Raw genomic sequence first — 69,481 nt, forward strand, 5'->3', positions numbered from 1 at the left:
CCTCTCTCAAATGAGGTCTCCAGGTCAAATAGAGTCCTGACTGCAGTACACTCTGCTTTAAAAGCAATATGCAGTATTGACTTTTGCTTTTTCTTTCCTTGCATCAGGCAGCTATAATCGTCACTTTCCTGCATGGGGTTATCCAGGCGCAGGGCACTCTGATGGCTGCTTGTCATGTTAGCCCCACACATAAACCTCACCATGTCATTATGGAGTGTTGTCTCTTATTTTGTGATTGTGGAACCCAGTGCTGAGATCATGTGATGCTTTGTCTTTTGCTCCTTCCTCCCAGAGAACCTGTCCATTTTGTACGCTTTTCCTCAAATCTTAGAGCTGCTGGTTCCCATTTTGGACATTAGTCCCTGTAACTTGGGTCTGTGTTGGGGATGCTGGGACAAGGTGCACATCAAGAAGAAATGAGATATTTCCCTGACCCCCTTTCTGGGGGCATTGCATCACTTACACAGGTTTCTGCATTTTCTCTTGTCAGAATGGTAAAGTGTGTCCCACAACCTGAAGGGCCCATTTCTGGTTCTTTCTCACTGGGCTTAGGACAGAAGGCTGAAGGCAGAAGAGGATAACACCCCTATGGGAAGAGAAGGGAGAAGGGCCAGTTGCTGTGACACCCAGCAAGGACAGTTGCGTGCACATGTGCGCGTGCGCACAAACACAATGGCTAGCACTAAACGAGAGCCAGTGGAAGGAGAGCAAGCAGGGCTGACTTGCTTCTACTCAGGAAATGGGACGTGTGTGGACCTCGGTGTGTGGCCTTCTCTCTAGGTTTTTCTCTGGGAGACCATGCAATGAGAGAGGTGAGGCAGCCTAGGGCCAGGAGGCAGTGTTGTGGGGACAGGGAGCCCTCTTGTTCACCGGACAGCCAACTGCCCATTGACCATGGGGTTAGACCCCCACAGTGTAACATCTTCTTCTCATTTGGATGCTTTGTCTCATAGGGTGGCTCCTCCACAGCCCCAGCTCCCCAGTCTGACATTTACTTGCTTCCACCCAAGTGGTCCCCAGGACATCATAAAGGTTTATTCATTCTTAGGTCCCCAATCCTCAGCATCTTCCTTGCTCAGTCGGCCTACCACCTTTGACAGGGAGGAAGGCAGATTTTCTGGAGAGAAAGGCAATCTCACATTGACATGACCTAGTTCCCACAAAAAGAGGTACTATTTCTAATGTAGGAAACAAACACTAAACCAATGTCATAGGTCTACATGATCTTAGTATCTTGCTAAAAGGAATGTAGATAATTTTACTGACCACAACTAGTTGAAGTCAAGAAAGGGCTGGAACTGGTGGGAAGACAGGCACAGGCTGGTAAGGCCTACAGGCTCCAGATCATCTGCAGGGCAGACATCCCATCCAGTACTGGGGACCTGACTTATGCACAGGAAAGCCCTACCTTGGTACAGCCAGAGGTCAGGGATGGAGACTGGATCCATGGGGGAGGAGCACTCAAGTCCAGAGTATTGGTAGAGTTAGCAGCCAAGGCCCCTCCAAAGTACTTTTCCTCCAGTGGTGCTATTGGTCCCTTAGTATGTTCCAGGCCTGAGGATGCACTTTGTGTGTGCTGTTTATTTTTTTTTATTTTTTTAATAAATAAATTTTTTATTGGTGTTCAATTTACCAACATACAGAATAACACCCAGTGCTCATCCCATCAAGTGTTCCCCTCAGTGCCTATCACCCATTCACCCCCACCCCCCACTCTCCTCCCCTTCCACCACCCCTAGTTCGTTTCCCAGAGTTAGGAGTCTTTTAAACAGCCAGAGATTAAGTGAGGAGGTAACAGGTGCACCAGAGGGCAACCTCAGTGGCGCAGAGGTTTAGCACTGCCTGCAGCCCAGGGCGTGATCCTGGAGACCCTGGATTGAGTCCCATGTCAGGCTCTGTATGACGCCTGCTTCTCCCTCTGCCTGTGTCTCTGCCTCTCTCTCTCTCTGTCTCTATGAATAAATAAATAAAATCTTTAAAAAAAAAAACTTAAAAAAAAAAATAGGTGCACCAGAGACTAGAGCCAAAGGGAGGAATGATAAACAGTGCCATGAACTCCTGGAGCTGAACCTCACCCAGCTTAGTGTCTGAGCATCACGAATGCTGTAATTTCTTGTTTAATCAGAAACTGCAGGTTCCTGAGGTTTAAACTGGAGAATACACTTCATGTAGCAGAGAGGATACCAGACAGTTGACACTGAGGTTCTCTTTATTTCTGACCATGTTTTTACAACCATCTATGCAGGGATAACTCCTACATCTACCTCCCAAACTTGAATCTCCCTCTAGAAATTCAGATTCATAATTCTAACACTATAAGATGCATCTCCCCAAAGATCCTATGAACTCCCAAGTCAACATCCCCCCCCTCTGAATCACCTTTCCTTTTTCTGCTCACATCAGGAAGAATTTCTCAAACTGTGGCTTCTGTGCTCTTGTAACATAGACGTATGCCTAGGCTTCAGTGTCCAAGTCCTCAGAGTAAAGCCAATGATACATGTATTCAGCTAGGCAGGCATATAACAGGGGCACAGAATGGGCTCTGGGTCATAGAAGGTCCTGTCACCACAGCGAGGGCAGGGGTTGGCACTGAACCAGACCATGCCAGGCCGCCCCAACTCCTGCAGCATCTGCTTCAGCCTGGCATGCAGGTGGGCCAGTCTGCCCAGGTGGAGGGTGCCACGGACATCCTCATAACTCTCCAGGGGGGCCGGATACAACACATGACTCAGCTTGCGCAGCCCAATGGTGTGGCGCAGCAGGTTCTCCAGGACATCCATGGAGATGGGGTTTCCACAGAAGCTGAAGGTCGTGAGCTGGGAGCAGTGGCCCAGGGCAGGCAGGATGACGGTGAACTGGGAGTCCATGATCCCACACTCGTCCAAGTCCAGGTCCTGGAGGGTGGCAGAGGCTCTCTCTATCAGAACTTGGAGAGGCTCAGGACTCATATTGGTCAGGCTGACCCCACTGAGACCCAGGTCCTTCAGCTGACTGACGTTCAGGTGCTGAGACAGATGTGTCAAGTCAGATTCCGAAAGCAGACAATTAGTTATTGACAGGGTCTCCAAGGGGGTCATGAGGCACCTGGGGAGAGACAGAGTAGTTAGTTCTGGGGGTTGGAGATGGTAGACAGAGGGATGTGGGGATGACCTGGGCCTCGAAGAAAGAGAGACCCAGGGTATTACCGATGACAGTCAAGCTCAGGATGCCGTGTGGGGAGAAAAGACACTCAAACCTAAGTTTCAAAGGAGTCCTTTCTCCAGCACTCATTTGCTAGGTGACTTGGCCAAGTAAACAGAACCTCAAACACCCCCCTGCTGTCAAGTGGAGCACGGCATGCCCTTGGAGGTGCTGTGAGCATGAATCAATCTAACAATGTGAGGCACTCAGTGGGAAGCCTGGCCCGATGATGTCTCTAACAGGGAAGGGAACTGGTGACCTTTAGTACTGGGAGACAAGACTAGAAATGCTTTCGGCTCCGCTTCCTTCTGGCCACTTCTATGACCCCTGTCACTGTTACTGGTTTCTGAAGAGGCTGATATTTGCTGTGCATGAAGGGCTAACCTGGGTAAGGTCTGGCAACATGCAGCCAGCAGGGCCTACCCTGGATCACTGCATCCTCCACATACCAGCTGTCACTTCCCACAATTCTTCACTCCTGCTCCCCTCATCCTCAGAATTAGGCATTCCTTCCCTCCCTACTGCCTTACGTGGAACCCAGAGCAACCCTTTACAGACAGGGAATCAGAAGCAGGTTCGGAGGGAGAGGCTCAGGTTGACAAAGCTGCCGAGTGAAGAGCTTGTGACCCAAAACCTCACATCAGATATGCTTTCCCTTCATCAATGCTCTCAAGTTTAGTTATTTTTGGTCATCAGGACATAGGTATTATTTTCTCAGGAAGAATTCCCAAAGCCACCCTCATTTGCCCAAGCTCCCCTTATACAGATTCCTAGCTAGGAGCTCCTTTGAATAATATCTATCCCAGTTCATATCTCCAATCTTTATCTGGGATTTTACATGACAGCGTGCATAGGGACAGAGCAGGGACAGTGTGTGGACCTTCTGGAGACTCATGCACTCTGGCACTGCTGATGGCAGGTACACAGCAGATGCCCACCACCTTTTACTGAAATAAAAAAGGGCTTATGCTTATCCACTGAGAAACCTCACCATCCCTCACCTGAGTACCTGGTCCAGGCGGTTTTCAAGGAAGGAGATAGAGTCCAAATAGAGTTCCTCGAGGTGGTGCAGCCTGAGGAACTGAGCGGTGAACTGGCTGATGCACTGCTCTTCCTTGGCCAGGGTGGTATGGGAGGACATGTGGATGTGGGAGAGGAGGAGCCTGCGCAGATTGCCCATCTGACCCAGGTGAGGAGCAAACTTCCCCAGGGTGGACAGTTTCCAGGTGCAATTCACTTCCAAATCCTGGATAGAGTCCAGCTGTATGATTCTCAGGATCTTCTTGATGTTCTGCATGGGCATTGCGAAAATCTTCAGCTTCTTACAGCACAAGTGCATCATACCCTTCCTCTGCTGGGCTATCTGGATGAGGTAGGCGAGGGACTCGTCAGGGGTTCTTTCCTTGAGGCAAAGGTCTATCAGCACCTCCACTGGAGCCAAGGGTGGCTTGGGCCCTGGCCTGCAACCCTCCACTTTTCGCCTCTTCTTCATGGGCTGAGGCACCTCTGGGTCCAACAGGGAGTACATACTGGCCCTGGTCCCAGACCATACAGTCCAGAAGTCCTGATGAGCATTCTTGCGTAAATCCAGCACCTGCAGTTTCCACCTCCTGTGGGGAAGATGGGGTACAGACTGAGATGCTTTCAGATCAACAGGAATAAGACTGTGAGTCTCAGAATCTAGGCAAGGCCCAGATACCTGGCCTTCACTTTTTTACTCCATACCCTGGACGTCAGTGGCTCCTTGGGCTAATGTGATCCTTCCTGGTCCCCACTTGCAGTACCTTTAAGTGCCACTGCGAGGCACTCCTTTGGTCACCTCTGCAGGTCAATCGGCTATACATGTCCACAGCCTGTTCTCTTAGAGGAGCCCAGCCATGGCCCCAAGGCTGCTCTGAGCTTTCTCACCGATGTCTCTGGCCTTTCCTGTGGCCCTGCACTTTTCCCTGACCCCAGCTGTACTTGCTTGGACCCCGAGGGCCCTCCCAGTCTATGGGATCACCCTCACCTGGGGCGAACCTCCTGGGCAAGCAGCACATCAAGTCCAGCAAGTGCAGCTTGGAAGGTCTCCTGGTGAGGCTGCTGCTCCTTCATCAGGGCCCCCAGAGGGAGGCAGGCAAAGGGCCAGGCCTGCACCATTGCCTTCAGGGTTTCACTGTGCCTCCCAGTGAAGGCCGCTGTGAACAGCGGTGGGAAGAGCTCCATGGGCAGCCGCTCCAGAGCAGCGATGGCTGAGGCCTGATCCCTCAGCAGGCTCTGACCTGCCAGGTCCAGGAGTCTGGGTGGGGCTGGCATGCTCATCCTGATGAATCTGCTCCGGAAGGAATCCTGGCAAAACATTCAGGGAACAAGGCTGAGTATGAGCAAGCCCATTAGCATTCCACCTTTGAGAGGAACCAACTCAAGGCCAAAGTCACTGTTCTGGCAATAGTTGGGGAGACCTCTGTTTACCCCATTCCATTTTCTGCGAAGCCACAGCTTTGCCCCTACGATATGAGATATCATATCTGATATCTGATATATGTATCAGAACACATATCTCACCAGGCCTCAGTGGGGGAGCAAGATGATCACCAGCCCCATCCCATATCCGGCTACTGCTGCAATTAATTCCAGCCCCACTGCACAGTTAGTACTGAAGTGCCTGAAAACTGACCCCATCCCTTTCAGGGAAAAGTTGCTGATTATCACACGAGGGTTGAACATATAGAGCAATAGGGAATGTCACAGGACCCCCTTTCTCAGCTCTAACAAATCATCCAGATGGGAAAGCTTAAGGGACACCTGGACAATGACTGCCACTGCATCATTCAAAACATATTGAAGCATAAAAGTGGCATATTTAATAGTATGTGGAAGTTGGGGACAAAAAAAATAAATGCACTATTTCCAAGATGATTTTATTATATGTCTCTCCTACAGATATGAAAATTACTGTTTTATTTATGGGAACCCAGAACTCACATTCAGAACACAGCCGCCACTTTAAAAAATATTCCATAGAATATTTTTTTTCCTATGAAACATTTTTTAAGCTTTTAGCTTATTATTTTTCTAAAAAAGCTTTAACTAGTAAAATCACAAAATGATAAATTATATGAACTATAATTACCAAGCACAAACTAAATATTTAAAATGTCATAAAAAAATTACAACTAATTAGAGGTCTTTCATTTCCAAAAAATCTGGTTAAGAAAATACTGTAGATGTATAAAACAGCGTATTATCAGAATAGAGACCAAAATGTTTGAGATTAAGGCAAAACTGCATTTGGAGGCAAAAGCAAAGGCTGCTCATTTATTTATACTGTATGGTTGAGGGCAGTATGATAGCAGTGTCCCAAGCTTAGAGCTTCTGCCTCACCAGAATGGGGCATGGTTCCAGGAGCAATCTGCTCAGACCTCAGGCAGGGTCTAATACTCCAGCTTCTGGGTCTCTCCTCTGGCTCCACAGAAACAATATGGTAGGCCTTTTTAGCCACACCTTCCTTTTCAAATCCTAGCTGAAATTTCCAACTGAAAGCACAATGCTATTATCTCAGGATTTCCATCCAGTTAATCTAGATTGGGTTTTTTACTTTCTCCATACAACTGACTGAATCATAAGCCCCATTCATAAATGAAACAGAAAAAAGAAAAGAAAACCAACCTGGAAGTATACTTGGGGGAGTTTTGGCCACATCAGAATAACCCAAATGTTCGTGTTAAGACAGCTTTATGCAGACAGTGGTGTTATCCCAAAAGAAAAAAAGAAATAAACAAAATAAATTCCATAATATCAAATATTCACTTATACTTTATGGTACCTTAAAACTGCAAACCATGTGTGCATTCATAGACAGACTATGAGAGATGCTTGGTGCTCTAGATTTTTTTTTAACGGCTTTTTTTTTTTTTTAAGATTTTATTGATTTATTCATGAGACACACACACAGAGAGAGACAGAGAGACAGAGAGGCAGAGACACAGGCAGGGAGAGAAGCAGGCTCCATGCAGGGAGCCCGACGTGGGACTCCATCCTGGGTCTCCAGGATCAGGCCCTGGGCTGAAAGTGGCGCTAAACCACTGAGCCAATCGGGCTGCCCCGGTGTTCCAGATTTTGAGGGTCAAGGCTTCCCTGAAGGAGGTCAGGTCAAAATCACAAGTAGGAGTTAGCCAGGAGAAGGGAGGAGCGGGGTGTTTGTAATGGGACCAAAGGAAATACCCAAGACAAGAAAAAATACATTTTGTTTGAGGACTTCAAAGACTATGGATCCTTTATTATTTTTTTTAAGATTTTTTATTTATTTATTCATAGAGACACAGAGAGAGAGGCAGAGACACAGGCTGAGGGAGCAGCAGGCACCATGCAGGGAGCCTGATGTGGGACTTGATCCCGGGTCTCCAGGATCACGCCCCGGGCTGCAGGCGGCGCTAAACCCCTGTGCCACCGGGGCTGCCCTATGGATCCTTTAAATCCAAGGACAGGGAGAAGATCCACCCTCCTTCCCAGGAGGTAAAAGGCATTTCCTCCTAGAAGGTTGGGATCAGCTCAGCAAACTGGCTGGAAAAGATTCAACATAGGAATCTGGGGTAGGTAGAGGTCAGAACCGTATTGGCAACCAAATCCAGGATTCTAGAGCCATGGGCTCTTGGGGGTCTTAGAGGCAGGGAAAGCTAAATGCATATGTCCTTGTCATGAAGAAGCTGCCACCAGAGGACGTCCTCTTTAGGATCAAGTATCCTCTTCCATATCCTGCCCTTTCAAAGGCAGATCAGGTCTAGGCATTTCCCAGGGGCCTAAGCCCCAACTGTGATCTTCAAAGGCACCTTCCCAAGTATATATTAACAACTGTTATTTCCTCAATCCTAAAAAACTAATAAAAACAGCTTTATATATATATTTTTATATATATGAATAATTGTTGAGAAATATATATAAAGAAATACATAACTGATATAAATAGAGCTTCAAAAAACCCCTCTGGTCCTGCCCCTAAGATTTTTAGTTACTCCCATTCTGCTGAGAGAGTGCCATTAGGACTCCCATTCTGCTGAGAGAGTGCCATTAGGAACAGAAATAAAAATTTTTCTCTCTGTATTAAGCTCAGTGCACAAACACCAACACTTTTCCCTCACAAAATGTGAAGCTATATTTGACATTTAAAGATCTGCCAAATTTAGGGATGATTCTCATGTTGGGCTGGATCACATATTGGTGGTTCTGACGTTTTAGAACACACAGGGAGAGAACACATATTGGTAGTTCTGACGTTTTAGAACACACAGGGAGAGAACCTGTCCTCACAAAGAATTCTCCACGCTATTGCATTGTGATGCTCAAACAAATTCTTCTCTACCACTGGCGAGGACACTGGGATTCTTTGAAGGATGTTCTCCACTTTAGTATCTTCACGGAGGCTGCTTTCTCCAAATTTCTACTACCTATACCAGTAGGCTTTGCATCAAATAGGGATGAATTGGAATGTGCTCTATGGGCCTTTTAGCCCCCAGGCAACAACCATCATCAATCAGCTGCAGGAGACCGGGGATTAGTAACAAAGGTAATCTTAAATGTCCCTAATTACTGCGCTAACTCGGCACAGAAATCCTGCTCTGGAACTTTTCATCCAGTACCTCCAATAACCTTTACAGGAAATTTAAAGTTCACTGTTAATTTTATTTTTAGCCTGGTGAATCAGACTGCTCCCCGCAGAGTAACTGTTAGCACCCTCAGGCAAGGGGTTGGGATGGATGTGCCCCACACCAAGTGGTCAGACAATCTCAATGTTAGAGACACCAGACTGACAAGACTCCACCTGGACCTCGGGGAAACAGGAAAACTGCAGAAGTCCAAGCTTGCGAAGGGTCTATGGGATCCCAGTGTCTAGGAAATCCAAGGAGGCAGAAGTGACCACTGTCTTCAGATCTAAAAATGTTTAGTATGAGCCACTCTTCCCTTGTGAAAAAAGGCAGACTCCTCTGTGCATTTCCATGTGGAGCCTTTGGACCAAGGGACATGCTGTGGGGTTGGAGGCAGAATCTATAGGAAGTGCTGTCCCTCCGGCCCAGGATCAGGACTGGCTCAGGACAACTCCCTGAGCCCAAGGCATGAATCTGAAGGATGTTTCTGTTGCATCCTGGCCACCTGTTCTCATGGTCTTCATTTGCTACACAGGTCAGAGCGGCCTCTGACCTCATCAGAGTGGGGTGATCTGTGCTCATCTTTTCCATTCACAGAATTCCAACTCAGATCCCAGAGCATCTGCCTTATTGGGGCCTTTAGAACATTTCTGTGCTTCCGCCATGTGCCAACGTGGCAGCCCAATATGTCCCTGGAATGTCAACCCACCTCTCTTGGAGCCTGGGGTGTGGCCATGATACTGGGGAATACCTTTCCATCTTCCATCAGTATCAACAGAAATCAAGGAATTCTCCCCCAGTTCTACTGAGCACTATATTAAAGAATATGACAAGCCATAAAGTGTAGAAAGAAAATAAGCCCATCTATTTTCCTAGATCCAAAAGGCTCCAGGAATGCCAAAGGAAGATCCTTCCTGAGTTCTAGAGAAAGACCCTAACTCTGCTGGTCTTGAGGGCACCAGGCTAAGGAGAAGCCAAGAGCCCAGTCCTGATGCAGCAGCCTCACCTCAGGCTCCCTCAAGGCAGCCCTTGAACACAAGATTCCACGCATAACCAGTATGTCTCTGAAATTTCCCTCTGGTGTCACATTAATTCTTGCCCTGAAATATTTTTCCCTCTGTGCTTTTAAAAATGTAGTCTCTCTTGGCCCTCCCTGCTCCTTCTTGTACTGAGATGTGGCTTCACTTCAGATCCAGTAACATCTATACCTAAACAAGAGATTTTCCCTCTTTCTTCCTCATCAATGAGGACCTTCCTGATGTCCAGGTCACTCTAGATTCAGTTGGTTATTCCTGGGGATGTGCTTCTGGAGGCATGGTGGTGGTGGTTGGGGGGAAGCAGATGACTCACTCCAAGCTGGTGGCAGGAAGGGAACTAAATGGGGAATGGCCCAGAGCATCCAATGCGAGGCCTAGGATGAAGGAAGAGGAGGAAATGACAGTAGAGCAGGAGGCCAGATCTTCTGGCTCCCACGGAGCTGTGTCCCTTAAATGGTGGAGACCTGTGTCTGAGACCACCTGGGGGCATGTAAGTTGTCAGGGGCTGTGTGTGTGTGTGTGTGTGTGTGTGTGTGTGTGTGTGTGTGTCCCTCTAGCTCAAGGGCACTGAATCAGACCAACGGAATCTGGAGAAAGGGAGAGAAAGTGACAAGCATTAATCCTGGATGCAACAGTGACAGAGATTTTGAGAGAAGGAAAGGGCCTCAGTCTTGGCATTCAGCCCCGGAGAGGGATACTTCCTAGGATTTTGCTCTTTAGCCTCCTTACTTTTCACAGCCTCGTCAGACTGGTTACTGTGCTTAAGAAAGAGAGAATGGGGTCTAGTACTGTGTCCCTGTCATCCAAATGACCCTCAAATCTTTAACTCTAAGCCATAAGGTGGCCGTGGAGGCTCAGAGCAAAACCAGATACATCAGACTATCAGGCATGTTCCATTGGAGCAGGAGCAATGATCCTCAGGATTCCAGGAACAATGGCCTCACACTTGTTGACAAAAATCACCTATGCCCTAAGATGAGGGCTGACGAAGGTCCTGAGGCAGGGTAGACATGTTCATAGGAAAGTCTATAGCCCAGCTGACCCCTTCTCCCCATATCCAGACACACCTTCTATTCTCCATCCTTAATTTACTCAAAAACATTTACTGAGTGCCAGAGACCTTGCATTCTATTGAGTAAGCAAATGAAAAGAGCAGCAAGCTGAAAAATAAATGAATCACAGGTTGACTCTGCTTTGCACAGTAGAGCTGGGCCATGCAACATGAAACTATGCAAAGCCATCTTAACAAACCATGCAAAGTTAGAGTTTTTCTGTGGCCATTCAAAAACCGTTTTTGTTGTTGTTGTTTTTATTTTTTTTGCCAACCATGAAGAATTCTATTCCTGTTGGCTATAAACATGTTAAGAAATGAATAAAAGAGTAAAACTAGGGATCCCTGGGTGGCGCAGCGGTTTGGTGCTTGCCTTTGGCCCAGGGCGTGATCCTGGAGACCCGGGATCGAATCCCACGTCGGGCTCCTGGTGCATGGAGCCTGCTTCTCCCTCTGCCTATGTCTCTGCCTCTCTCTCTCTCTCTCTCTCTGTGACTATCATAAATAAATAAAACTTAAAAAAAAAAGAGTAAAACTACTATTTATTTAGTATGTTGATTTTAAACCACTGAAAATTAAACCATTTCTCTGTAAAAAAAAAAAAAAGATGTATCAAGAGTAGTTTCACTCTTCTCATATAACTGTTGGTACAGAGTGAGCAGCTTTTCTGCAAACCGTCATGCTTTCTAAGTTTGGACAGGCTTCCAACATTTTATCCTTCATGTTTTCAATGTCATGACATATTTTCGAGAGGGTTCCTTTAGTGTGAAAATGTCTGCCAGAAGTCACTTCCTCAGAGACATCCTCATTGTTTTGTCAGTCATACTCTCCCTTCACACTTCTCTGAGAGATTGGGAATGTGAGCTTGAAGCTGGATTCGGAATCACAATGATGGGTCACTGGCACCCATGTCACAGAGTAGGTCATGGGAGGGGGGCACAGGAATGAGGCCCCTGGTCCAGGGCTTTCTGTGGCTGTCACTTGTACCAGCATGATGGGAACGTGCCTGGAAAAGTCACCTGAAAATGGGAACATTTTCTATGTGTGGCAGCAGTGGACAAGTCAGAACAGGAGGCTCCACCTAGACATTACCCACCACAGTCCACGGGTCAGCAGGTCTGTCCTCAGCTGAGGTCAGTGGGCCCTGCCAGGTATCCAGAAAGATGCGTTGGGGAGAGGTACAGTAACCCCAGGAAGGCATCGCAAAGGTCTGAGCTCACTGTCTGAGGCACCTCAGCTCAGCAGTTCTAAAGGATTGATCTTTTTCTCTCTCTCTGCCCCAAACTCCTCTGAAGCTGTGGCTTTCCTCTTTGCATGTTCTTTTCCTCTGAGGGTCCTGGGCCCAGACTGTCCTGACATGGACACGTTCAGTGTTTGTGGCTGTGGAATATTTCCTGCTCTGGAGGCAAGTAATTCTGGAGGTTAGAGCCAGATGTCCTGGTGTCAAGAATACCGGTGTGCTGCCTGACACACGCAGAGCATAAGGTTGTCCTGGGGCTGCGTCCATTCTCCGGTTCCAGGTTGGGCCACACAGCCTCCCTGAACTCCGTGGGGTTTAGCCAGAGGACTAGCTGGGTTCTTTCAAGGCATGTCCCTTACCTCCGAGGGACCAAGCTCACAGGGAAGTGACCAAACCTTTCCAGGGCTCCCTCACTCCGTCCCTGCTTGACCTCAAATAGGAGTCAAGTGTCTGGGGTCTACAGCCAGCCTGGCTCCTTCACCCCAAGCAGAGTTTCTGAACATAACTATGGCTTTGGGGCTGCATTGCCCAACACACTAGAGTTGCTTCTTGTATAAAAGCAACAGGACAGGGGGAGCCCCAGTGGCTCAGGGGTTTAGTGCCTGCCTTCAGCCCAGGGTCTGATCCTGGAGACCTGGGATCGAGTTCTGCGTCGGGCTCCCTGTGTGGAGTCTACTTCTCCCTCTGCCTGTGTCTCATGAATGAATGAATGAATGAATGAATGAATGAATAAATAAATAAATAATAAATAAATAAATAAATAAAATCTTAAAAAAAAAAAAAAAGCAACAGGACAGAGGCACCTGGGTGGCTCAGTCAGTTATGCATCTGCCTCTGGCTCTGGTCATGATCTCGGGGTTCTGGGATCAAGCCCTGAATCACGCTCCCTGTGCAGTGGGGAGTCAGTCTGCTTCTCCCTCTGTCCCTCTTTTCCCCTCTCTGCTCTCATTCTCAAGTAAATAAATTTAAAAAAAAAAAAAAAGAAAAAAAGAAAAGAAAAGAAAAAAAAGAAAAAGGACAAATGGTCCACTGGGGAAACGACCAGAAAGTACGGAGCCTGCTCCTGCATCTCCGCCCGCCCTCAGGCAGCCTCGGGAAGCAGTGTGCGTCCAGCTCCTCGGTAACAAGAACCACCGCAGCGGCGAGGTCTCTCCACACACCTGAGGCGGCTCAGGGGCCCGCTTACCCGAGGACGTCTTCCGCTCACTCCGGTGCAGCTCTGACCGGCCTCAGAGCCTCCGACACTCGGTTTCCCTGGTCGGCTATCCTGCCGGTCACCTGCGTGCACCCCCGTCTGAGAGCGAGAACCCAAATGCCCCGGGAACCGGGAGCGGCCGCGCGTCCGCACGTGGATTCAGCAGACCCCCGCGAACGCCGCTGAGGAACCGGGAAACCGGAGACCCGGGCCTGCCGGGTCGGCGGGAACCGCCTCTGGTCTCCGGGTCTGACCGCCACTTGGGGCTGAACCGGAGGACACGTGGCGTGACAGGCCTCGAGCCCTCCGCGGCCCCTCCTCCTCCCCCTCCCCATCCACACGCGCGCACGCGCGCACACGCGCCCTCACACTCGCACCCGGCCCCTCCAGGGCGGCCGGATTCCTACAGCAGCCACCCCACTTCAGTGCACACCGCGCAGCTCGGAGCCCCAACAATAAACGCCGACGCCCGACGCCCGACGCCCGACTTCCACCGACTGTTACGTCGGGAAACTCGTCACCGCGGCCACTGCTCCGGGGCGGGCGGCCTGGCCGGGTGCGCGGTCTCCTCGCCGACCCGCGGCAACTCCCTCTTCCGAGGGGGAAATGGAAGTGGGAGTCGGGAGGGAGGAGGGCGGTTTATGGCGATTAGTCCAAGGTCACCGCCGCGACAGAGCGCGGGGCCCGGGCTGCGACTTACGATTTCTGCAGACCGCGCTCCGGCCACGTGGTCCCGCGGACACAGCCCCGAGGGAAAGCCAGGCCGCCCCCTCAGCGAGCCGCCCCGCCCCGCTCGCCCGCCGGAAACCGCGCGGCCCACCAATCCCGGCTCCTCTCTCCCGCAAGGTGAAATCTCACGAGAGCCTAGCATCGCCAGCGGGGTCGCCCGGGGAGGCCAGCGGGGGCTGCGGGCGCAGGCTGGGCGGGGACTCGGGTGGGGCGGGGCCGCGCCTGTTGGCCACGCCCGCCTGGCTGCAGCTGGGGAGGGGCACGGGTGGGGGCGGGGTCCTGGGAGAGCTGGCGTAAGGTGGAGAATGGGGAGGGTACGAGTGGGGTCAGCTGGAGGTACGGGGGATAGGATGCGGCAAGGGAGGTGAGGAGTGGGGGATAGGGTGGGGTGAAATGAGGGAGGGATGTAGGACAGAGAGGAGGCCTGGAAATCCCCATCCCCACCCTCGGGCCCATGCTTCTGCCTGTGGGGTGTGGGGTGTCCGAGCCCTGTGGTGGACAATCCTACCTCCCTTGTCTAGGAAGGATGTCCTTGCCCTGTCCGGTGCCCCCTACTTCCTGGACTTTACGATTTATGTAACCTCTGCTCTGGGGCAGAGGAGATCCTCCGCCGGCTTTTTTTTTTTTAAGATTTTTTTTTTTTTTTTTTTTTTTTTTTAATTCATAGAGACACAGAGAGAGAGGCAGAGACACAGGCACAGGGAGAAGCAGGCTCCATGCAGGGAGCCCGACGTGGGACTCGATCTAGGGTCTCCAGGATCAGGCCCTGGGCTGCAGGCGGCGCTAAACCGCTGAACCACCGGGGCTGCCCTCCGCCGGCTTTTGATTCGATTTTCCTCTTTCCAGAGCGTGCTTTCCTCAGTTTCCCCCTTGGATTTGGTTTTCCAGAGCTTTTTCAGAAGCCAGATTCCTGCATTTGCTCGACTCCCCTTCCCCCAATCCTCAGATAAAGGCAGCTTTTCACTAGTCCGAAATGCGTGGGGCTTCCCCTCCTTCACCCACAAATACCTTTGGACAAAGTCAGGACCAGATTGGAAGCCTGAAAACGTGGGCCGGGCGGGCGATGGTTGAGCAGGGCGCAGGTCAAGGATGCTGAGGACAGGGGATCCCTGGGTGGCGCAGCGGTTTGGCGCCTGCCTTTGGCCCAGGGCGCGATCCTGGAGACCCTGGATCGAATCCCACGTCAGGCTCCCGGTGCGTGGAGCCTGCTTCTCCCTCTGCCTGTGTCTCTGCCTCTCTCCTCTCTCTCTCTGTGTGCCTATCATAAATAAATAAAAATTAAAAAAAAAAAAAAAAAAAAGGATGCTGAGGACAGGTGGAGGGAGAAGCAGGCACCCACCGTGGCCCGGTGCTATGCTTCTCTGGGAGTCAGGGCCCCTTCACCCTTGGAATTTTGTGTCTGGGGCCACTAGGGGGCACTGGGATCTGGAAGCCAGAATGTTTGCAAGGACTGTGTCCAGTTTGGGCGCTTCCTGCCAGTCCGTTTGTGGGTAGAAGAGTCGGGCTTCTGGAGAGATGGCAGCACCCAGATGGATGAGGTGTGAAGAGAAGGCGGGGGCGGGGGGGGGGGTAAGGGCAAAGCCGAGGTTGGCTGTAGTGCCTAGCATTGCCAGTGGGGCCCAAGTTCAATTAAAAAAAAAATAAAAAAGAAGAAGTGCAACCAGGAGTCCCCATGCCTCTGTGAAGCTGGCCTGAGGGACTATATTCCCCCTCCTCAAAATCTGAGACTGTTTTTCTGAGGGGGGGGCAGGAGGGGGAGCGGGCCTTGTCATGCATGTGGTCCTAAATCAGTTACCACAGGCCATAGGGAAGGTCGTGGTGGCTGAGAGTAACCAGGCAGTGAAGGCCAAGTAGTTTCCTGGGTCTGCCTTGCCATTCCCCCAGATATCCCCATGCCCTAGCCACTCCAGCTACCCAGACAAAACAATGTATGAATACATAGGTACATACTAATGAGGCCACTGCGTTGATCTCCCATCCACCTAGGATCATCACCCAGAACAGATTTCAGCTTGGACTTGGAAACACTCATGCTCTCCTTGCCTCTGGCCTTCTGGATTCATTCAACAAATATTTGTCCTTGAGTGGTGCGGATGCAGCCCACACGCAGATATACTCAGTCTCTGGCTCATAAGGTTTAGGGTGAAAACAAAAAAACAAATAAATAAATAGGTAAATAAATAAATAAATCACCCAAACAAGAAGCTATTGTTTTAAAGTGCAGCAAGTTGTAACTAACTCTTTGAGGAAAACAAAGAGGCTGACATGGAAAGTTACAAAGGCCAGCAGGCTCTTCCCTGGTTGCTCAGGATCCCTATCTGAGGCCTTGGGAGGTTGAGAGGATCCTGTTTTTTTTTTTTTTTTTTTTTTTTAATATTTTATTTATTTGTTTGAAAGAAAGAGAGAGAACACAAGCAGAAAGAGTGGCAGAGCTGGAGAGGGAGAAGCAGTCTCCCCTCTGAGCAGGGAGCCTGACTTGGGGCTCCATTCCAAGTTCATGCTGACTGCAACTGATACACTAAAAAGATGGTATCTGTCATATTTGAAAGCAAAATGCAGGTCACACGATTGATTATATAATGCAATTCCTTCACATAAAATTAAATGTGAATATTTAATATATACCATTATTCACCCATTGCTTCAAATGATCCTTACAAATGTTTACCATATTCCAGGGAGGGAGGGAGAGGTACATGAGCTCTACCTTCTGAGATATACATAATAGGCAGGCCAAGATGTCCAGAAGATGGTCACTAAATACCATTGGTTATATTAAAATTTCTTTCTATATTTACTTGAACTTTTTCTATAATATTGTTTTCCTTGGCCAGTGATGAAAATAGAGCTATTTTCATTTTAGAAAATGAAAAAAAAAAAAACAAAAAACAAAAAACAAAACTCACCCTGCACTGAATTATAATGATCACAATGGAAACTTTTAAAACCTTTGCTGTGGGAAGACAGGGAGGGGAATGCATTTGAAGGAGCCTGTTCCACTATGTGTCTGGAGCTGAGGGAGGCTGAGTCTAGGCTGACTTGTGGGAAATGAGACAGAGGAAAATATTTTCTTCTATGATCTCCTAAAGTAAACCTGAAAAGGAAAGAATCTGGACTCTCCACCTAATTGTGCTGGGGATGAAAGTCATAGAGCACTTACCAATTATTTATTTTTTTAAAAGATTTATTTATTCATGAGACACAGAGGGAGAGAGAGAGGCAGAGACACAGGCAGAGGGAGAAGCAGGCTCCATGCAGCAGGCCTGACATGGGACTCCATCCGGGGTCTCCAGGATCACGTCCTGGGCTGAAGGTGGCGCTAAACCGCTGAGCACCCCCCACCCCACCCCCCACCCCGGGGCTGCCCAGCACTTATCAATTAATGGAAACATTGGCCTTTTGATTTTGCAGCCAGATCCATGCAAGGATGCTGTGAACTTTAATGCTTTCTTAATTTTCTTCAGTTGAAGACACTGAGGCTGGGATGGACAAGCCACTGGTCTAAGAGTTGGGGGCTCTGAAGTCATGGTGTGGGGCTCCTCCATGGGATTTCTCTAGGTTGTGCTCCCATCCTGCCCAGAGCACAGTAGGCTCCTGATTTAATAACACATCCCTGAAGTAGCCTCATGGACCCCTCAATCTGCTGCAAGATTAGGCTGATGGGGAAGGTCTTCAGGAGAATTCTGGATGGCTGGTGTACATTCCCTAGACTGTGTGTCCTGATTTGGGGGAACCACCATTTTTGAAAACTCTTTTGGGGTAGCTATGAATGAGCTCAGAGGGAACAGCTGGAGCCTTCAGACCATGGGCAGCATCCTTTCATCCCAGACTCAGGCTTCTGGCAGAGACTGGGCTGACTCAGGGCAGGAGAACCTTCCCCCAGGGTGGGAGAAAGACTAGCTGTGTGGGGATGGAAGCTCACTAGAAGGCCAAATTCTTGCTGACAACTGAGGGTGGTACTTCTGCAGTTCTAGGTCCTACAGATCCAGCCTTAAAGTAACTTCTTAGGAAAAGGATTCGATCCCCACCACCACCTTTCCAGCCTGCAGCAGAGCATCTGCATGCTCACTTGGATGCTAAGCTTCAGCGTTTGGAGCAAAGGAGGAATTAAGAATTATCAGAGCTCAGGAGCAAATTTGCATGGAGACCCCTCTTGCATCTCAAAACATGCAGAGGGGATAAGAGAGCCTTGAGTGTCCTGTCCAAGGGTTGGGGTCTCAGGAGACAGAGCTCTGAGATGTCTTCACCTTGGCCTTGGGTCCACTTCCCTTCCCCTTCTCACTTACGGCACAAGTGAGTGTTCCCAAGGAAGAGGTCATGTGGGTGCCTAGACTGGCCCTTCTGTCCCTCTCCCCAGGTTCATCTGGATTACCCTCTCTGCATTTCTCCTTCCTCTGTGGGTCCTGGGCTCAGTCTGCCTTGACCCAACCTCCCTTTGTGTCTGGGACTTTGAGACAAACTGTCACATCTCTTGCAATGGAAGCAGCAGCCACACTGGAACTTATAACCCTACCTCTGGCACCAGCAATGTCTGGAAAGGCCCCCACACTCCAGATAGATGCTGTGAGTTCTTTGCCTTCAGGGCTTCCAGCTCTGTCCTCAGGCTCTGAGTCTGGCAACACAGCCTCCAGTCCATTTTTGGACTGCACCCTGAGGACAAGGCTGATTATTACTGATTGTCCAGGGACAGCCAGAGCCCATTGAGAACTAAGATTAAAACCTGCATTAAGCGCTTCATGTTTTCAGAGCTTCACGCCAACTGGGCAGTCAGGCTGTGGTTTCTCCTGTCCCTTCTGCTCATCACCCCAGGGATATAGGTGCTTTGGGAGTGGGACCCCCTACCACTCCTGTTGCTCCTTATGATGCTGTGGTAAAGAGAAACAGTCTCCCAGGGGATATAGCCTTGCAAAACTGAAAATAAAACTCCCTTCTTCCTCTCTGGCCTTGGGATGCAGACTCTCTCCCTCTTCAGTGGCAAGACCTGAGGAAGAACAAGGGTTCTCATTGGACTAAGACAGTTCAGGGTCCATGTCATCTGAAGACATCTCTCTACACCTCAGCGTGGGTTCATGTACTCCTGCACTCAGCAACACAGATCTCCATTCTACCTGACTCTAGGTGGGTTGGACCAAAGTGGCCCCGTGATCCGGTATTATTATCCAGTTTTCCACTGCTGTGTAAGAAATTACCACACATCAGGGGAGGAGGGGCAAGATGGCGGAAGAGTAGAGTCTCCAAGTCACCTGTCCCCACCAAATTACCTAGATAACCTTCAAATCATCCTGAAAATCTATGAATTCGGCATGAGATTTAAAGAGAGACCAGCTGGAATGCTACAGTGAGAAGAGTTCGTGCTTCTATCAAGGTAGGAAGACGGGGAAAAAGAAATAAAGAAACAAAAGGCATCCAAGGGGGAGGGGTCCCAAGAGGAGCCGGGCTGAGGCCGGGGCGAGTGTCCCCAGGACAGGAGAGCCCCGTCCCGGAGAAGCAGGAGCTGCACCAACCTTCCCAGGCGGAAAGGCCTCGCAGGGAGTTGGAGCAGGACCCAGGAGGGCGGGGATGCCCTCGAGCTCCCTGGGACAGTAACAGGCACCTGCGCGCCAGGAGAGTGCGCTGAGCTCCCTAAGGGCTGCAGCGCGCACGGCGGGACCCGGAGCAGCTCGGAGGGGCTCGGGCGGCGGCTCCGCGGAGGGGGCTGCGGGGCGGGAGCAGCTCGGAGGGGCTCGGGGGGCTCCGCGGAGGGGGCTGCGGGACCGGAGCATGAATCCAATGGCGCAGGCCCCGGAGCACAGGGCGCCGGGACACAGCCCAGGATCCGGCCTCCCCCTGGGACAGGCAGAGGCCAGGAAGGCCCAGGACCGCAAGGCCCCAAGCTGAGCAGATCAGCGGCCCCACCCTGGAGTCTCCAGGCCCTGCAGACGGAGAGCTCTGTAGTTCCTGCGGGAGCTGAATCCAGGGCTCCAGAGCTGGCCCCACCACTGGGGTTGTTCCTTCTGGGGCCTCACCGGGTGAACAAACCCCACTGAGCCCTGCACCAGGCAGGGGCAGAGCAGCTCCCCCAAGTGCTAACACCTGAAAATCAGCATAACAGGCCCCTCCCCCAGAAGACCAGAAATTACCACACATCATAGTGGCTTGAAGCAACACCCATTTATTACTCCACTTTCCCTGAATCAGCTTAGCTGGGTCCTCTGTTCAGGGTCTCCCCAAGCTAAAATCAAAGTATGGTGGCTGTGTTCTATTCCAGGAGCTCAACTGAGAATCTGCTTCCAAGTTAATTGACAGAGTTCATTGCCTTGCTGGTGTGTGACTGAAGCCCTGGGTTTTAAGTCCCTCACTCCTAGTTCCTGGACATGACTCACAGCATCCTGTTTGCTTTTCCTTCTTCCTGACCAGCAGAGGGACCTCTTTTTCCAGTTTGCTAACAGACTTTAAAAAAAATTATTATTTTAAATTGAAGTATAGTTTATACATAATGTTATACTGGTTTCAGCAGTACAGTGTAGTGACTTAGCAATTATGCCATGCTCACCGCAAAGGTAACTTCCATCTGTCCCCTACAAGGCTTTTAAATAACCTATTATATTCTCTATGCTATACTTTTCATCCCCATAACTGGAAGCCTATACCTCCCCCTTCCCTTTGCCCATTTTGCCTCCAGCCCCAACCTCACCTCCCGGCAACCACCAGTTTGTTCTTTGTATTTATGGGTCTGTTTCTGCTTTTTTGTTCTTTTTTTCATTTGTATTGTTTTTTTATTTGTTTCTTGGCTTTTGTTTTGTTTTTCTTTAGATTCCATGTACATGTGAAATCATATAGTGTTCGTCTTTCTCTGACTTATTTCACTTAGCATAATGCCCTCTGTACTGTAAATTGTAAGACCTTGTCAGGAGGGAATCTCATATCACGTAATATAATCATGGGAGTCACATCTGGCCACGTTTTCCATTTAATGTAACCTAATCAAGGAGAGACATGCCATCACTTTTGCCATATGCATCTACTGGAAGCAAATCATAGGTTCTTCCTAAATTCTAGATGAAGAGATTATGCAAAAGTCATCACAGGGTGCATCTTCCACAGTCCTCATACAAGGAGACTCCCAATCCATTTTTAAGTTCAAGTCCATTTTTAAAGCCTCTTATGAGAAATCTCTGCAAGAGGGCATGGGTGGCTCAGTGGTTGAGGGCCTGTCTTCAGGGGTCCTCGGATGGAGTTCTGCATCAGGCTTCTTGCAGGGAGCTTGCTTCTCCCTCTGCCTATGTCTCTGCCTCTCTGTGTCTCTCATGAATAGATAATTTTTTAAAGAAAGAAAAGCTCTAAAGAAAGCTCTGCAAGTTTTGTTGAGGGAAAAGCAAGAAACAGGAGGCTTTGGTCTTAAACTTTTAGTGTCCCTACAGTCATATCTTTTAGTTTACCAAGCAGGGGAATATTTATGTGACTGACCCTGTTCTGCCCCCTAATAGCCCCTCCCCTCTGCTCTCTGAAACCAGGTCTTACACCTATATGCACATCTTTCATGTACAAAGGGCTCCTGTATGCTTCCAACTTTAAATCTCTGTGAAGGCAGTTTTTTTTAGACATTTCAACCAAAGCAGCATATTGCGACAAACTCAATGCAGAAGACCTTGTGCACATCCAACCGTTTTGCATTAAGCCAGACATTGAAAAGATTTGCACAAATGTTAAAAACAATGCAATGCATCATGAATTTTTTTCCTAATTTTTGACTGTAGTCTTATTTTATTGCACTTTTAAGATTATATTGTTTCGTTTCATTTTGTTTTGTTTTACAGATTGAGGGGTTGTGGCAATCCTGTATGAGCAAGTCTACCTGTGCCACTTTTCTAATAGCATTTGTTCACTTTGTGTCTCTGTGTCACATTTTGGCAATTCCCACCATACTGAAAACTTTTTCATTATTATTATATTTGTTGTGGTGAACTGCGATCAGTAATTGTGACTCACTGAAAGCTCACATGATGGTTAGCAGTTTTTAGCAATATTTTTAATTAAGTTATGGACTTTTTTTAGACATAATGCTATTGCACACTTAATAGACTACATAATGCTATTGCACACTTAATAGACATAATGCTATTGCACACTTAATAGACTACAGTGTAACATAACATTTATATGCACTGGGAAACCAAAAAAAATTTGACTGACTTTATTGATATTTGTGATATTAATTTAGCGATATTCACTTTACTGTGGTGGTCTAGAACCAAATCCACAGTGTATTCAAGATATGCTTGTACATAACAAAATATATATCACTTATATGTACTTACATGTACTTGGCTTAGATTGTTACGTGTAATTAAACTAATAAAGCTTTTAAAAATGTTTTTCAATTTTAATTAATCTGGTAAATGCTCAAAATGTTATCCACATGGACAAAAGCTTTGGGGATCCTTAGTAATTTTCAATAGTATAAGAAGATGCTGGAACCAAAAAGTTTGAGAACTGTTTACTTGGGACAGTTCTTTACAAAACAATAAAAGAATAGCTTTTCCCAAATGGTGATATGCCTAGTGATGATTCTTTTCTCTGTATATAGCTGTATTATTAATGAACCTCATGCTAGCCATCCTAACAAAGAGTTTGTGAGTACGGTCATGACATAACCTCGGGCATTTTCCAAGGTCCCTGTGGTTGCTGTATGGTCCTTGTGGGAGATCCTGGCTTACATATGAGTGGCTTTATGGACATCTTGGGGGTAAAATCAGCAGGGCTTGCTTTTGAAGAGAATTCAAGTCATAAGGGTAAGTGAAGGGTCAAAGGTATCACCTGGAACTTCAGCTTGACCACCTGACATTGGGAAGAATGAGAAAGAAATAAATATGAAAACATACCTAAGAAGTCTTTGGGGCCATGTTAGATTTGCCATGTCTCTACTTCTGGGTACTAAAAACAAGTACAACGAGCCACATGCAAAATAATCCTCTTCACATAAAACCATAAATATACATAATATTTATTTTCTTCCATTCATTCAATAACTAGCTACCAATGCTTTCCACGGACTTTATAATACTTTGGGAGTGTTGGGCAGAGAATCATGAACAGAGCATTAAAAATCTTGGTCTTGGGGATCCCTGGATGGCGCAGCGGTTTAGTGCCTGCCTTTGGCCCACGGCGCGATCCGGGATCGAGTCCCACGTCGGGCTCTCGGTGCATGAAGCCTGCTTCTCCCTCTGCCTATGTCTCTGCCTCTCTCTCTCTCTCTCTGTGACTATCATAAATAAATTTTAAAAAAATTTAAAAACCTTGGTCTTAATCGATTATGCCTAATTTATGCTGGCAAACATTCTTTTGGATGCACAATGATGTGTCTGTAACATGGACTCTAAAAGAGGAAGACTCTGGCAAGAATTTTGTTTTTAATTTTAATAATATATTTTGTTGTCAAAGGTAGAATGCATATTGGATTGTGGTGAATAATACTGTGTTGAAATATTATTGTTTTAACATATAGTCAATATTTTAAAGGTCATTAATGAGATATTTTTCCTTCATTTTTCTAGCACTAAGTCTTCTAAATCTTTCACTGTTCATTGCAATTCAATTGCTAAATTTTAATCAGTAATGCTTTGGTTGAAAAAGTAGATTCATTCACATACTCAAGTTGCTCCAAACAATAACTGAATGATCATATTTAAAATTTAAATTTAGACTGAGTTAAATTAAAAATTAAATCTCCCAGATTCACTAGATCTATTTCAAGTGCTCAATAACCACATATGGCTAGTGGCTACCATATTGGTCACTGAGCCCCTGAGCATCTATTATGTGCATCACAATGGATGAGACAGGGATGAGTCAGATATAACCTGTTTCCATGGGTCGGGGAGAGGGTAGTAGTGTCAGTAGGATTGTGACCCAGGAGAAGCCATGGTAAATAGTGTGTTTACCTCTGTGTGGCAGATGCAGCCACAATCAGGGACACAGCAAGAAGCCCTTTTTGGGCACCAGGGTCCCTTGCCACCATCCAGGGGCTCACTAAGTTCTGTGCTGAGCAGAGGTTGGTGGACTCTGCCCAGTCTCAAGGAGGATGAGGGTTAGGCTCACTGGCATGCTCAACCACTCCTAACTGAGATCCTAAAGACCCTAAGAGATGAAGGAATGCCTTACTATATGCATATATATATAATGAATGTTTCAGACTGCTGTGGAACTCTTGAGTGAACTTGGACTTACTTCTGGAGTCCTGTGGTTTCAGCTCTTCTCCCTTGAGCAACCTCTGCTCAGCAGTTCTGTCTCCCTGGGGACCTTGCCTCAGATCTACTTTGAAACAGATCTATCTGGGTCACAGGTCTCTGGGAAAACAAACTCATCACTGCTGGGTCACAGGTCCCAGAATATGGATGCCATCCAATGCATGGAAGGCAGGAGCATGGGACCCAAAGAGTCTTGTCTAGTGTCTTCAGGATGCTGCCAGCACAAATTGATGGTGAGGAGGCACTTAGAATAATGACCCCAGTAAAGGACCATCTTGAACATAATGTGGTGAAAGCCAGGTTGAATACATGGATGTCACCAGATCACAGGTGCCTCTTCATTTCAGTGATAACTTTCCCAATTGGTTCCTTGATCAGTGAAAAGTTAGCTGATGGATTTGTCTGCTGTGCCATCCTCTTCCCAGCTGGGATTCCAGTTATCCCACTAGGTGAAAGAATGAAGAAGTCATCCTACCCCTGTATACCATGTATATTTGCCCAGTTCACTGTGGAACTTCTGAAAAGATCTAGGCCTCCAGTGGATGCTTCACTCGTCTTATTTTCTCCTCCTGGAGCAGTAAATACTTCACAGGTACTGACAGGAGAGTCCTCTCCTCTCCCTGCTGGTGTCACATCCCGATCCCCCCATTATTTGTCCTTTGTTTCTGTAACTCTGGCCAGAGGCTTGGCCTGGCATCTTCGCAGATATCCAAGGAGGAAAAAACAGGAGGTTGAGAGCAGCTGCCCAGGATGTCCTGGAGACTTCACACTGGCAACCCCTCTGTGCCTGTGATGGAAGGGATGGAATCCTTTAAAAAAGAAACCCTCTGGGGACAAGTGTGAGAATGCATTGGTGACTTCCTAAAATATCTTTAAGTGAGGAAGGAAAATGTCCTCTTGAGTTTATGGTGACACTTACTTGAATGGAGAGCAATAGTGAGAGCCCGAGGAGCTAGGTTGTGAGCAGGACAGGATTGCACCACTGCATATTTCTAGAACTTTTGTTTTTCTTGGAGTTGTCCCTTTGTGAAGGCTTAAGTGGTATTAATAGCCTCCCAAGTTTCCCTCAAAATTGAAAGTATTTAAAGAAAAGGGCAGAGAGGCTGTTAAAGAGTGACTTTAAAAAATTGGTTGCGGGGCAGCCTGGGTGGCTCAGCACTTTAGCGCCGTCTTCAGTCCAGGGTCTGATCCTGGAGACCAGGGATCGAGTCCCGTGTCAGGCTCTCTGAATAAAGTCTGCTTCTCCCTCTGCCTGTGTCTCTGCCTCTCTCTCTCTCTCCCTGTGTCTCTCATGAATGAATAAATAAAATCTTTAAAAAATTGGTTGCAGAGAGCTCCTATTTCTGTGCTATATCAGGGTATGACTGCAAAACAGACTATGAACAGCCCCTCAGAGCATTTCCTGCACATACACCTCAGTGGGATTTGGAGGCTAGAGTGGTAGCCTGAGTACTGGTCCCAAAAAATACCAGTTCTAATCATTGGAAATTGCAAATGTTACCTTATATGGCAAAAAAGGACTTCACAGATGTGATTAAAGATCTTGAGGTAGGGACAGTGTCAATTAATTTTATGTGCCAACTTCACTGGCCATGGGGAGCCCAGATTCAACGTGATTTCCTGGTATGTCTGTGAAAGTGTTTTATTTTCCTTTTTAAAAATATTTTATTTATTTATTCATGAGAGAGACACACACATAAGGCAGAAGGGGAAGTACACTCCCCATAGGGAGCCCAATGGGGACTTGATCCCTGGACCCAGGATCATGCCCTGAGCCAAAGGCAGACACTCAACCACTGAGCCACCCAGGTGCCCATGAGAGTGTTTTCAATTGTATAGTGGGGATTAGCATTTGAACCCATGAACTCAGTAGAGTGGGTTGTCCTCTCCCATGTGTCTGTCTCACTGTTGAGCTAGGACATCTCCTATCATCTCCTCTGTTCTCAGACTGGGATTTGCAACATCAGCTCCTCTGGTTCTCGGGTCTTCAGCCTCAGACTGAATTAAATCAATAGCTTTCCTGGGTCTTCAGCTTGCAGACTGTGGGACTTCCCAACCTCAAGAACCACATGAGCCAATTCGTGTGGCTGTGTATATGGGTCTCTATATCTCCTATTGCTTTTCCAGAGAACCCTGACTAATGCCAAGTCAAGGGACATTATCCTGGATCATCTGATGCTCCATAAATATAATCACAAGTGTCCTTTTAAGAGGAAGGTGGAGGCAGGTTTACATACAGAAAAGGGGAGGGAAATGTGACCACAGATGAGTGATTGGCATCATGTAGCTACCAGCCAAGGAATGGTGGTGGCCTGTAGTAGCTGGAAGAGCGAGGAATCTAATTCTTCCCTGGGACCTCCAGAAGGAGCCAGCCCTTCAGACTCTTTAATTTCAGCCCTGAAAGCCTCATTTTGGAATCTGGGCTCCTGGAACTATAAGAAAATAATTTTCTGCTCTTTGAAACCCCTAAGTTTATGGTGAAGTTGTTACAGTGAAAATAGGAATCTGATATAGCCGGGTACCACACATTTTGAGATCTTCTCCAAATATCATGCCCTTTTTTTTAATTTTTATTTATTTATGATAGTCACAGAGAGAGAGAGAGGCAGAGACATAGGCAGAGGGAGAAGCAGGCTCCATGCACCGAGAGCCCGATGTGGGATTCGATCCCGGGTCTCCAGGATCGCGCCCTGGGCCAAAGGCAGGCGCCAAACCGAGGCGCCACCCAGGGATCCCATGCCCTTTTAATTTGTACTGTGTAAGTTTTCTTTGTGCTCATGCCCTCCCACTGATAAACTTCAGGCATACATGGAATTAGTCTTTAATATTCTCCAGTAAATTCCTTTGGTTTTATAGGTTACAAGTTATGTCTAATTCAAATAATCATTTTATTTCTTATTTTGAAACCATTGTACTTCTTACATTTGCATCATGATTGATGGTGTGGGCAAATTATTCTAGAACAAATTAAATAGAATAGTTATTCCTGTATCTTGGAGTGCCTGAAAATCCTGCAGTAATAGACCACTAAAGAGGAACCCTCTGTTGAGGTCTTGCAGGAAGCACCCAGAACCTTCTATTGATTTCCATGGGTCTTCTCCCTTGTAGATCTCACACAATGGGGATTGTCCCCCCAACCAGCACAACTTCCAGTCTGGTGGTAGGCCTCTGACACTGTTATTCACCCACAGGCATTTTATTGTTATTATTCAGCCTCTGAGGGTATGCTGATTTCAAAACATGCCCATAACAACAGGCATATGATTTTTTGTTTTTTTAAGATTTTATTTTATTTACTAATTAGAGACACACACAATGAGAGAGAGAGGCAGAGGGAGAAGCAGGCTCCATGCAGGGAGCCCAACACAGGATTCGATCCCAGGTCTCCAGGATCACGCCCTGGGCCCAAGGTGGCGCTAAACCTCTGAGCCACCAGGGCTGCCCAACAGGCATATGATTTTTGAAGGCTCTTCCCCCTAATACCTGAGGTTTTTCCACAATTGGCCAGAGGTTCACATGCTTGGAGTTTCTAAATGTGTTGTATGTTATAGTGGAAATATTTTGTGCATACAAAGTCCTACTCCATAGGACTTCTCATTCCTAGCCTTTATACGAGACTATTGACTAAGAGAAGTGGAAGTTACCATTTGCTGATGGACCAGCGAAGTGGATGCAATGATGAGTGTCCCAGATCTCATGAAAGTCACGTCATCCCTGTCGCCGGAGATACAGACAGTTCTTATCTGCCAGTGCTCTCCTGAAACTGACTTCTCAGGAGGGATTTGCCCTCTCAAAGTCATGCCCCTTCCTGGGCAGCCTGTATGCAGTGACTAGTGGATGCGCCTATATACAATCCAGGCAGTCTGCCTGCAACATGGAAGCACCTGAAGGACTGCCTCAGTTCCAGGGCACCCCCTCGCATTGGCAAAGACTGCACCACAGCCCAACTAGGGCAACCAAGAATGAGCTTCTCAGATCTGCCTGCCGAAAGAAACCTGCCTCCAGGATGCCAGCAACTGGCAGCCTCCAGGCACATGTGTCTCCAGCATCTACCTTAGCTTTCTAGTTGAGGGTGTGTACTCCCTGGGCAGCTGCCTGGCAATGACTGAGCATGTCGATGTGCAAGGGCTTGCCGATTCCGCAAAGCTGAGATTCTTCTTCCATGCTTATCTTTGCTCTGGAGCTCTCCATGGGGAAGGCTGAGATTTTCTCCCTGCTGCTCTAAGTTCAGAGGCTCTAACTCTCCAACCTCCCTTGTGACCCTTCTCCCTTCTCAGGGGACACATCTGCACTGCTGTCTATAGACTCTCCCTGATGACTCCTGCTTTCTCTTTCTTTTAATCTTCCCAGGTGCTGTCTTCCCTTCATTTCCTACATGACCCTCTCTGACTTGGTAGTGCCTCTGGGAGAGGCTGAAGTATCATACCACGGGCTCTCATTCCCTGATCCTGCTCTTTTTTCTCCCTTGCATGGGGCAGGGTGATGCCAACAGACTCCCCAATACCTTTATGTTCCCACTTCCACTTCAGCATCAATGTCCAGGAAACCCAGCCTGCAACAGGTGGTATCAGGAGGGTAACCGACTAGCCTGGTTTGCCTGAGACTGATGAATGTCTCAGGAAAGGGAATGATCAGGCCTAAACTGGGACAGTTCTGGGCTACTCTAGCTGCAGGACTGTCTGAAAAAGGAAACGTAGAAAGGGGATTCCAGAGCAACGAAGACTCCAATTGGGGGAGTAGGGATGGGAGCACACAGAACAATGCAGTTCAGATTTTTACTGGAGGTGAATAAGGATGTTTTACTTGTAGGAGGAAATGCAAAAACAAGGCAGTGTGTCAAACATTTGAGAAATTTAAGGAAAAGAGTACTTTTAAGGAATGTGGGGACAACCCTACTGCTTTCACTCTAGGAAGAGTGTTGCTATGTGCATCTGATAATTTGCAAAAGTTAAAAGGCTGGGAGTAAAAATCATCAAGGACAAACTGAGAGTGAAAGCCAGAAGTCCTTGTTGGTTGAAAAAGACTCTTACCTGTGCAGACAGAGGTCAGGAAAACCTGAGGTCCAGAACTAAGTCCTAAGAGTAGCAGACCTCTACAGAACCTCTCCACTGGGCAACTTTGCTATGCCCCAGTTCAGGGCCTTGCACCGATAACTACTGGGTCCTGAATCACAAGAAGGGGACACATGGATCCAAATACTCAAAAGTCCTTGAATTAATTATATTCCCCGATATATCCAAGCCCCCTCTTAATCATTAGGGCCCATCCTTTCCTTCCCTTTGCTTGAAGATGGATTGGAAACTTGTGACCCATGAAATAATGCTCATGTCCCTCAGCACCCTGGGATCCACCCCCTCCTGCCATGCAGGCCTGTGGACAATAAGTAGGATTATGTCACCACAAAACCTGGACAGGAGTGTGAAGAGCTGGCTAGGCAGGGACAGGAGCTGCAGAACCAGCCAACACGTATGGTAGGACCTGGAAAAACATGCGTTCAGGGCTGGATCGTGAAGGTGCAGGATCAAGAGACAAAAGCTCAGATTGGATGCGGGGAGTTTACCTACAAGAAGCACTCTCAACTGGCAAGGATGTTGAGAGAGTCTGCAAGCTCCCTGCCAGGATGACAACCCTTATAAAGACTAAGAAAACTATGGCTTCAGAAGCATCTAGGAGTGGCTCTACCTGGTTAAGCTGGACAGCTCCTCAGGGAAGGTGAGCCTCAGGAGGGTCTGGCAGACACCAAATTTATTGTGAGCAGTGAGGAATGTGCTGCCAGAGAAGTTCAGTGGGTGGCTGTCCTCTAGGTCAGGGCCAGGTAGGGGAAGGCAGGAAAGGAAGAGCTTCAGAGATAGCAATAGGGGATGGCAGGACCTGAAAGGGATAGAAGCATGTTGGTGAAGCTTAACCAGAGAAGTCAAGTGAGTGGCAAAGAGGGAGGTGCCAGTAAGGGTGCCTGACCTTGGAGGGTATTGGAAATGGTCAAGAGTACAGGGCTCCTCAGGGCAAAACAGATGGGCCACTAAGGAAGGTACTGCTCACCCTGTGATCTGCACAAGTAGGGAAGGGGGGCCAGGAGCCTGATAGCCAACCTCAATAAGTTCCCTAGAAAGCTGGATCTGCAGTGTCGTCATTCTGAAGCAGAGTACTGACTTCCTATATGAGTTTCGTGTGGCTGCTGTGACAAATCACAGATAAGACAGCATTCATCAAGGGGAATTTATTCCCTTACAGTTCTAGAGGCCAGAGGTCTGAAATCACCAACATTGGGCTGACATCAAGCTCTCATTGGGGGCCACACTCCCTCCAGAGGCTCTAAGAGTGAATCCATTCTTGCCTTTTCCAGTCGCTGGCCACTATTCCTTGGCTTGTGGCTCCATCACTCTATGTCTGCTTCCTCCTTCATATGGCTATCCCCTGTGTGTGTGTATGTGTATTGTCCCTGTGTCTCTCTTGTAGGGACACTTGTGATGTGATTTATGGTCCACCTGAATAATCCAGGAAACTCTTCCCATCTGAAGATATTTATTTATTTATTTATTTATTTATTTATTTATTTATTTTTAAATTTTTATTTTATCCATTTATGATAGGCACACAGTGAGAGAGAGAGAGAGGCAGAGACACAGGCAGAGGGAGAAGCAGGCTCCATGCACTGGGAGCCCGACTTGGGATTCGATCCCGGGTCTCCAGGATCGCGTCCTGGGCCAAAGGCAGGCGCCAAACCGCTGCGCCACCCAGGGATCCCCTGAAGATATTTAATTTAATTATATCTGCATAGGACCCATCCCCAAATGTGGTAACAATTACAGGACATTATAAATGATTGCAGCTAATATCTTTGCTCATACAACTTTGAGTTAAAAAAAAAAAAATCATCCATCTCTTCCAAGGTGGAACCAGAGTCCGAGATGGTCCAGACAGGACTCCCTTCTGACAAGGGGTCCTTGGAGTTGGACCCTCAGGCTGTCCAACTTCTCCCCACCTGCCGAGAAGGCAAAATCTTTTCCAGGGTTCCTGGGATCTCCTCAGTTTCTCCCCTCCTGAGTTTTATGTCAGACATTTAAAAACTCCAAAATGTTTTCTCTTTGGCCCGTTTCTCTCCTGCACATCTAATACCAGGATTGGCTTCCGTTTTTATCCACTGTTCTTCTTGCTCTGAACTGAGGCCTGCCTCCCAGGCAGTGATCCATTGACCAGGGTCCCCTGGTGTCCGGAGCGGGCGAGTGTGGCAGGTGACCGATTCCATTTCTGGTGGAGCTTCAGGAACTGATCCATGGAGCATGAGGTGGATTACATGGTACATCAGGGTTGGGGGGTAGAGAGCAAATTCCATTTGGGAAGGAGAGAAACAAATGATAAAAGGGAAGCTGAGCAGAGAGTGGGGACACTCTCTGCCTTATCCTTGGTGTTGGGCTGTCCCAGCTGAGCCGACAGGGGGGCAACAAGAGCCTAGATTTGGGGACTGCAATGACCTCCCCGCCCAAGGTCCTGCTGAGGTTTCTCCTGGCCCATGGGAGGTTCCAAGGCCTTCTTTCTCCCCAGTCTCCCCTAAGGAGAAAAACTCAAGGTTCTTGTCCTCACTCTGTCCCTTCTCCACATAGAGCAGTAACCACCTCTAGGACTCAGTCCCAGACCATATCTCAGGTCACTGCAGAGAACGGGGTCAGAGGGATATGTCACCTTTCCTTAGGGAGAGGTGGAGAGAGAATGCCACTTTCCCAGCCAGTCTTTGGTTTCTGGAAAAGCGACTACTGGAGTTTTCCTCGGTTCATCTGGAAGCCTCTGCTCACTCTCTTCATTCAGAGCAAGGATGAGTAAGTCCTCAGTCTGGTCCGCAGCCAGAATTGTGTTTTCCTGGAAGAGGTAAAGTAAGAAACAGAAGGTCCTCTGCCCCTTCCCTCCTCCAAGCCACGAGTAACTATAAAGGGAAACCAAGGGAGCTTGGTGTTTGACAGGCTGAAAAAATTGCATTTCTATGTGTAATCTCCTCAAACCTGGCTGGGAATATATATATAATTAATCATAATTAATTAATTAATTAATTAATTAAAATTATACATATATATATGTAATTTTTAAAACATGTCTGATTATAGCCTGGAGACTCTTTGGGCAAATGTCTTAGCTCAGCTTCCCTACCTGAGCTCTCTCCTTGATTCATTCCACAAACAGGATTACTGACTGGGCTCTTGGGGCACATTTCTGTGTCCTCAGAAAGATCCAGACATGTGAGGTATGAGAATATGGGCATTTCAGGCAGAGGAATAGCCCATGCAAAGGCACTGAAGTAGAGGGAAGATGGCCAATGAAGGAATAGAAAGAAATCTACTGGGCTGGGGAGTAGCCCACTGGGAACTCAGAGGAGGAGGATTCATGGGGAGCTGTGGGCAGCAGATAGATCACATGATGACTGAAAACTTGGTGTAGAGGGTAAGTATTTTTCTAAATGAAAAGAGAATATGTTTGAGGATTTTCCATAATTTATACACAAGTTTTGATAGTTAGTTCTCAAAGTTTTTACCTCAAACTGATTCCTTCCTAGAAAGCACAACTAGGTTAAGTAACTCTCTATAGGAGAAACTTTACCTCAGGAAGACGCATAGCTTGGAAGCGAGTCTTTCTCAGTGTACGCAAAGAAGATGTTAGGAAGAAAGTTCCATGTTCCCTGTGACACCAAAACATGCCCCGAAGAGAGGTCCCTGGAGCTGGGTGCTCAGGCTAAACCTGGCCCCATCCCCTTTTCCCACTTATTCAATCACTAGAATTCACTTCCTGATTTCCGCTAGGTGGTTCTCAATCCTACAGAGCTTTCTCTTCCTCAGGCAATATTTCTTCTTTCTACACTTTGAGAAGCCAATCTATCTTCACCTACTCTCATTTTTTTCACCCAGCCTTCCTACTGGGGTTGGTTTCTTTAACATCTAATGTTTCTTCAGCCCTGTGCCCAGAGATGCCTCACAAGCAGTATCCCCGAGCCAAGGCTGTGGTGGGAAATGCTGAATAGTTGTGAAGTGAATGCTGGACCACGTGGTATGGCAGTTGGCACATTCCATGGACCAAAGGAAATGTTACTGGACAAAAGGAAATGCGCTTTTGGGGATAGAAGAGATCAGAGGGCCTGGCACTGAACTGGATGGGGAAGGAGGAAGACTAGAGTGGGAGCAGAGGAGGGATTTCCAGCTCCCACTCAGCTGTCTTCTCTGGTGCCTGGGATGCATCTTCTGAGGCCACCAGAGGGCAGGAAGGGCCTGGATTGATTGATTGATTGATTGATTGATTGATTATTTTATTTACTTATTCATGAGAGACAGAGACATAGGCAGAGGGAGAAGCAGGCTCCCCACAGGGAGCTCAAGCACGTCAGAACTCCAGGATCACACTTTGAGCCTAAGGCAGAAGCTCAACTGCTGAGCCACCCAGATATCACAAGAGGCCTGGATTTAGAGAAGGGATTTTCTGTGGCTTAAACTGTCCACAGGAAATGTCAAGAGCTGCTTCTCACTGAGTCTCACTGAGGCCCCAAAGTGTTGTGTCCCCCACACAAATCATATTCTCAGAGAGCTAAAAAACAACCCAGGGCTCAGCCACAGGCCCCAGTCTCAAACCACCACAGAGACAGAGGAAGAAGTAATGAATGATGACCCATCCTGAGGGCAGAGAAAAGAGTTGAGGGGGATCATGGCCCGCAGCTCTGCTTGTAGACCCAGGAAATGGGGCAACTGGATCAGTTAGCCAGCTAAGTACCCTGTCCTCATTTTTGCTTCACACACTGTAGAGGAGAAGCCCTGAGATTTCTTTCTTTCTTTCTTTTTTTTTTTTTTAGAGTTTTTTTGTTTGTTTTTATAATAAATTTATTTTTTATTGGTGTTCAATTTGCCAACATACAGAATAACACCAAGTGCTCATCCCGTCAAGTGCCCCCCTCAGTGCCCGTCACCCATTCACCCCCACCCCCTGCCCTCCTCCCCTTCCACCACCCCTAGTTTGTTTCCCAGAGTTAGGAGTCTCCATTTTCTGTCTCCTTTTCTGATATTTCCCACACATTTCTTCTCCCTTCCTTTATATTCCCTTTCACTATTATCTATATTCCCCAAATGAATGAGAGCATATAATGTTTGTCCTTCTCCGATTGACTTACTTCAGTCAGCATAATACCCTCCAGTTCCATCCACGTTGAAGCAAATGGTGGGTATTTGTCATTTCTAATGGCTGAGTAATATTCCATTGTATACATAAACCACATCTTCTTTATCCATTCATCTTTCGATGGACACCGAGGCTCCTTCTACAGTTTGGCTATTGTGGACATTGCTGCTAGAAATATCGGGGTGCAGGTGTCCCGGTGTTTCATTGCATCTGAATCTTTGGGGTAAATCCCCAACAGTGCAATTGCTGGGTCGTAGGGCAGGTCTATTTTTAACTCTTTGAGGAACCTCCACACAGTTTTCCAGAGGGGCTGCACCAGTTCACATTCCCACCAACAGTGTAAGAGGGTTCCCTTTTCTCCGCATCCTCTCCAACATTTGTGGTTTCCTACCTTGTTAATGTTCCCCATTCTAACTGGTGTGAGGTGGTAAACTCAACACCAAAGAAACAGCCCTGAGATTTTTTACTCAGGAACCACCAGATTCTCACCACAGGAAATATAAGGGTATCTGTGGGTTATATCTGTTTCCAGGGCACTGCCATGGGCTTAATATGCCCTGTCTGACACCATGTTCAAGAGCTTTAAGTCTTGACTAACCTCTGCTGCCCAGGGATGCTCAAGTATATAAAACAGAGGACCAGGTCAGAGCAGTGAAGAGAGGCAGGTGCCTCTTCTGAGGCAGGGGGAGGGAATAAGAGGTCTAGGGGACCCAGGACTGAAGTCTCAGAAGTCAGTGCACTTGGGGCATCTTCTTCATAGCCTGAGCTCTGGTCCTTCTTACACTCCTCACTCGAGACACAGGTGAGGTATCCAGGGAAGGGGCCTCAGGGACATTTGGGCTGATTATTTGTCTGCCCCTCAGACTCACTTGGGACCCCAGCACTGAACTCACCAGAGTATGTTCTTTCTCTTTCCAGGGTCCTGGCCCAGTCTGCCCTGGCTCAGCCTCCCTCGGTGTCTGGGACACTGGGACAGACCATCATCATTTCCTGTACTGGAAGCGGCAGTGACATTGGGAGGTATAGTTATGTCTCCTGGTACCAAGAGCTCCCAAGCACGTCCCCCACACTCCTGATTTATGGTACCAATAATTGGCCATTAGAGATCCCTGCTCGCTTCTCTGGCTCCAAGTCTGGAAACACAGCCCCCATGACCATCTCTGGGCTTCAGGCTGAAGATGAGGCTAATTATTACTGTTGCTCATATACAACCAGTGGCACACACACAGTGGTTGAAGTTCATGGGGAAGGGAGATCAAAACCTGCCCTGTGCTTACAGGCTCCCTCCTTGATCTGAAGATACTTCCTAACCCTTTACAGTGGAAGCTTCATGCAATATGGTCTTGAGAATTCAGGTGTCTCTGCTCCTCTTTCTTCTCAAATTAAAGTAAATGAAACATAATCTGCCAAAGGTCTGGAAAATGACAGAGCCTATTTGCTTCCAGGACATGGTCCTAGAGAATCACTCTTTCCAACTCTGCAGTGGTAGGAACTGTGTCAACATGAGCAGAGTTGGGTAAGAGGGACCATTGCCTATTCAAGTGAGTATCCTTCTAATATGGAACCACAACTTCCTTCTGAGAAAGTAGTTAGTATGTTAATAATAGAGAACCTTCCAAATAATCATGAGTATAGATATTGTGTGAACAGAATGGCTCCAATATGACATGCCTGGGGTTGTCGTAGCCCTTTGTTCCTTGAGTATATAGAGTCTCAAGCTGTGGAAGAGCCTCAAGTATTCTGAAATAGTGAACCAATATATGCTTAGTTATTTTCATGAAAAGATGAGAGAGTGGTTGCTACTTTAAAATTTGGGTAAAATTGACATATGAGATTATATGTTTTAGGTCAAGACAGATCACATCTTAAAAAATATTTTTAATTATTTAATTAGTTAATTTGAGAAAGATTGAGAGAGAAAGCACAAGTGGGGAAAGGGCTAGGGAGAAGCAGATTCCCTGCTGAGCAGGGAGCCTGATGTGAGGTTTGATCTCAAGACCTTGGGATCATGATCTGAGCCAAAGGCAGATACTGAACAAACTGAACCACCCAGGCACCCCTTAAAAATGTTTTCAAACTTTTAAAAGTAATCTCCATATGCAACATGGTGTTTAAACTTATAAACCTGATACCAAGAGTCACACATTCTACTGACTGAGCCAGTCATGCATCCTTAGGGAGGTTACTTTTGATAGAGATGATTCGAAACTCTTTAGGTGTACTTATGACCTAAATATCCACCAGTGTTTTTCTGTTCAATGCAATCAGGGAACCAGCACTCCAGGCAATTGTCATTCATGGGTTCATAGAATTTCTCATTAAGTGAAATTAAATTAAATTCTCATTAAGAATTTCTCACTTTCCCTGGCATCATTTCTAAATTATTCCTTACTTTAAAATTGATAGTGGATGAGAATCATCATCTTTAATTTGTTTCCCAAAATAAGATGCTGGGTATTGATTTCTGTGTATTTTTCAACTTCTTTGCTTTGCTTCTTATTGGAACATAAGGATATTGTATACATATGTTCATTTTGTCACATTTGGATGACTGTCAGATTATTGTTTGATTCTCATGTCTTATTGGAGGATACAAAAATCCAGAAGAGTTTTAAATGAAATAGTAAGCCCTGTCTTTTGAGGAGAAAGAGCTGAATTTGTTCCTGGTACAAACAGAACACAGAACAGAACCAAACGGCTCATTGTGAAGTTCAGGATATACTTCCTTCATGAAGCACCTGAGTTCCAGAAAGATGTCAGTAGATCTCTCCATATTGATTTCAAGAGACAAGTATCCAATCAACTAGGCTACAATCCCATCCTAGATGTCCAGCTGATTGATTTGTGAAAAAGTCAACTTGGTACCATTTGGTATTGTATAAAATAATAGACATTATTATCTAAATTCAATCCAAAATTATAGTACATGCAAATTTTAAAACACACAGGAATGGCTACGATTGTCAAAACCAACACCATCACTTCCAGCAATGACTCTTTTCCTTCTACCCCAATCCCTGAGTGCCCTGGGTAACTAATCGATCCAACCTTATGCCAGGATGTCATCTCCCTTGTGTTCAAAGAAATATGTGTTGCAAACATGTGGATAGAGGCACTTAACTAGTTTCTTTAGAACATCCACACTGCATAGAATTCCTAGTCTGTTTCTTGAGGGAATATTTCTCTTTTGACAGGGACCAGTCAACCTTGAACAGAACTTCTTCTATAAACCATCTTGTTTAGAAAGCACACTAGGTCAGGCATCTCTCCTGATGGAAAGAACTTTACCTCAAGAAGGTGCAGAGCTCTGAGGTAAGTTAGTCTCTGTACACAAAGGATTACCACTAGAACATACTCTGTCCCATGTAATAGAGAAATGCACTCTGATAATAGGTCCCTGGAATTTAGCCCTGTAGAGGACTTATGACCCCAGTTCCCTTCTTCCACATCCACAATGCCTGGAAAACTAAACCTTGGTTTTCTACAGTTTGTTCTCAATGCTGACAGCTCTCTTCTTTGTGCAATATTTTTGGTATCAACTTGGTGAGAAATCAATCGTTTTTCTCCCTGTGTCATTGTTCTCATCCAGGCTTCCTTCAGGGCTTGGTTATATTTGACCTCTAACATTTTCTTGGCCCTGAGTCAAGAACTGCCCTATGATAAGGCAGGGCAGGGACAAGTGAAGTGGTCCTGAGGTGTGGGACTGAGACACTCGATGTGGTAGGTGATCCATTCCATTCTTGAGGAAGATGGAGACAAAGACAAATGTGTTTGGGTGGATTTAAGAGGGGTCTGGGGACTTGATACTGACTAGGAGGGGAGGAAGGAAGGAAGAGATGGAACAGAACAGGGATTCCAGCTCTCACCAAGTGCCTTCCCTAGGGCCTGGGTTGCAGCACCTGCGGCCACCAGGGGGCAGTAAGGACCTGGGTCGAGGAGGTCATTACTGTCCTATATTCCAAGTGTATGAAGTCCTTAACTGATACCATTGGATTTCTGCAAAGAGGGACCGTGTGAGGGGTGATCCAGATCTACTGTGCCTCAAGAAGTTTTTGTTTGAAAGATCAACAAACACCCCCATGCCTCAGGCTCAGAGCCCAGTGAGGAAGGGGACAGAAAAGCAAGAAGATCAATCCTAGTTAGGAGGAGAGGAAGGGGCTAAGGGTTGTGAACAACCTTCAGTCCTGTCTTTGGTGCTTCCAAAGGAAAGAGTGAATCTCTCCTAATCCTAGTCCTCAGGGTCCTGTTCCCACCCTAAATCCACACAGCACAAAGGGTCAGTCTTTGGATTATTTATCAACTACTCCCACAATAAGAACTAAGGGACATTCGAATTCTGGCTCCATGTCCTTGGCACTAAACTGAGCTCTGTCCTAGAAATACAATGCCAAAGTGTTTTCATCATTAAGCTAAGTTCTGTTGCCCTGGGATGCAAATGTATTGAAAAGGGTCAGATCAGAGGGGGTAAGGAGAGGCAGGTGCAGGAAGCACATTTGTATGAAGTTTTCTCCCTTCCCTGAGAGAAGAGGTGTTCAGAGAGGTCTGGGAAGCCAGACTCAGGCTTGGGGTCTCAAGAGGCAGTGTTCTTGGAGCTCTCCACATGACCTGGGCTTTGGTCCCCATCTTCCTCCTTATTCAGGGCATTGGTGAAGCTCCTCCATCTCAGAACAGAAGATCTGAGATGATCATTTGTCTTGTTTTCTTTTTGCTCAGTTTCTTTAAGGCCCCAGGACTTAACTCAGCAGTGTGTGTTCTTCCTTTTTTCAGGCTCATGGGCCCAGTCTAACCTAATTGAGCCCCCCTTTTTGTCCAGGATTCTAGGATGGACTGTCACTGTCTCCTGTGTTTTAAGCAGCTGTGACATCAGGAGTGATAATGAAATATCCTGGTACCAATAGCACCCAAGCATGACTCAGAAATTCCTGATTTACTATACCAATTCTTGGGCATCAGATATCCCTGATTGCTTTCCTGGCTCCCAGTCTGGAAACATGGCCTGTCTGACCATTTCCAGGCTCCAGGCTAATGATGACGCTGATTATCATTGTTACTTATATGATGGTAGTGGCGCTTTTCATGATGGTCTGAGTTGATAAGGAAGTGAGACCAAAATCTGTCCTGGCTCACAGACTCCCTCTTTGCTCCGAAGATACTTCCCAACCCTGTGCAGAAAGGACTTCATGCAGCATGGTTTATTATTATTATTTTTATATTTTTATAATAAATTTATTTTTTATTGTTGTTCAATTTACCAACATACAGAATAACACCCAGTGCTCATCCCGTCAAGTGCCCCCCTCAGTGCCCGTCACCCATTCACCCCCACCCCCCGCCCTCCTCCACTTCCACCACCCATAGTTCGTTTCCCAGAGTTAGGAGTCTTTATGTTCTGTCTCCCTTTCTCATATTTCCCACACATTTCTTCTCCCTTCCCTTATATTCCCCAAATGAATGAGAACATATAATGTTTGTCCTTCTCTGATTGACTTACTTCACTCAGCATAATACCCTCCAGTTCCATCCATGTTGAAGCAAATGGTGGGTATTTGTCATTTCTGATGGCTGAGTAATATTCCATTGTATACATAAACCACATCTTCTTTATCCATTCATCTTTCGATGGACACCAAGGCTCCTTCCACAGTTTGGCTATTGTGGACATTGCCTCGGGGTGCAGGTGTCCCGGCGTTTCACTGCATCTGTATCTTTGGAGTAAATCCCCAGCAGTACAATTGCTCGGTCGTAGGGCAGGCCTATTTTTAACTCTGAGGAACCTCCACACAGTTTTCCAGAGTGGCTGCACCAGTTCACATTCCCACCAACAGTGTAAGAGGGTTCCCTTTTCTCCGCATCCTCTCCAACATTTGTGGTTTCCTGCCTTGTTAATGTTCCCCATTCTCACTGGTGTGAGGTGGTATCTCATTGTGGTTTTGATTTGTATTTCCCTGATGGCAAGTGATGCGGAGCATTTTCTCATGTGCATGTTGGCCAGCAGCATGGTTTTAGAACTCAGGTCTCACTCATCTCCTCTCCTTGATCACCAGAACATCCTAATGCACCCCTGCATCTGCTTTGGTACAATGAAGACTTCCTCTTTGCCTTTGTGCTCTGGTCCCAGAATGGGACTCTTCCCAACTATTCAACTCATCAGCTAAGACATGTGGAGACTCTGTTCCTATTAGCCAGAGTTCTTTCCAAAATTACTCCTTTCTTCTAGAAAGGAAGAGATAGCTGATGGGTATGTCCTCTTTTCCACAAGAAACCCAAAGCATCTGTTTTCTTTAATAAACAATCCAATGTCTAGCTGGAGCTCCAGTTGCAATTCTTCCCTAATATATAAAAATATATTAATTATTAAAATAATTTATAAATTATTATAAATTAAATTTATAAATTTATAAATAAATCAATGAATTATTTGAACAACTGAATGAAGTTCAAGCATCTGAAGACCAGGGCTGTGACCAATCCTTCTCATGTTGCTAGAAGTTTCCCATTTTAGCACTGGAGCTGCGATGTCCCTGCAACAACCTCATTCCCAGTTAAGGAATCTGTCATGGGCTCCTGTCGGATGGCTACTGTGATGGTTAATTTTTTTATCTGAACCTGAATGGGACCTGGGCACCCAGATGAAACATTATTTCTTGGTGTGCCTGTGAGGGTGTTCTGGTTGAGATTAGAATTTGAATTTGGGGGTTTAATACAGTAGATTTCTCCCTATGGTGTGTGTATATGACCCAATTTTTGAAGGCCTGAGTGGAATAAAAACCAAAGATGGAGGAACTGACCTCTCTTCTTGGGTCTCTGGTTGAGCTGGGAACCTTGTATCTCCTTCTCCTGCTCATGGACTCAAATTCACATTTTTTCTTCCCTGGTTTTCAGGTCTTTGGGCCATAGTGAATTATGCTGCTGACTTTCCTGAGTCTGCAGTTTGCAGATTGCAGCTCATGAATTTCCCTGCCTCAATAATAATGTGATCCAAACCATATAATTAGATATAGTTTTACATGTATAAAAGTACATTTAAAAATTTATATGTGCCACTTTGTATTTTTACATGTAATCTAGGTTTCATACAATTTTATATAATTATGTATAAAACATTTAATTATTTATGTATAAAATATTTTATATGCTTAAATATAAATGCATAGAAGTATGTAATACATTTAAAAATATAAACAAATCAACACACAAATGTATATATACATGCATATACATATCCACACACTCACAACTCATATTACTTCTGTTTTGCTGGATAGCCCTGACTATATAGTCACTTACTTAAGAGCTCAAACTTTCCATAATGTTCTCAGCATCAAAAGCAGTATTTGTTTTTTCTCCTTCATGCAGGTCTAATGCAGTGTCTCTAATCTGGAGACACTTTAGATGGAACATGAAGGAAGAGGGGTCTAATATCTGTTGTGTTCCTATAATTCCTTTTCTGGAAGTGCCAGTAAGCATATCCTAACCTGAATCCACTGTTGAGCAGGACCCAGACCAAAGGTTGAAATGCAGGTATTAGAGGGAAACCAAGACGCAGTGGAGGGCAATGAGATCCCAGCTCTGCCTGTGATCCTGAGTAGAGGAGTACTTGAATCTCCCCTAATCTCAGCAATCCTGGAGTTCTCTTCTTCCCTCCTCCCACACAATGAATTGGTTGGAGATTCCTCCCCTATCCACACCAAGAATTCCTCAGTGGAAGGTATAGATATTCCAAGTCTGGCTTGAATTCCTAGGGTCTGTCATGGGCTCCTGTCAGTCATGGTTCAGAAAATCCCTGTGAAAGTGTTTTAATTTCTGCACAGCTAAGCTCTGCTGCCCAGGGATGCAGAAGTACCTAGAAGAGAGAGTCAGGTCAGGGTGGGTGGGGAGAGGCAGGGTCAGGAAACATATTTGCATGGAGCCCCTCCCTCCTCTGAGGCAGGGGAGGGGATAAGGGACTTATGGGGGAGCCAGGCCCAGGGTTGGGGTCTCAGAAGGCAGTGATTTTGGGGCATCTCCACCATGGCCTGGACTCTGGTCCTCCTCACCTTTCTCTCTCAGGGCACAGGTGAGGTCTCCAGGGAAAGGGCCTTGGGGCCATCTAGTTTGATCCTCTCTCTCTCCTCTTCAGCCTTACCTGGGTACCCAGCACTAAACTCATTGTATTATGCTCTCTCTCTTTTCAGGGTCCTGGGCCCAGTCTGCCCTGACTCAACCTTCCTCGGTGTCTGGGACTTTGGGCCAGACTGTCACCATCCCCTGTGATGGAAGCAGCAGTAACATTGGCAGTAATAATTATATCAACTGGTACCAACAGTTCCCAGGCACCTCCCCCAAACTCCTGATTTACTATACCAATAATCGGCCATCAGGGATCCCTGCTCGCTTCTCTGGCTCCAAGTCTGGGAACACGGCCTCCTTGACCATCTCTGGGCTCCAGGCTGAAGATGAGGCTGATTATTACTGCAGCGCATATACTGGTAGTAATACTTTCCACAGTGGTACAAGCTCATGAGGAAGTGAGACCTAAATCTGCCTGTGTTCACAGGCTTCCTCCTTGGTTTGAAGATGCTCACTCAACATGGGGACATCTAGAAGCACACCACTATGTCACCCCTCCTCCTCTGTGGCAGATGTAGTATTTTCTTCAGAATGTCCACACTTCATATAATTACTTGTCTATTTCCTGTGGGGGAAAATATCTTTTCAAAAAACTAAACTCTATATGTTTTAAACCTTTTTGGGGGGATACCTGGTTGGCTCAGCCGTTGAACATCTGCCTTTAGCTCAAGGGGTAATCCTTCGGTCCCGGGATTGAGTCTCCTATTGGGCTTCCTGCATGGATCCTACTTCTCCCTCTGCCTCTGTCTCTGCCCCTCTCTGTGTGTCTCTCATGAATAAATAAATAAAATATTTTTAAAAAACTTTTTAATAGGAAAAAATAGACATTTTAGATAGAACAATTTGAAATATTTTGAAATCCCTAAGGTCAATACATGCATCCATATTTTTTATTATTCCACATGGTTAAAGAATCAGCATGTGAGTTTACCATTCATGTGTCCATTGATTTTCTGGGTCAGAACCTGCACGTGTTTCTTGGATCTTTTTTCTCTCTCTTTCCCTTAACTTGTAATTCTTCAGAGAATCTCTATATTTCTTTTGTCCTAAAATAGAAGAACCCAGGTATTGATCTTTGTGATTTTAAAAATTTTACATGCTTTAGCTTTATGGTTCATTTATCCTCTTTTTTTATTTTTATTTTATTTTTTTATTTTATTTTTTATTGGTGTTCAATTTACCAACATACAGAATAACACCCAGAGCTCATCCCATCAAGTGCCCCCCTCAGTGCCCATCACCCATTCACCTCCACCCCCCGCCCTCCTCCCCTTCCACCACCCCTAGTTGGTTTCCCAGAGTTAGGAGTCTTTATGTTCTGTCTCCCTTTCTGATATTTCCCACACATTTCTTCTCCCTTCCTTTATATTCCCTTTCACTATTATACATATTCCCCAAATGAATAAGAACATACACTGTTTGTCCTTCTCTGATTGACTTACTTCACTCAGCATAACTCTACAGTTCCATCCACGTTGAAGCAAATGGTGGGTATTTGTCATTTCTCATGGCTGAGTAATATTCCATTGTATACATAAACCACGTCTTTATCCATTCAACCTTCGATGGACACCGAGGTTCCTTCCTTTGGCTATTGTGGACATTGCTGCTAGAAACATTGGGGTGCAGGTGTCCCGGCTTTCATTGCATCTGAATCTTTGGGGTAAATCTCCAGCAGTGCAATTGCTGGGTCGTAGGGCAGGTCTATTTTTAACTCTTTGAGGAACCTCCAACAGCTTTCCAGAGTGGCTGCACCAGTTCACATTCCCACCAACAGTGTAAGAGGGTTCCCTTTTCTCCGCATCCTCTCCAACATTTGTGGTTTCCTGCCTTGTTAATGTTCCCCATTCTCATTGGTGTGAGGTGGTATCTCATTGTGGTTTTGATTTGTATTTCCCTGATGGCAAGTGATGCAGAGCAGTTTCTCATGTGCGTGTTGGCCATGTCTATGTCTTCCTCTGCGAGATTTCTCTTCATGTCTTTTGCCCATTTCATGATTGGATTGTTTGTTTCTTGGGTGTTGAGTTTAAGAAGTTCTTTATAGATCTTGGAAACTAGCCCTTTATCTGATACGTCATTTGCAAATATGTTCTCCCATTCTGTAGGTTGTCTTTTAGTTTTGATGACTGTATCCTTTGCTGTGCAAAAGCTTCTTATCTTGATGAAGTCCCAATAGTTCATTTTTGCTTTTGTTTCTTTTGCCTTCGTGAATGTATCTTGCAAGAAGTTACCATGCCTTAGTTCAAAAGGGGTGTTGCCTGTGTTCTCCTCTAGGATTTTGATGAAATCTTGTCTCACATTTAGATCTTTCATCCATTTTGACTTTATCTTTGTGTTGGTGAAAAAGAATGGTCTAGTTTCATTCTTCTGCATGTGGATGTCCAATTTTCCCAGCACCATTTATTGAAGAGACTGTCTTTCTTCCAAGGGATAGTCTTTCCTCCTTTATCGAATATTAGTTGCCCATAAAGTTCAGGGTCCACTTCTGGGTTCTCTATTCTGTTCCATTGATCTATGTGTCTATTTTTGTGCCAGTACCACACTGTCTTGATGACGACAGCTTTGTAGTACAACCTGAAATCTGGCATTGTGATGCCCCCAGCTATGGTTTTCTTTTTTAAAATTCCCTTGGCTATTCGGGGTCTTTTCTGATTCCACACAAATCTTAAAATAACTTGTTCTAACTCTCTGAAGAAAGTCCATGGTATTTTGATAGGGATTGCATTAAACGTGTATATTGCCCTGGGTAACATTGACATTTTCACAATATTAATTCTGCCAATCATGAGCATGGAATATTTTTCCATCTCTTTGTGTCTTCCTCAATTTCTTTCAGAAGTGTTCTATAGTTTTAAGGGTATAGATCCTTTACCTCTTTGGTTAGGTTTATTCCTAGGTGTCTCATGTGTTTGTGTGCAATTGTAAATGGGATTGACTCCTTAATTTCTCTTTCTTCAGTCTCATTGTTAGTGTATAGAAATGCCATTGATTTTGTATCCTGCCATGCTGCCAAATTGCTGTATGAGTTCTAGAAATCTTGGGGTGGAGGCCTTTGGGTTTTCTATGTAGAGTATCATGTCATCGGCGACGAGGGAGAGTTTGACTTTTTCTTTGCCGATTTGAATGCCTTGAATGTTTTTTGTTGCCTGATTGCTGAGGCTAGGACTTCCAGTACTATGTTGAATAGCAGTGGTGAGAGTGGACATCCCTATCTTGTTCCTGATCTTAGGGGAGAGGCTCCCAGTACTTCCCCATTGAGAATGATATTTGCTGAGGGCTTTTCGTAGATGGCTTTTAAGATGTCTAGGAATGTTCCCTCTATCCCTACACTCTGAAGAGTTTTGGACAGGAATGGATGCTGTATTTTGTCAAATGCTTTCTCTGCATATAATGAGAGGGTCATATGGTTCTTGGATTTTCTCTTGCTGATATGATGAATCACATTGATTATTTTACCAGTGTTGAACCAGCTTTGTGTCCCGGGGATAAATCCTACTTGGTCATGGTGAATAATTATCTTAATGTACTTTTGGATCCGATTGACTAGTATCTTGTTGAGAATTCTTGTATCCATGTTCATCAGGGATATTGGTCTGTAATTCTCCTTTTTGGTGGGGTCTTTGTCTGGTTTGGGAATTAAGGTGATGCTGGCCTCATAGAACGAATTTGGAAGTACTCCATGTCTTTCTATCTTTCCAAACAGCTTTAGTAGAATAGGTATGGTTTCTTCTTTGAACTTTGATAGAATTCCCCTGGGAAGACGTCTGGCCCTGGACTCTTGTGTCTTGGGAGGTTTTTGATGACTGCTTCAATTTCCTCCCTGGTTATTGGCCTGTTCAGGTTTTCTATTTCTTCCTGTTCCAGTTTTGGTAGTTTGTGGCTTTCCAGGAATGCGTCCATTTCTTCTAGATTGCCTAATTTATTGGCGTATAGCTGCTCATAATATGTTTTTAAAATCGTTTGTATTTCCTTGGTGTTGGTAGTGATCTCTCCTTTCTCATTTATGATTTTATTAATTTGAGTCTTCTTTCTCTTCTTTTTAATAAGGCTGGGTAATGGTTTCTCTATCCTATTAATTCTTTCAAAGAACCAACTCCTGGTTTTGTTGATCTGTTCCACAGTTCTTCTGGTCTTGATTTCATGGAGTTCTGCTCAAATCTTTATTAACTCTCTTCTTCTGCTGGGTGTAGGATCTATTTGCTGTTTTTTTCTCTAGCTCCTTTATGTGTAAGGTTAGCTTTTGTATTTGAGTTCTTTCCAGTTTTTGAATGGATGCTTGTATTGCGATGTATTTCCCCCTTAGGACTGCTTTTGCTGCATCCCAAAGATTTTGAATGGTTGTATCTTCATTCTCATTAGTTTCCATGAGTCTTTTTAATTCTTCCTTAATTTCCTGGTTGACCCTTTCATCTTTTAGCAGGATGGTCCTTAACCTCCACGTGTTCGAGGTCCTTGCAAACTTCTTGTTGTGATTTAGTTCTCATTTCAAGGCATTATGGTCTGAGAATATGCAGGGGACGATCCCAATCTTTTGGTATCGGTTCAGACCGGATTTGTGACCCAGCATGTGGTCTATTCTGGAGAAAGTTTCATGTGCACTTGAGAAGAATGTGTATTCAGTTGAGTTTGGATGTAAAGTTCTGTAGATATCTGTGAAATCCATCTGGTCCAGTGTATCATTTAAAGCTCTCGTTTCTTTGGAGATGTTGTGCTTAGAAGACCGATCGAGTGTAGAAAGAGCTAGATTGAAGTCACCAAGTATAAGTGTATTATTATCTAAGTATTTCTTCACTTTGGTTATTAACTGATTTAAATATTTGGCAGCTCCCACATTCAGGGCATATATATTGAGGATTGTTAAGTCCTCTTGTTGGATAGATCCTTTAAGTATGAGATAGTGTCCCTCTTCATCTCTCACTACAGTCTTCGGGGTAAATTTTAGTTTATCTGATATAAGGATGGCTACCCCTGCTTTATTTTGAGGACCATTTGAATGGTAAATGGTTCCCCAACTTTTTGTTTTCAGGTTATAGGTGTCCTTCTGTCTAAAACGAGTCTCTTGTAAACAGCAAATAGATGGGTCTTGCTTTTTTATCCAGTCTGAAACCCTGTGCCTTTTGATGGGGTCATTAAGCCCGTTCACGATCAGAGTTACTATTGAAAGATATGAGTTTAGTGTCATCATGATATCTATTCAGTCCTTGTTTTTGTGGATTGTTCCACTGGACGACTTCTTAAAGGGGAATTTTAAGAGTCCCTCTTAAAATTTCCTGCAGAGCTGGTTTGGAGGTCACATATTTTTCAGTTCCTGCCTGTCCTGGAAGCTCTTTATCTCTCCTTCCATTTTGAATGAGAGCCTTGCTGGATAAAGTATTCTTGGTTGCATGTTCTTCTCATTTAGGACCCTGAATATATCCTGCCAGCCCTTTCTGGCCTGCCAGGTCTCTGTGGAGGGTCTGCTGTTACCCTAATATTCCTCTCCATAAAAGTCAGGGATTTCTTGTCTCTTGCTGCTTTAAGGATCTTCTCTTTATCTTTGGAATTTGCAAGCTTCACTATTAGATGTCGAGGTGTTGACCGGTTTTTATTGATTTTAGGGGGGGATCTCTCTATTTCCTGGATATGAATGCCTGTTTCCCTTCCCAGATTAGGAAAGTTTTCAGCCATGATTTGTTCAAATACATATTCTGGCCCTCTGGCCCTTTCGGCGCCCTCAGGAACCCCATTTAAACGTAGGTTTTTCTTCCTCAGGCTGTCATTTATTTCCCTTAATCTGTCTTCATGGTCTTTTAATTGTTTGTCTCTTTTTTTCTTCAGTTTCCCTCTTTGCCATCAACTTGTCTTCTATGTCACTCACTCATCCTTCCACCTCCTTACCCCTCGTCGTTAGGACTTCTAGTTTGGATTGCATCTCATTCAATTGATTTTTAATTTCTGCCCGATTAGCTCAAATTTCTGAAGTCATGAAGTCTCTTGAGTCCTTTATGCTTTTTTCTAGAGCCACCAGTAGCTGTATAATAGTGCTTCTGAATTGGCTTTCTTTTTTTTTTAATTTTTATTTATTTATGATAGTCACACAGAGAAAGAGAGGCAGAGAGAGAGACAGGCAGAGGGAGAAGCAGGCTCCATGCACCGGGAGCCCGACGTGGGATTCGATCCCGGGACTCCAGGATCGCGCCCTGGGCCAAAGGCAGGCACCAAACCGCTGCGCCACCCAGGGATCCCCTGAATTGGCTTTCTGACATTGAAGTGTAATCCAGATTTTGTAACTCTGTGGGAGGGAGGACTGTTTCTGATTCTTTCTTTTGAGGTGAGGTTTTCCTTCTAGTCATTTTGCTCAGTGCAGAGTGGCCAAAAAAAAAGTTGTATTGGGAAAAGGAGAAAAAGAGAGGAGAGAAAGAAGGAAAGAAAAGAGAAAAGAAAAGAAAAGGAAGAAAGAAAGAAAGAAAAAAAGAGAAGGAAAAGAGAAAGAAAAAGAAAGAAAGGGAAAAAACGGTGGGGGAAGCAAACAGAAATCAAAAAGAAAAAAAAAACACGGGGGAGTATCTACTGTTTCTGTATAGTTGAAGTCCCTTGACTTCCTCTGGAACTTGTCCTTCTAGCTGGTCTTCTGGGGGAGGGGCCTGTTGTGCTGATTTTCAGGTGTTAGCACTTGGGGGAGCTGCTCTGCCCCCTGGTGCAGGGCTCAGTGGGGGTTGTTTACCCCATGAGGCCCCAGGAGGAACAACCCCACTGGCGGGGCCAGCTTTGGAGCCCTGGAGTCAGCTCCCGCAGTAACTACGGAGCTCTCGGTCTGCAGGGCCTGGATGCTCCCGGGCGGGGCTGCTGGTCTGCTCAGCTCGGGGCAGGAACGTCCTTGCTGTCCTGCGCCCTCCCGGCCTCTGCCTGTCCCGGGGGGAGGCCGTATCCTGGGCTGTGTCTCGGCGCCCTGTGCTCCGGGGCCTGAGCTGTTGGATTCGCGCTCCTGGTGGCGCAGCCCCATCCGTGGAGCCGCAGCCCGAGTCCCTCTGAGCTGCTCTGTGTCCTGCCACGCGTGCTGCAGTCTTTTAGGGAGCTCGGCCGCGGGGTATGGTGCACTCTCCTGGGCGCACAGGTGTCTGTTAATGTCCCAGGGAGCCCGAGGACACCCCCGCCCTCCTGGGTCCTGCTCTAACTCCCTGCGAGCCCCTTTCCGCCCGGGAAGGTTGGTGCAGCTCCTGCTCCTCCGGGACGGGGCTCTCCTGTCCTGGGGACACTCGCTCCGGCCTCAGCCGGCTCCTGGCGGGGCCCTCCCCCTTGGAGGCCTTTTGTTTCCCGAATTCGTAGATTTTCAGGATGATTTGAAGCTTATCTAGGTAATTTGGTGGAGACAGGTGATTTGGGGACCCTACTCTTCTGCCATCTTGCCCCTTCTCTCTCTGGGATTGATTCTAACCTGCAATTTATTATGTCAATAAGTGATCCTCAAGTATCCATGTTCACTTCACTGGCTTCAACTCTGGCAACACAGCTTCCCTGACCACCTCTGGGACCCAACCTGAGGATGAGGCTGGTTATTACTGTTGCTTATATACAAGTCGGTGGCAGTAACCTCAGGGGTACAAGCTCATGGGGGATGTGAGAAAAAAATCTGCCCTGTGCTCACAGGCTGTCTCCTTGCTCTGAATATGCTTCCCAATCCTAGGTAGGCAAAGTGGGCTTTGTGCCATATGGCCTTGAGAATTCAGTTCTTCACTCTCTTCTTCCCCCAATGATGTCCCAAAAGAAGACATTCCCTTGATGAATTTTCTAGGGACAGAGTCAGCTTCCTCTTCCTTGTGCCATGTATTCCTAGGATGAGATTCTTTAAATCTTCAGTGATGGGAGCAGAGTAAGTGGACACCTCAGCTTGTTTCACTCCTTCTCTTCTTGGGGAACATCACACTCTAAATTCCTCTAATGCTCACTCTGATACAAGGCATGGTTGGTTTCCCTTGTGGCCTATGATCCAACAAAACTTCAGTAGAACAGTAGGATGCCTAGAGATTTTTACCAAGGGAAGACAACCTATGGAATGAGAATATTTATAACATATATATCTCATAAGGGCTCAATATCCAAAACATATAGGGAAAAATACATTTCTTACATCTTCATGCCAGGAGGTAGGTTTCCAACCAGGAGCCAGGCTCCCAGTGATGTCAGGCCAATGCCTTTCTTCCCAAAGAAACTGTAATAGGGACACTGTCTTCCTTCATGTTTTCATTTCAAAATGGGAGTCTTAGATCCTTGAGAAAGAGATCCCTTGTTTGCAAACCTGACAAGAGTCTTATTTACTTATGAAACAGTTGTATATATAATTTGAAGGAGCAGAGAAAAAAAAAACTACAGCTCAAGTTTTTTAAGGTAAATACCAAAAGGAAAGGAGATGTGGCCTTCCTTTCCTTGTGATCAGACACAATTTTACATTCCAATCCCATCTTTTTAGATTTGTATTTACTATCACAGAGTGAAGGTACATTTGTAGTGAATTACTTAGGAGTCAAGCCTGCAATATTCTTGCCTTATCTTTGTGCCTCCAAAGCATTCCACCTTCAGGATTCTCTTTCTCTCTTTTATAAATGCCTTCTGGATCTGTGGAGAACATGCTGAGATGAGTTGGGAGGGAGTGGACCACAGCCTCAAGAGAACCTCGGGAAAGGGGCTTTGTCCTCCCATTGGCTCTTTCTTTTCCAATTTCTTTCTGAAGGGTTCTGTGTGAATTTATTTTCACCATCAGCAAAATCCCCATGAAGACAGTTCTTTCTCCTTTTTCCTCCAGATATGCATGTCACCTTCTCTTTTACATTTGTTCACATTCTGCTCTATGTAAAGGAAAGGAAAAGTGCTCATGTATATTTTTTTGTGCTCATGTATATTTGAGGTTGTTTTCCAAATTCTTTTATTATGAAGCTTATCATCTAAACAACAGTGCATAAAATAAAAATTTATATTTTTAGAAATAATAATAAATAGAAAACACATCTACCCACTTGAAGCATAGCCATCTACAGAAAAACAAACAAACAAACAAACAATCAGCCATCTACCCAATCCACAATTTACTAACATACTGTTTGGCATTAATCATCACTTTCATCTCTTATACATTGTTGGCACCAAGGTATGCATTCCCAAACTTTTGTGAATTTGAAACAGTGAGTAGAAAGCAACAAACTAGATGACAAAGCAAAGCACAATATATCCATTAAGTAGGAACCCAGGGGACATTAAGCATGAGAGAGCTTCAGGGTCAGTGTTGGTTGAGTTTCCTGGGAGTTCAGCACAGCCTCTACTGAAGAGGACAGACAAGGCTCTGGGAAAAGATGAGAGACCCCTAGAACTGAGCATCTGGTCTTATTCTATGTGAGCCAGTTACTAAATATCTAGCAGGAATATACTCAGAAGTTAAGACACACAAGTATTCTACTGCCTGGCTCAGCATGTTCTCTGGAAGGAGTCCCTGAACACTTCCCTGGGAGGGAGAGAGAGGGAGTCCTCTTGACTGACCATGACACTGGTGCTTTGTTATATCAAGACATACTAGCTCAGACAGAAAAGTACCAAAAGGAATCCAGGCCAGATACACAAAAGCATTTCAAGCTGGTATCAGTGCTGCCAGCCCTTTAGTGATGTCAGTTTCCTCATGGATGAGCTTTTAAATTTCTTGTGGAAGAGTCTGAAAGGGGGATGATCACCTGAGGGAGATCATCTCAGATTTCACCATCCGTATAACACTCATGTTCTCATCCTAACAGCACACTGCCAACTCTACTGGATTTCCCCAATCCCACAGATGTGCTTTATGTCCTGCTGAGATAATTCTGATCAGGAGAGGAGCTGGTAGAGTGTGGTCTTCTGGTCTCAGTACAGTAAGAAGAGGGGATCTGGAGACTTTACCTACTTATACCCTCTATTCACTCTAATTTTTGCTTTCATCGCCCACATCACTTCCATACTCATGACCAGTTGAAAATCATCTGGGAACAAAGTTCCTGGGTTGACGTTTTACCACAAAATAGTTACTGAAGTCAAAGAGTTGTCTGGAAAGGGGTCCACACATCCAAGAATCAGATAAAGTGTGCTTTGACGTGGTTTTCATCATATTTCTTATCTTTTTGGTTTGTTCAGCATCTGGAAGTACAAGTTTCCTTCTCCTACTCTGTGTCCTCTCTTTTAGGATCCCCTATTATATGCATATTTGAGTACTTGAAGAGGTTGCACAGTTCACTGGTAATTTTTTATCTTAAAATTATTTCCCTCTTTATTTTAGTTTGCACACTTTTCTTTGCTATTACCCTGAGTCACTAGTCTCTTTTTCAGTTCTATAAACTGTACTTTTTATTTGTACTTCATTACAAATAAAATAAAATTTTTTACTGAGATGTGAATCTCTCCAGTAATTTTCAGAGAAATTCTCCTTTTCTCTGTCAACTTGTAAGTAGCTGGTTTAAAGTCTTTGTGAAAAATAAATAAATAAATAAATAAATAAAGTCTTTGTGAGAGGGGATCCCTGGGTGGCTCAGCGGTTTAGCGCCTGCCATTGGCTCAGGGCATGATCCTGGAGTCCCGGGATCAAGTCCCATATCGGGCTCTGTGCATGGAGCCTGCTTCTCCCCTTGCCTGTGTCTCTCTCTCTCTCTCTCATGAATAAACAAATAAATAAAATCTTAAAAATAAATAAATACATTATAAAGTCTTGGTGAGAAATTCCAAATTATTTTTCATGCTGGGTTAAGTATCTCTAAATTTCTATACCATACCAGTTGAGATTTTCCTCCTTCTTCATATATTGAGTATTTTGGCATCTATCCTGAATCTATCCAGTGTTAGGTTATGAAACTGTGATTCCTGTGTAAATCCCAAGTGAAGTATTTGTTTTACAGATACTTGATCCAGTCAGGTACAAGTTCCTAGTTTTAAACACCCTTCTTTTTTGGAACATGATTTATGTGTCCATTCACTTTATAAAACCTTCCTAAGCTAATTTTATATCTATAGTTTGAAATGATACAGAAGCATGTAATAAGCCAATGACTTGCTGTGAAATTTGTCAGACAGGGCATGTGTGCCTGGGTTAGGGAACAGAAGTCTGAATCCTTATCTCCTAGAATCACAATGAAGAGTTCTCCTGGCAACACAGCAGGTGTCCAGGCATTTCTTAAAAAGGGCAAATGTCTGATCTTTATCAAGATCCACCTTGATCTCTGTTCCATGTTCTATTAGTACCAGGAGGAAACCCAGTGTTCTCATTCCAATTTAGAGATTACCAAATTTCATATAAAGGATGTGGGCACATGTGCTTACACATGCAGACATGAAACAGCTAAAAGAAACACATATTTGACTAATGGGGAGGCAAAAGACAAATTCCAAAAAAAAATTTAGTAAAAAAACAAACCAATGGAAATGAATGTAAAATATACAACAAAAATTACTTCCTTACTTATCTCTCATTACAAATTGAATGAACAACTTGCCTGCACAAATACTCTTTTGAGAAAGATAAAATATCTAGAAGAAATGATGTCACCAACGTGTGACACCTAAGCTGTAAATTTGTAGGAAAGTCTATGAGAACTTGTGAGATGCTGATTATGGGTTGCACTGACAATCAACACTATAGGTAGTTTCATAATGATGACACCAAGGTATTTCAATCTATCCTACAAAAACTTATCTGTCACCTTTTTCCAAAATTAGAAGGAAACTTCCCAAAAACATTTTTAATTTACAAAAATTAGAAGAAAGAGAAATGTTTTATTATTCCATAAATGCATGTAAGTATTCCTACACAGTAGCCATCAAAAACAAAACAAAAACAAAAACAAAACAGATGACAGTGCAATGATATTTCCAGAAATGTCCTATTTGCAATGATCCTGTTTACTCAACGTGTAGCAATTGGTTTTCTATATACTGTGCAAATCGCAAGAATTGCAACTACCACCTGAAAAGGGACTTGTCTTATCACCTCAGATCCAGAAACACAGAAGGGATGCTGATGGCTGCCTCCCATCATAAACATGTAGGATATTCACTTAAAACATGTTATCCTACAGTGAGGGAGTAGGTCTTAGACCAAAATGAAAGACCACAACTTTGTTTCTCTGCCTCCTACTTACTGTCTTCACAAACACCCTACAGGCACAGTAACCACTAATCCAACCTTACACTGACCCAGGGCTGTGACTCAGGACATTATACTGAGTATCCAGGAGAGAACATCCCTACACACTGCTGCTCTCACCAGTGGCTTAGGGGCCAACCTGTGTCACTCTTCCAGACTTAAAGATTACAGCATGGAGGTACTTACTATACTCTGGGTACAAAAGAAGAACTAGAAAAAGACATATCAGATAAAGGGCTAGTTTCCAAGATCTATAAAGAACTTATTAAACTCAACACCAAAGAAACAAACAATCCAACCATGAAATGGGCAAAAGACATGAACAGAAATCTCACAGAGGAAGACATAGACATGGCCAACATGCATATGAGAAAATGCTCTGCATCACTTGCCATCAGGGAAATACAAATCAAAACCACAATGAGATACCACCTCACACCGGTGAGAATGGGGCAAATTAACAAGGCAGGAAACAACAAATGTTGGAGGGGATGCGGAGAAAAGGGAACCCTCTTGCAGTGTTGGTGGGAATGTGAACTGGTGCAGCCACTCTGGAAAACTGTGTGGAGGTTCCTCAAACAGTTAAAAATATACCTGCCCTACGACCCAGCAATTGCACTGTTGGGGATTTACCCCAAAGATACAAATGCAATGAAACGCCGGGACACCTGCACCCCGATGTTTATAGCAGCAATGGCCACGATAGCCAAACTGTGGAAGGAGCCTCGGTGTCCAACGAAAGATGAATGGATAAAGAAGATGTGGTTTATGTATACAATGGAATATTACTCAGCTGTTAGAAATGACAAATACCCACCATTTGCTTCAACGTGGATGGAACTGGAGGGTATTATGCTGAGTGAAGTAAGTCAGTCGGAGAAGGACAAACATTATATGTTCTCATTCATTTGGGGAATATAAATAATAGTGAAAGGGAATATAAGGGAAGGGAGAAGAAATGTGTGGGAAATATCAGAAAGGGAGACAGAACGTATAGACTGCTAACTCTGGGAAACGAACTAGGGGTGGTAGAAGGGGAGGAGGGCGGGGGGTGGGAGTGAATGGGTGACGGGCACTGGGGGTTATTCTGTATGTTAGTAAATTGAACACCAATGAAAAATAAATTAAAAAAGAAGAATTGTGAAAAAAATAATTACACCAATGTTATAAAAAATACTGGGCTATTAGACATAGTAACCAACATTCTGGATTGCCAGACATGAGTTGCCAATGCTAAAACTGGCAGAGTGAAGGTGGTTCCCCCTTAAGTCTTGTTGCACTCAAGCCCCATTTCAGTCAGGAGTCCAACAAATTCTTGCACAGACATTTAATATTATGTGTACTTACCAATTTACTGTAAATGGGAATCTAGGTAGCAATTGTGAGGGACCAGTGAGGGTATCAGATATCCTTGAGAAATCCAGAGAAAATGGGGAATAATTCACAAATTATCTCTTGTGCAACAGAAGAACCATTTTGGAAAGTTTGCTTTCTAATGAGGGGACAGATCTTGTGTTGGGTGGGTACTAGGATGCAATTCAGACATCTGACCAAGCTCCTGCTGTGTCATTCAGACTTTTGCTGGATCAAATCCCTTGAATATGTGGTCAAGATGAGGAACACTACACAAAAAAATAACATCTTTTGGTCATCATACCATCTGATGTTTTCTCAGATGCCTTTGTTTCGACACCAGAATAACCTATCAAGGATGTCCATCCGAATACAGCATGGTGGAAAGAATAAGTCAATTGACAGTTCAGGTGTCTTGAATCCAGGCTGACCTGCACTGGTGTGGGATATGGAGGCATTTGAAGTGAGGATTTTCATAGTACACTGAATAGGCATGTGCTTCTGCCTCTGTTCTTCTGTTAAGGAGTTAGAAAGTGTTACCTTCTGGAGCCATATCACACAGGCAAAGAGGAAACTGTGACTTTCCCCAGACAATTCAGCAGAGAGTGTGTCCATCAAATACAGGGACTCAGACATTCTTCATCCTGACCCTTAGTGCATATTGGCAAGATCTCACCTCAGAGTTGTGTGTCTTCCTGAAGTAAAGTTTCTTCACCCACAAAGGGATTTTGACCTAGTGTGTTTTCTAAAAAGAGCTGAGTTTGAAGCAAAGACTCTAAACAGGCTGACTAGTCCTTGCCAGAATGGAAATAGGTATGTCTATTTCTGCAGAGTGTGAATATTCTGATAAAACTACTCTAGTGTCATTGTTCATGCCCTGTGACAGACATTTAAAGAGCACAAGAGAGTGAGAAGTGATACCTTGGCCAAAGGCGGGAGGAAATAATTGTTGAGGGAAAAAAAATCTGCAGTGAGAGTGATTGCTTTTTTTTTTTTTTGAGTGATTGCTTTTTTATATGAAATGATTGTTCATGTGTGTTTTGAACATATTTGTCATATATTACTTCATAATTAATCTAGATAATGATGTCTACTACTGATAATAATAATAATAATGGTAACCTGTTAATTACCTTCTCATAAATCCATCAGTTAGGTCTGAGGTTCAGTGGTAGCCTTGTACATTGGATCCTTGCCTCCTGAGATCACTGTAGAGAGTGATCACTTTAGAGAGTGTTCCCTGGGGAACAGTCCACATGTTCAGGTTCCTTCTGAATTGTTCATGGGGAAGCTGCCTTTTCTTCTGATCCATGCTCTATTAGTGCAAAGAGCAAGTTCAGGTCCCATGGTGCAGGGAACACTATTTTTTTTATTCTTCTGGATTTTCTACCACAAAATAAGGCATGATATTTAAATAAATAGCAAGACTGCTCTCAATGATGGGAAAATGGCCATTTGCATGTAATAAAATTAATAATCAAAAATGGTAATATAAAGAAAAATAAAACAAAATTCATATCTAGATCCTTATCATTCAGGTGAAATGAAACAAGATGATTCCATAACTTGAGAAAGTGACAAAAAAAGGGGGACACATAAAAATCTTCAGAATAGGTGCATTGGAAAGTGAATGGCCTTAACTCAGAAATTCTATGGACAGATGAATGTACCTGCTGTGATCAGCATGCTGATTCCCTGATTGTATTGACCAGAAAAACACAGGTAGATATTTTGACCATAGGGACACCTGAACTATTTCCTATCACCTCTATAAAGAGTAATAATTTTCTTATCTTTTCTAAAAATACTGAAATGTATATAGTTTCATTACTTGAAACCACCCAAGAGAATATAAAAAATAGTGAAAGGGAATAAAGGGGAAAGGAGAAAAAATGAGTGGAAAATATCAAAAAGGGAGACAGAACATGAGACACTCCTAACTCTGGGAAATGAACTAGGGGTGGTGGAAGGGGAGGTGGGCAGGAGGTGGGGGTGACTGGGTGATGGGCACTGGGTGATATTCTATATGTTGGCAAATTGAACACCAATAAAAAAATAAATTTATAAAAAAAAGAAACCACCCAAGAGGCTTTCTCTACACCTTGAAACCCATATACACAAAACACAAAGGGCTTTGTAGCTCTAGAAATGTCATATTGGAAGTCATCCTGTTCACTCAACGTCTAGCTTCTGTATTTCTTGGTAATGTTTCCTACTATAAAAATAATAACTACTTTCTCTAAAGGAAATTATGATCTCACCTTAAAAGACTCACTAATAGAGTCATGAATTTCTTTGTATCAGTAGATTCTTTAGTGGGTGTTTTTTGCATTTTTAAAATTTATTTAAGTAATGACTAAACCCAACGTAGGACTCAAACTCACCACCCCGAGATCAAGAGTAACTCTTAAGTAGAAGAAGAGTGCTCCTCTGGGTGTTATTCTGTATGTTGGCAAATTGAACACCAATAAAAAATAAATTTATTATTAAAAAAGTAAAAGAGTGCTCCTCTGACTTAGTCAGCCAGGTGTCCCTGCATTCATAGATGTTTATAAGGAATCATACTGATGCTATGAGAATCAGAAAGCAAGTCTCAGAACAGAGGCTTTAGAAACTCATGAGACAATAGTCCCTTCATAATCTATAGGATTTCTCCATGAGGAGACATGTCTTAAAGGCACCACAGCCTCTGATCATCCTTACTCAAAGATGAAGCTGTGTGATTCAAGATGTTATTCTGTCTCTCTACTAGCACAGGCTGCTTTGAACTGTACTTTGACCCCCTCCCAGTAGTTAAACTGTATTAGTTCTCTCAGTCTAGATGGGTAAAGCTTGAAGATACCGAGCATTTATCAGGGAAAGAAAAGGTATGGAGAAAGCTTTGGAAAAGAATACATAGAAGAATATGATGGGAGAGACTAAGATCTATGCTAATCTGAGCATCCCTCAGCCTTGTCCTCTCCCTAGATCCCAATGGTAGTCAGGGAGGCTGTGTTGTCAGACTAGGAGCTAGAGAAGTGATTATGGATTCCTGAGGGCAGAGTAGTGGTAGAGTAAATCAGGAGTTTGGAGCCCATGAATGAGTGTTTTGTTAGAAGGAAACAGTATTAAAAAAAAAAAGAAGGAAACAGTATTAAAATGCCCAATGTTTTGATGCTTCAAACAGCATAGGAGATGTTGGCTGTCCTTCCCACAGTCCCAGACATCCACTCAGAGCAGACTGTCCCCAGATTCCTGAAAAGAGGAAGAACACACTCTGCTGAGGCCCCTGGTAAGCCTGAGAAGGAGACAAAAATAAACCCAGAATGGTATCTTTTGTGGAGACCTCCCTCACCTGTGCTGAGTAAGGAGGATGAGGATGAGCAGAGCCCAGGCCATGGTGGGGACACCCCAAGTACACTGATTTCTGAGACCTCAATCCTGGGCCTGGCTGTCCCTTAACTCCCTTATCCCCTCCCCCTGCCTCAGAGGAGGGAGTGACCTCCATGCAAATGTGCTTCCTGCCTGGCCCTCTATTCTAAGTACTTCTGCATCCCTGGGCAGCAGAGTTTACCCATTCAGATATTGAAATGCTTTGGCATGGTTTTTCTGAATCATGATAGACTGGGCTCAGGACAGAGCCTAAAAATTCAAAAAAGGATTTAAATGTCTTTTCCGTCTACTTGGGAGGTCTTGGTGGGGTGAGGGAGGAATCTCAGTATCCCTTTGTTATGTAGGAGGAGGGCTAGAAGAGCGCTCTAGGCTGCCTGAGATTAGGGAGGATTCAATTACTCTGCTTTCTTGGAGATAGGCAGAGCTGGGGATCTCATTCTCTCTCAACCCTCTCTTGATGCCCCTATGTTACCTGGATTTCAATCATCATTCTGTGACCTACTCTACAGTAATTTCAGGTTGGGAGGTGCTTACTGTCACTATTGGAACATAGATGTTCCAATATGAGAATGGAACTATTGTTAGGGAAAACATATTACATCCTCCTTCCCTTCTGTCACCTGGGTGGCTCAGTGGTTGAGTGACTGCCTTTCCCTCAGGTTCTGATTCTGTGGTCTTGGATCAACTCTTGCATTGGGCTCCCCACAGGATGCCTGCTTCTCCTTCTGCCTATGTCTGCCTCTCTCTCTGTGTCATGAATGAATGAATGAATTAATTAATTAATAAATAAATAAATAACTTAACCAGCACAAAAGTAGGTGAATTGAACATTTGCACAATTGCACTTGCACAGTTGTACTCGCACAAGAGGATGAATGCACAATAAAGCTAAAGCATGTACAATATTTACAATCACAAAAATCAATACCTGTGTTCTTATATTTTAGGATAGAGGAAATGTAGAGATTCCTTGAAGAATCACTGGTTAAAGAAACTGAGAGAAATGTGAAAATATCTAGAAAACACATATGGCAACAAATCAGAAAATCAATGGACACATGAATGGAAACCTCACCCACATGCTGATTTACTCACCATGTAGAATAATAAAGACATGGATGGATATACTGACCTTAGGGACTTCAATATTTCAGACTATTCTATCAAAAATGTCTATTTGGGGAGGGAGGGGCAAGATGGCGGAAGAGTAGGGTCACCAAATCACCTGTTCCCATCAAATTACCTAGATAACCTTCAAATAATCCTGAAAATCTACGAATTCGGCCTGAGATTTAAAGAGAGAACAGCTGGAATGCTACAGTGAGAAGAGTTCGGGCTTCTATCAAGGTAGGAAGACTGGGAAAAAGAAATAAAGAAACAAAAGGCATCCAAGGGGGAGGGGCCCCGCGAGGAGCCGGGCTGAGGCCAGGGCGAGTGTCCTCAGGACAGGAGAGCCCCGGCCTGGAGAAGCAGGAGCTGCACCAACCTTCCCGGGCGGAAAGGGGCTCGAAGGGAGTTAGAGCAGGACCCAGGAGGGCGGGGATGCCCTCAGGCTCCCTGGGACACTAACAGACACCTGCATGCCCAGGAGAGTGCACCGAGCTCCCTAAGGGCTGCAGCGCCCACGGCGGGACCCAGAGCAGCTCGGAGGGGCTCGGGCGGCGGCTCCGCGTAGGGGGCTGCACCGCCGGGAGCGCGAATCCAACAGCGCAGGCTCCGGAGCACATGACTCCAGGACACAGACCAGGATCCGGCCTCACCCCGGGACAGGCAGATGCCGGGAGGGCCCAGGACAACAAGGACGCTCCTGCCCAAAGCTGAGCAGAGCAGCGGCCCCGCCCCGGAGCATCCAGGCCCTGCAGACAGAGAGCTCTGTAGTTCCTGCGGGAGCTGAATCCAGGGCTCCAGAGCTGGCCCCGCCACTGCGGTTGTTCCTCCAGGGGCCTCACGGGGTAAACAACCCCCACTGAGCCCTGCACCAGGCAGGGGGCAGAGCAGCTCCCCCAAGTGCTAACACATGAAAATCAGCACAACAGACCCCTCCCCCAGAAGACCAGCTAGAAAGACAAGTTCCAAGGGAAGTCAAGGGACTTAAAGTATACAGTATCAGAAGATACATCCCGTGATTTTTTTTATTTGTTTTGTTTTGTTTTGCTTTTTGACTTCTGTTTGCTTCCCCCACCCTTTTCTTCCTTCCTTCCTTCCTTCCTTCCTTCCTTCCTTCCTTCCTTCCTTTCTTTCTTTCTTTCTTTCTTTCTTTCTTTCTCTTCCTTTTTCCTTTTTTCTTTTTTCTTTTTCTTTTATCTTTCCTTCTTTCTCTGCTCTCTTTTTCTCCTTTTCCCAATACAACTTGTTTTTGGCCACTCTGCACTGAGCAAAATGACTAGAAGGAAAACCTCACCTCAAAAGAAAGAATCAGAAACAGTCCTCTCTCCCACAGAGTTACAAAATCTGGATTACACTACAATGTCAGAAAGCCAATTGAGAAGCACTATTATACAGCTACTGGTGGCTCTAGAAAAAAGCATAAAGGACTCAAGAGACTTCATGACTGCAGAATTTAGATCCAATCAGGCAGAAATTAAACATCAATTTAAAGAGATGTAATCCAAACTAGAAGTCTTAACAACGAAGGTTAACAAGGTGGAAGAACGAGTGAGTGACATAGAAGACAAGTTGATGGCAAAGAAGGAAACTGAGGAAAAAAGAGACAGACAATTAAAAGACCATGAAGACAGATTAAGGGAAATAAATGACAGCCTGAGGAAGAAAAACAGACGTTTAAATGGGGGTCCCAAGGGGGCCGAAAGGAAAGAGGGCCAGAATATGTATTTGAACAAATCATGGCTGAAAACATTCCTAATCTGGGAAGGGAAATAAGCATTAGGATCCAGGAATAAGGGAGATCCCCCCCTAAAATCAATAAAAACCGTTCAACACCTCGACATCTAATAGTGAAGCTTGCAAATTCCAAAGATAAAGAGAAGATCCTTAAAGCAGCAAGAGACAAGAAATCCCTGACTTTTATGGGGAGGAGTATTAGGGTAACAGCAGACCTCTCCACAGAGACCTGGCAGGCCAGAAAGGGCTGGCAGGATATATTCAGGGTCCTAAATGAGAAGAACATGCAACCAAGAATACTTTATCCAGCAAGGCTCTCATTCAAAATGGAAGGAGAGATAAAGAGCTTCCAAGACAGGCAGGACCTGAAAAATATGTGACCTCCAAACCAGCTCTGCAAGAAATTTTAAGAGGGACTCTTAAAATTCCCCTTTAAGAAGTCGTCCAGTGGAACAATCCACAAAAACAAGGATTGAATAGATATCATGATGACACTAAACTCATATCTGTCAATAGTAACTCTGAACGTGAACGGGCTTAATGACCCCATCAAAAGGGACAGGGTTTCAGACTGGATAAAAAAGCAGGACCCATCTATTTGCTGTCTACAAAAGACTCATTTTAGACAGAAGGACACCTACAGCCTGAAAATAAAAGGTTGGAGAACCATTTACCATTCAAATGGTCCTCAAAATAAAGCAGGGGTAGCCATATTTATATCAGATAAACTAAAATTTACCACGAAGACTGTAGTGAGAGATGAAGAGGGACACTATCTCATACTTAAAGGATCTATCCAACAAGAGGACTTAACAATCCTCAATATATATGCCCCAAATGTGGGAGCTGCCAAATATTTAATTCAATTAATAACCAAAGTTAAGATATACATAGATAATAATACAATTATACTTGGTGACTTCAATCTAGCGCTTTCTACATTTGATAGGTCTTCTAAACACAACATCTCCAAAGAAACGAGAGCTTTAGGGATCCCTGGGTGGCGCAGCGGTTTGGCGCCTGCCTTTGGCCCAGGGCGTGATCCTGGAGACCCGGAATCGATCCCACATCGGGCTCCCAGTGCATGGAGCCTGCTTCTCCCTCTGCCTGTGTCTCTGCGCCTCTCTCTCTCTCTCTGTGACTATCATAAATAAATAAAAATTAAAAAAAAAAGAAACGAGAGCTTTAAATGATACAGTGGAACAGATGGATTTCACAGATATCTACAGAACTTTACATCCAAACTCAACTGAATACACATTCTTCTCAAGTGCACATGGAACTTTTTCCAGAATAGACCACATACTGGGTCAAAAATCAGGTCTAAACCGATACCAAAAGATTGGGATCGTCCCCTGCATATTCTCAGACCATAATGCCTTGAAATGAGAACTAAATCACAGCAAGAAGTTTGGAAGGACCTCAAACACGTGGAGGTTAAGGACCATCCTGCTAAAAGATGAAAGGGTCTACCAGGAAATTAAGGAAAATTTAAAAGATTCATGGAAACTAATGAGAGTGAAGATACAACCATTCAAAATCTTTGGGATGCAGCAAAAGCAGTCCTAAGGGGGAAATACATCGCAATACAAGCATCCATTCAAAAACTGGAAAAAACTCAAATACAAAAGCTAACCTTACACATAAAGGAGCTAGAGAAAAAACAGCAAATAGATCCTATACCCAGCAGAAGAAGAGAGTTAATAAAGATTTGAGCAGAACTCAATGAAATCAAGACCAGAAGAACTGTGGAACAGATCAACAGAACCAGGAGTTGGTTCTTTGAAAGAATTAATAAGATAGATAAACCATTAGCCAGCCTTATTAAAAAGAAGAGAAAGAAGACTCAAATTAATAAAATCATGAATGAGAAAGGAGAGATCACTACCAACACCAAGGAAATACAAACGATTTTAAAAACATATTATGAGCAGCTATACGCCAATAAATTAGGCAATCTAGAAGAAATGGACGCATTCCTGGAAAGCCACAAACTACCAAAACTGGAACAGGAAGAAATAGAAAACCTGAACAGGCCAATAACCAGGGAGGAAATTGAAGCAGTCATCAAAAATCTCCCAAGACACAAAAGTCCAGGGCCAGATGGCTTCCCAGGGGTATTCTATCAAATATTCAAAGAAGAAACCATACCTATTCTACTAAAGCTGTTTGGAAAGATAGAAAGAGACGGAGTTCTTCCAAATTCGTTCTATGAGGCCAGAATCACCTTAATTCCAAAACAAGACAAAGACCCCACCAAAAAGGAGAATTACAGACCAATATCCAGGATGAACATGGATGCAAAAATTCTCAACAAGATACTAGCCAATAGGATCCAACAACACATTAAGAAAATTATTCACCATGACCAAGTAGGATTTATTCCCAGGACACAAGGCTGGTTCAACACTCGTAAAAACAATCAATGTGATTCATCATATCAGCAAGTGAAAAAGCAAGAACCATATGATCCTCTCATTAGATGCAGAGAAAGCATTTGACAAAATACGGCACCCATTCTTGATCTAAAGGCTTCAGAGTGTAGGGATAGAGGAAACATTCCTCAACATCTTAAAAGCCATCTATGAAAAGCCAACAGCAAATATGATTCTCAATGGGAAGCACTGGGGAACTGGGAGGCTTTCCCCTACGATCAGGAACAACATAGGGATGTCCACTCTCACCACTGCTATTCAACATAGTACTGGAAGTCCTAGTCTCAGCAATCAGACAACAAAAAGACATTAAAGACATTCAAATTGGCATAGAAGAAGTCAAACTCTCCCTCTTTGCCGATGGCATGATACTCTACATAGAAAACCCCAAAGCCTCCACCCCAAGATTGCTAGAATTCATACAGCAGTTTGTTAGCGTGGCAGGATACAAAATCAATGCCCAGAAATCAGTGGCATTTCTATACACTACCAATGAGACTGAAGAAAGAGAAATTAAGGAGTCAATCCCATTTACAATTGCACCCCAAAACATGAGATACCTAGGAATAAACCTCACCAAGAGGTAAAGGATCTATACCCTTAAAACTATAGAACACTTCTGAAAGAAATTGAGGAAGACACAAAGAGATGGAAAAATATTCCATGCTCATGGATTGGCAGAATTAATATAGTGAAAATGTCAATGTTACCCAGGGCAATATACACGTTTAATGCAATCCCTATCAAAATACCATGGACTTTCTTCAGAGGGTTAGAACAAATTATTTTAAGATTTGTGTGGAATCAGAAAAGACCCCGAATAGCCAGGGGAATTTTAAAAAAGAAAATCATATCTGGGGGCATCACAATGCCAGATTTCAGGTTGTACTACAAAGCTGTGGTCATCAAGAGAGTGTGGTACTGGCACAAAAACAGACACATAGATCAGAGGAACAGAATAGAGAACCCAGAAGTGGACCCTGAACTTTATGGCCAACTAATATTCGATAAAGCAGGAAAGACTATCCATTGGAAGAAAGACAGTCTCTTCAATAAACGGTGCTGGGAAATTGGACCTCCACATGCAGAAGAATGAAACTAGACCACTCTCTTTCACCATACACAAAAATAAACTCAAAATGGATGAAATATCTAAATGTGAGACAAGATTCCATCAAAATCCAAGAGAAGAACACAGGCAACACCCTTTTGGAACACGGCCACAGTAACTTCTTGCAAGATACATCCATGAAGGCAAAAGAAACAAAAGCAAAAATGAACTATTGGGACTTCATCAAGATAAGAAGCTTTTGCACAGCAAAGGATACAGTCAACAAAACTCAAAGACAACCTACAGAATGGGAGAAGATATTTGCAAATGACATATCAGATAAAGGGCTAGTTTCCAAGATCTATAAAGAACTTCTTAAACTCAACACCAAAGAAACAAACAATCCAATCATGAAATGGGCAAAAGACATGAATGGAAATCTCACAGAGGAAAACATAGACATGGCCAACATGCATACGAGAAAATGCTCTGCATCACTTGCCATCAGGGAAATACAATCAAAACCACAATGAGATACCACCTCACACCGGTGAGAATGGGGCAAATTAACAAGGCAGGAAACAACAAATGTTGGAGGGGATGCGGAGAAAAGGGAACCCTCTTGCAGTGTTGGTGGGAATGTGAACTGGTGCAGCCACTCTGGAAAACTGTGTGGAGGTTCCTCAAAGAGTTAAAAATAGACCTGCCCTACGACCCAGCAATTGCACTGTTGGGGATTTACCCCAAAGATACAGATGCAGTGAAACGCCGGGACACCTGCACCCCAATGTTTATAGCAGCAATGGCCACGATAGCCAAACTGTGGAAGGAGCCCTGGTGTCCAACGAAAGATGAATGGGTAAAGAAGATGTGGTTTATGTATACAATGGAATATTACTCAGCTACTAGAAATGACAAATACCCACCATTTGCTTCAACGTGGATGGAACTGGAGGGTATTATGCTGAGTGAAGTAAGTCTGTCGGAGAAGGACAAACATTATATGTTCTCATTCATTTGGGGAATATAAATAATAGTGAAAGGGAATATAAGGGAAGGGAGAAGAAATGTGTGGGAAATATCAGAAAGGGAGACAGAACGTAAAGACTGCTAACTCTGGGAAACGAACTAGGGGTGGTAGAAGGGGAGGAGGGCGGGGGGTGGGAGTGAATGGGTGACGGGCACTGGGGGTTATTCTGTATGTTAGTAAATTGAACACCAATAAAAAATTTAAAAAAATAAAAATAAAAATACCATGGACTTGCTTCAGAGAGTTAGAACAAGTTATTTTAAGATTTGTGTGGAATCAGAAAAGACCCCAAATAGCCAGGGGAATTTTAAAAAAGAAAATCATATCTGGGGGCATCACAATGCCAGATTTCAGGTTGTACTACAAAGCTGTGGTCATCAAGACAGTGTGGTACTGGCAGAAAAACAGACACATAGATCAGAGGAACAGAATAGAGAACCCAGAAGTGGACCCTGAACTTTATGGCCAACTAATATTCGATAAAGCAGGAAAGACTATCCATTGGAAGAAAGACAGTGTCTTCAATAAATGGTGCTGGGAAAATTGGACATCCACATGCAGAAGAATGAAACTAGACCACTCTCTTGCACCATACACAAAGATAAACTCAAAATGGATGAAAGATCTAAATGTGAGACAAGATTCCATCAAAATCCTAGAGGAGAACACAGGCAACACCCTTTTTGAACTCAGCCACAGTAACTTCTTGCAAGATTCATCCACGAAGGCAAAAGAAACAAAAGCAGGAATGAACTATTGGGACTTCATCAAGATAAGAAGCTTTTGCACAGCAAAGGATACAATCAACAAAACTAGAAGACAACCTACAGAATGGGAGAAGATATTTGCAAATGATGTATCAGATAAAGGGCCAGTTTCCAAGATCTATAAAGAACTTCTTAAACTCAACAGCAAAGAAACAAACAATCCAATCATGAAATGGGCAAAGGACATGAACAGAAATCTCACAGAGGAAGACATAGACATGGCCAACATGCACATGAGAAAATGCTCTGCATCACTTGCCATCAGGGAAATACAAATCAAAACCACAATGAGATACCACCTCACACCAGTGAGAATGGGGAAAATTAACAAGGCAGGAAACCACAAATGTTGGAGAGGATGCGGAGAAAAGGGAACCCTCTTACACTGTTGGTGGGATTGTGAACTGGTGCAGCCACTCTGGAAAATTGTGTGGTGGTTCCTCAAAGAGTTAAAAATAGACCTGCCCTACGACCCAGCAATGGCACTGTTGGGGATTTACCCCAAAGATTCAGATGCAATGAAATGCCAGGACACCTGCACCCCGATGTTTCTAGCAGCAATGTCCACAATAGCCAAACTGTGGAAGGAGCATCGGTGTCCATCGAAAGATGAATGGATAAAGAAGATGTGGTTTATGTATACAATGGAATATTACTCAGCCATTAGAAACGACAAATACCCACCATTTTCTTCAACATGGATGGAACTGGAGGGTATTATGCTGAGTGAAGTATGTCAATCGGAGAAGGACAAACAGTGTATGTTCTCATTCATTTGGGGAATATAAATAATATTGAAAGGGAATATAATGGAAGGGAGAAGAAATGTGTGGGGAATATCAGAAACGGAGACAGAACATAAAGACTCGTAACTCTGGGAAACGAACTAGGGGTGGTGGAAGGGGAGGATGGCGGGGGGTGGGGGTGAGTGGGTGACAGGCACTTGATGGGATGAGCACTGGGTGTTATCCTGTATGTTGGTAAATTAAACACCAATAAAAATAAAATTATTATTAAAAAAATAACTAAAATAGAAAGGGAAAAAATAAACTCAACACCAAAGTAACAAACAATCCAATCATGAAATGGGCATAAGACATGATGGGAAATCTCACAGTGTAAGATATAATCATGGGCAACATGCACATGAGAAAATGCTCTGCATGATTTGCCATCATGGAAATACAAATCAAAACCAAAATGAGATACCACCTCAAATCAGTGAGAATGGGGAAAATTAACAAGGCAGGATACCACAAATATTGGAGAGGATGTGGAGAAAAGGGAACCCTCTTACACTGTTGGTGGGAATGGGAACTGGTGCAGCCACTCTGGAAAACTGTGTGGTGGTTCCTCAAAGAGTTAAAAATAGACCTGCCCTACGACCCAGCAATTGCACTGTTGGGGATTTACCCTAAAGATTCAGATGCAATGAAACTCCGGTACACCTGCACCCCAATGTTTATAGCAGTAGTGTCACAATAGCCAAACTGTGAAAGGAGCCTCGGTGTCCATCAAAAGATGAATGGATAAAGAAGATGTGGATTATGTATAAAATGGAATATTCCTCAGCCATTAGAAACGAGAAATACCCATCATTTGCTTCAACGTGGATTGAACTGGAGGGTATTATGCTGAGTGAAATAAGTCAATCAGACAAGGACAAACATTATATGGTCCCATTCATTTGGGGAATATAAATAATAGTGAAAGGAAATATAAGGGAAAGGAGAGGAAATGTGTGGGAAATGTCAGAAAGGGAGACAGAACATAAAGACTCCTAACTCTGGGAAATGAACTAGGGGTGGTGGAAGGGGAGGAGGGCGGGGGGTGGAGGTGACTGGGTGACGGGCACTGAGGGGGGCACTTGACGGGATGAGCAATGGGTGTTATTCTGTATGTTGGCAGATTGAACACCAATAAAAAATAAATTTATTATAAAAAATAAAAATATATAAAATATATTTGTAT

At 44.7% G+C, this 69,481-nt stretch overlaps 1 protein-coding gene and 2 long non-coding RNA genes across 8 annotated transcripts; 2 read left to right on the forward strand and 1 right to left on the reverse strand.

Moving 5' to 3' along the window:
- Positions 1–2,191: 2,191 nt before the first annotated feature.
- LOC140619633 (melanoma antigen preferentially expressed in tumors-like) lies at positions 2,192–15,083 on the reverse strand. Of its 6 annotated transcripts, none has more exons than XM_072803376.1 (6): positions 14,025–14,164; positions 13,316–13,407; positions 6,829–6,892; positions 5,189–5,508; positions 4,182–4,790; positions 2,192–3,084 (listed from the first exon to the last, which is right to left on the reverse strand). In XM_072803376.1, exons 3-6 carry the CDS (start codon positions 6,859–6,861, stop codon positions 2,508–2,510), a joined length of 1,539 nt encoding a protein of 512 aa, XP_072659477.1. In that variant the 5' UTR covers positions 6,862–6,892; positions 13,316–13,407; positions 14,025–14,164; the 3' UTR covers positions 2,192–2,507. The 6 variants fall into 6 exon arrangements, with proteins under 6 accessions (XP_072659477.1, XP_072659482.1, XP_072659479.1 ...); XM_072803381.1 differs by having other exon boundaries at positions 13,290–13,407; positions 14,025–14,154; XM_072803378.1 differs by lacking the exons at positions 13,316–13,407; positions 14,025–14,164 and adding an exon at positions 15,062–15,083.
- On the forward strand, positions 8,490–9,957 carry LOC140619635 (uncharacterized). The gene is made up of 2 exons (XR_012019501.1): positions 8,490–8,722; positions 9,678–9,957. It is a non-coding gene; the product is annotated as an uncharacterized lncRNA (long non-coding RNA).
- On the forward strand, positions 13,749–15,019 carry LOC140619634 (uncharacterized). The gene is made up of 2 exons (XR_012019500.1): positions 13,749–14,170; positions 14,721–15,019. It is a non-coding gene; the product is annotated as an uncharacterized lncRNA (long non-coding RNA).
- Positions 15,084–69,481: the final 54,398 nt, after the last annotated feature.

Source organism: Canis lupus, chromosome 27 (assembly GCF_048164855.1).
Source record: "Canis lupus baileyi chromosome 27, mCanLup2.hap1, whole genome shotgun sequence".
Lineage (NCBI taxonomy): Eukaryota > Metazoa > Chordata > Mammalia > Carnivora > Canidae > Canis > Canis lupus.

Bases quoted from the DNA above. Each gene is read 5' to 3' on its own strand.
- LOC140619633 (XM_072803378.1), bottom strand. From the start codon at position 6,861: ATGTGGCCAAAACTCCCCCAAGTATACTTCCAG. The intron at 5,509-6,828 runs GTTGGTTTTCTT...ATGTTTTGCCAG, and splicing joins TCCCCCAAGTATACTTCCAG to GATTCCTTCCGGAGCAGATT. The intron at 4,791-5,188 runs GTGAGGGTGATC...TCTTCCCCACAG, and splicing joins GCCCAGGAGGTTCGCCCCAG to GAGGTGGAAACTGCAGGTGC.